The sequence below is a fragment of the Rhinopithecus bieti genome, unplaced genomic scaffold, assembly GCF_001698545.2.
Source record: "Rhinopithecus bieti isolate Rb0 unplaced genomic scaffold, ASM169854v2 scaffold_74573, whole genome shotgun sequence".
Lineage (NCBI taxonomy): Eukaryota > Metazoa > Chordata > Mammalia > Primates > Cercopithecidae > Rhinopithecus > Rhinopithecus bieti.
Genome location: NW_016828021.1, coordinates 1,382,132 through 1,454,220, shown reverse-complemented (window position 1 = coordinate 1,454,220; position 72,089 = coordinate 1,382,132). Strand labels below are relative to the sequence as shown.

Genomic DNA, 72,089 nt, shown 5'->3' with positions numbered 1-72,089 from the left:
TGCCAGCAAATAGGAGGTGATGGAAATAATAAGCCATCATAATATTTTCCCCAGGATGACCTTCAAATTAATTTGAAGTCTAAGTATCTATCAATAGAGAGCAGAAAAGTTTGCTCAGAAATGGTGGAATGGCAGAGGAAAATAAAGATCGGTTCCTGACTAAAAGTTATTGTATATGAATTATAGTGCCTATGACCACAGTTAGTGCATCTTTTGACTTTTTCATATTTATTAGAGAAAATAGCACTTCCCCTGGGAGGTTTTGCCTCCCAGACTCTCCTACTGGTCAAGTTCCCCTTCTCCAAGCTCTCACAGCACAGACTTTACAATAATTCCTTGTTTAACTGTTGGTTTCCCTCTAGGCTACACACTCCATAAGGGAATGTATTTTGTTCTTGTCACAGCCATGTCCCTAGCAACTAGCAAAGTGTCTGGCATAAAGTGGGCACTCAGTATTCCAGCAATAAGTAAGTCTTGCACTAACAGAGTGATTCTCCTGCATCTGCATCTAATTCTCAACAAATCCCAATTTTCTTCTTCAAGACATAGCTCAAGATCACCAATCTCCCTGAAGAGTCCCTGACTAATACCAACTGACAAAGGTCTTTCTTTTTTCATACGTTATACAGCACTTCATAGCTTCTTGTTACTCATGATTGCCGTATATCAGATCTTTATCACCAATAACACTCAAGATCTTCAAGACAGTCTGTCTTCTTCAACTTTTTATTATTACCCTTAACAGTGAATATTTAGTACATGATTCTAAATATTTGTAGGACAATGAATAAATGCTGGTGTCATTCACTAAAACAGCTGGAAAGTCCTCCACAGCCAACTGAACTTGCCGACTGGGGTGGTTAATTTTATGTGTCAAGTTGACTGGGATAAGGGATGCTCAGATAACTGGTAAAACATTATTTCTGGTGTGTCTGTGAGGGTGCTTCCAGATGAGATTAGCAGGTGAATCAGTAAACTTGATAAAGAACATTGTCCTCACCAAGGTGGACAGACTCATCCGATCCATTGAGAGCCTGAATAGAACAAAAGGGTAAGTTTGCTGTCTCTTGGTAAGCCACTATATTTATCTTCTCCCACTCTCAAACACCAGTACTCCTGATTTTTGGTGTTTGAACTCAGATTGGGACTTACATCATTGGTTCCCCATGGTTCTCTGTCTTTGGGGATTGGGCTAGAACTACACTATCAGCTTTCCTGGGCCTTCATCTTGCAGATGGCGGGTCATGGGAATTCTCAACTCCTATCATTGTGTAAGCCAATCTCTCATATCAATCTCTTTCTATGCATCTATATATCCCATTGGTTCTTTCTCTCTGAATAACCCTGGCTACTATAGGAACTAAATTTTGAATTTATGATTTCTATCTAAAATGCTTACCTAAGGTTCTCATCCTCTGATTTAAAATTAAATTTCTATTGATTTAGGTTGAATTATTATTTATTTTATAATAAACATGTCACTTTACAAATAACACATAAAAAACTCTTCTAGCCAGCACACATGTCTATCATCCTAGTCTGTGGCCTGGTAGAACGAGTCCCTTGTTAGAAAAAATAGAGACCAGATAGCCCAGACTCTGGAACTAACTTCTTGTGAATTTAAACAGGTCAACTAGCCTCCCTGATTTCCTCAACCTATAAAATGAAAATATTAATACCTTCCTGTTGGAAAGAGTAGTGATAGTTCCTATAGGCTTAGGACTTGGGATCCTACAGACTAGATACAAATCTGTCTTCCTCTTCATGGTAGCTGTGTGCCCTTAGTAAATTATTTAACCTCTCTGACTTGATGTCTTAAACTGTAAAATTATAATAGAACCTATCTATTTGAGACTTACATGATTGTATACACAGTAAGAAGCAAGTGATCAACTGAAGGCCCCCTATTATAGAAGAACAAACAAGACAACGTAATTATAAAAGAACTTTGGACAAGAATAGTTCCTGGGGATGACCCATTTTATAACTGCAATTATCTGCAAGTTAAATGAGAATGGTATCAATTGCCCAATATCCATTTAAACAAAATTCTTACTTCTCCTCAGTACTGTGGCTACAAAGTCAGCACAAGGTTTTTATGGACTGAGACTAGAACTGGGTCCAGGACATACACTATACTTCAAAGTGTATAAACCTGAAATTTTCCCCATAGCTTCATGAAACTCCTTTGAATTTTTAGAAGACCTTTTTGTTAGATCTGGTGATTCTGTCGGGAATATCCAAATCTGTTCTGAATCAGCTGGAACTTCTACCGCACCCAAACTAAGGCAAACTTCTAACTGCAGGTTCAAAGTAAAGTCAAGCAGAAATGCAGCTTTATGCTAAGGAGGTCAGTGCCCATTCTAATTCATGATGGCAGAATCCTTTTGCATTCAGCAAACTGGATTACGAGAATTGTTTACCTCTCTCTCTTGCAACCCCTGTGCGATGCAAGCCTCAACTGGCTACATTTATGTATGTGTATCTGGTTCTTCCTCATCAACTTTCTTGAGGCTGAATGAAGTTCAATTAAACTCACAGTTTAGATGGCATTCTTCTCAGAAGGAGAAAAAAATGAAGAGATATTTTGACTAATTCAGATCCCAAAACCTTTTTTGTTAATATGTATATTTCATTCATTCAACAAATACTTATTTTCAACTGAAATATCAAATAGATGTCTCAAGTTTCCCTTTCTCTTTGGCTCTGAGGACCTGGATTTTGTTTGACCTTGAACATGATTTTCCTCTCAAATTTCCCATCAATAAAGCTGAGAAAATGACAGTGTTTGCCCACTGCATGGGGGAATTGTAAAACTTAATTAATTGAAATCTTGGATGAAATGTGTTAGCAACACCAACATTCTGCATTACTTCCTGACCTGTATATGAATGAGTGTTAGTTTAAAAAGACAAATTCTCCAATTTATAGCATGATTGTAGAGTGGAATTTTACACACACACACACACACACACTCATCCATATACATATGTATATGCATATGTATAGCTTGGCATTTATACGAATGTGTGATTTCAGCAGCAAATCAGCCAAAGGAAAAATTAGCTACAGTTTTTTCCAAGGGAAATAATTTTCTGTTCATGTTCTGTTATTTTCAAAAGATTCTAATGCTGTTATTTCAAAACTAAATGTCCTCAAACAAGGCAAAGACAATTCTTCATTGAATTATGCTTGCAGATGCCAAATTTTCAGTGTTGTGTTAGTCCCACGAGAATAATCCAAAATTCAAAAAATGTATATGGAAACATGCTTTTAAAATGAATTAAAATACTGTACCCTTTTAGGATCTGGTAACTTTCAAAAGAAGATAAATAAACATTCAAAAGCAGAGAGGGAAGGGGGTAAGATAGAAAAGAAGGGCATATTTAAAGAATATCATTTTTAACCCCCTCTCCCCAATAAAAAAAATTATCTGTAAAATTTATTTTGCATTCTGACTTGACTAAAATTGGGCAAGGTCATGTTGTAACAAAGTAACAGAAAAGAAGTGCTCTGAATGTAATTTAGTAGGAGTATTAAGAAACTATTTCTTTTTCTCTTTGCACAGTCTCTTTGGATAACTATCATATCCATACATTCCTGCCTGACTTCTTTGGGACACAAATAGATTAGATATTTCTTACAGATAAATGTTTTCTCTGGATGCACCTATTTTCACAGCTGATTAGTTGACTAAATGCCGTCGTATTTTTAAACTAGTTCATTTATATAGATTAGACTTTTTTCAATATAGCACTACTTAACTTTGGCATCAAAATATGGCCTCCTCTCATAGGAAAAATATATGCAACTGATAAGGTCTGAACACTGCCTAATACAGTGGGAAGAGTATCTGGACTAGGGCTGTTTATCTTGTAGCATGAGTGAGAATCTTTTGTTAATTCAAATAACACTGTATTTTAACATGTAATAAGAAGTGTTAGATGTGAAATATAAACATTTTTATAGATACACTATGAATTTTAATATGATTTAACTTTACTTTGTTAAATCACTTTCCACCTCGATAGTGTATTTCCAAGAAAAGCTTTAGTGAAGAGAGAGAGAGATAGAGAGAGAGAGAGAGAAACAATATGTAAAACATTAAATGGGTCATGAAAATTGGAGAAGGGGACAGGTTGTTTCTAAATAACTACGTACAATAAGAAAACAGAAATAGAAAACTTGAAAGGTAGCCAAATGGTTGATGAACAGATACAGTTCTTAAGAAGCTCGTAAGTCTTTCCTTCAGTTGTTGAAATCCTCTTACTCATCCTTTTCACTTATTTATGAAAAGACTTATTGTCTGTTTTGTTTACCAACAGATCCTTGATATAGACACATAGTGCCTGACACATAGTATGTGCTCAGTAAATCTTTGTTGAATAAAGGAGCAAAGGAAGGCCAGCTGGGCAATCACATGGTGATGGCTATCAAATTTGAGATTAGTAAAAATCAAAAGGAATCCCAAGGAGCCCTCCATCTCTAACTTTGAGGTATGGCAAGAAGGAGAAGAATGGGAAAGAAAAACAGGTGTCGAGATTAATCTATAAATGGGGCTCTGGCTCAGTCTGCAGCAATCCTGGAAAGAAAACAGAAATTGCCCAAAGGATCACTGAAATATTGCTCTCTTCTTTCACAAGAGTGAGACATCACTTTTAGCAAGAAAGGAGTAGGATAGAAGTAGTGGGAAGAAGGAAGGGGCTTCATCAACATCTCTGAGTAAGTGAAAGACTGTTTGTGAGCTAGGTATTGGCTAGGCACTAAGATGGCACACTACAATTGTCCTCAAAGATCTCAAAGTCCAAAGAGGAAGAAACAAATAAGATAGTTCAGATCCTGACAGAAAAGGAAGGAGAAATAGGTAAGAAGGTGACAATAATTGAAAGGGAAATTAATCTCTCCTTTTTCCAGCATACACCACCACATTATTTAGAATTTATTCAAAATTCCACATGCCTTAGAAAAGACACAATGGGTCACAAAAGATAAGTTCGATGGAAAGTCCTGAAATTTCATATAAGGAGAGAATATCAAATTCTTCTGGAAGGATGAAAGCTCAGGGCAAATAAGATTGGAGGTTTAAAAATGTACAAAGTAAACGGGATGAACATGCACTTGTTCAAAAAGTTCACGAATTGTGGAATAAGGGACAGCTCTCATAGCCTTAGAGTGGTACATTTATGATAAACTTTTAAAAATACTACAACCAAATATAGTACAGATTAAAAATATAAATAGATTGGGATGTGTATAGACAAATTCATGGATCAGAGACAACTCTAGTAGCTTGAAGTCAAATCTGGCCTGTGGCCATGGTTTTTTAAAACTCTTTATTATGGAAACTTCAAACATATACAAATTTAAATATGTATATATTCCTCCATCATCCAGCTTCGATAATTATCAACCTATTGGCCAGCCTTGTTTGTTTCATTTATATCACCCCAACCCTTGGATCATTTTGAAGCAAATCTCAAATACCGCATCAGTCATCTGTTAAGATTTCAGTTGATATTTCTAAAATATAAGGACATTAAAAAAAAATAACTACAGTTTCAAGATCACACCAAAATTTAACAATAATTCCTTGACATCATCAAATAGCATTTCAAATTTCTGTAATTGATATGCATGGTGTTTTTAAAAATTAGAAATTTTATGCTACATTTGAAAATTAAGATATTTCAGCCAAAAGTGTACATTTCTGACTTCTCCTGAAAAATTAAAAAGATCTGGCAACTCTAGGTACACATGTCTAAATAGCAACATTGAGCAGGGATGAAGTAGCTACTTCCCTGTTGAGATTAGTCCTGAAATTTTTCGAGCTGACCACAGTCCTCATCACTCCATGCTGTCCTGCCCACTGCCCGCTCCACCAGTCAACAATGCCCGCCTGGCTCTTGGACAGAACTGAGTTTGGAATGCTGAATCTAAGCTAACAGGAATTTTGGGTGAGGGAAACTCATCCTTTAACTTTGGGGGTTAATGTTATACATGGTGACCATAGTCACAGTTTAACCTGCTAGACTTGAGTAAGTCACAGATAGAAAAGAAAGTCACAACCCTAAAGACACATGGTCAGATATGAAGGTCAAGCCAAGGACCAAACAAGAGAGGATGCAAAGTCAACAGACACAGGATCCAAGAGGAGGAATGGAGGTGTTATGAGGTACAGATTTCTTTGATTAGTTCAGGAATTATTTGGAGAACCAAATTATGTGCTGGGCTCTCTTCTTTGCTATGCATTCCAAGATCCAGAGATGGGTATTACTGCTTTTAAAGGAGTTATGCCAAGTTCAACACTACATAAAGCCTTCCCTCCCTCCCATTCACTTGTCAGTTTTGAAATGTGAGAATGCGAGTACAGTAGGTTAAATTAAAAGTGTAGTCACTGGGGCAAGATATTAATGCTCTTAAAATTAAAACTAAAATTAAAATCTAAAGCAAGATTTCTTACACTCACCTGTATCTATACGTTGACTACTTTGCAGATATGCTGGAATGCTCCATACTCAATGTAAGAAAATTAAATGGTAAGTGTTTGCCAACCAGATGTTATTCAAAAGTAAAAGAGCTTAATTTTAAGGCTGCAGGAAGAGAAAGTGTACAATTTGCTTGTTATGCACACAGTAAATTAAAAATCAAAAAAAAGGGCAATGAGTGTGAAATATTATTTACTTCTCAGAGTATTTTTGTGCATTCTGGTATTAATGGATAATAATAATCACTGTATGTTATCCAAGACATACCTAGACTGAGAAATTAAATTCCCAACATGTGGGTATATCCACCCACCGATGCACATGCTAAATTCCCATTAGTGTTAATAGTTACAGAGGAAATGCACCAACGAAAAAAAGAAAGACCCCCAGATATTTAGTATAATGGGAAACCTGGAAGGGTCTGTTTCCCTGGGAATTAACTGAACTAATTCCATTAAAATTTTTCAAAATATATATGCATCCAGGACAGAAAAACTGAGTGCATAAAATATTTCATAGACAATGCCTCACAAAATTGGCACGTCAGTCTCCTTGTGTGTTGAAAACCTCAAAATGGCTTGGGACTCTATGTGGGAGCTCAGTAAAGGAAATGAGTCACCCATCTGAGTCCTCACCACTGCTCACATCTTTAACAGGGGAATGCCTTGCCTTTCTGATCTCTTTTCTATGTGTTAGGTCAAATCCCCCATTGACGAGTCTTCATGATCACAGTGATATGCACACAAGCCCTGAGGACAAACATAGCTCAGAGCCATGCCCTACATGTAATGCATGGAAAAGGCTACAGGCTCCCGATCAGGGAGCAGTGGTTAATGTAATTCAAGAGTCAAGCTCTAGTGCAACTCTAGTGCAGCTCTAGTGCAACTTCTGCTATTTAACCACCCAAATGACTTTGATCTAGACTTCAGCATTTCTCCCTGTAAAAAAGAAAGGTAATAATCCCTATCCATCTATTTCCCAGGATCTGAATGCTCCAAAAGGATGATAAGCATATGTGAAGGGAACTGCAAATTCCAAAGCACTATACAACTGCAAGGACCATGAGTGACAGCCCTGTATGCTCTGCTTTTCAGAACACTGATTGGCTTATTATGCATTTTTTGTCTTTTGATTTTTTTATTTAATGTACAAGAAACACAAGTCAAGATACATAAAGTAGAACAAGAGAGGCAGAAAGGAAAAGGGACATCATTCATGTTCTTGCCACCTTGAAATAATACCCATTAACATTGGAATACATATATATCAATCTAAGCCAGTGCTTCTCAAATAGGGCAATTTTGTCCCTACATTCCCCTAACCTCCAACTCCTAGTTGACATTTGGCAATTTCTGGAGGCATTTTTGGTTGTTCACAGGTACTACACATCCTACAACAAACAGAACACCCCCGACAATGAAGAATTATTCATCCCAACATGTCAATCATGCCAAGACTGAGAAACCTTGATTTAAACATACATGTAAATATGCATATGTAACATAACATTAATGCCAGAATTCCACTTACAGCATTCCCAAAATCTCACATTTGACCAATTTTTGCTACTATTGTAGTAGCATACATGTAGTGCACAAATGAAATTTAATACTGAAATTATAAAGTGCTTCTTCACATATATCTAGTGGACAATGTGTTACTCTCCCATTTTTTTTTCTCTGACTGCAGAAAGCTGGTGAGGTAACAGGGGAGAGAAGAGATGGGGTGGCTTTTGCTCAAGGAGGTTGGGAGTGCCCCTTCGTCATTTACACCTGAAAAAATATATTTTTTGACACTGCAATGGGGTCACACTGATATTAGACTGCTTACATAGAGTATGTGAGAGACTGTGATTATTATGGGGACATGGTTAAAGTGGGAATATTCTTGTGGGTAATACTTTATTTTTGGTTTTTTGTGAATAAGTAGTTATAGAGTTAAGAAAACAAATAGGTTATATATTTTAAATTCTCTCTTTTTATTATTTATTTATTTATTTATTTTTGAGACAGGTTCTCGCTGTATTGCCCAGGTTGGCATGCACTGGTGCAATCACGGCTCACGGCAGCCTCAAACTCTAGGGTTCAAATGATCCTCTCACCTCAGCCTCCTGAGTAGCTGGACTATAGGCACATGCCACCATGCCTGGTTACTTTTTAATTTTTTTCTAAAGACAGGGTCTGTCCATGTTGCCCAGACTGGTCTTGAACTCCTGGGCTCAAGTGATTTTCCTGCCTCAGCCTTCCAAAGTGCTGGGACTAAAGGCATGAGCCACTGCACCAGCCTGAATTATCTTTAATAAAATTAAATATTACTTTTTACAAAGCTAAGAAATTAAATGTCAGAACTCCACCAACATAAATTTAATAATTAAGTTAATAGAAATGGAAAGAGACCTAATGACAAAGACATTCTACAATTTTTAAACCTATATAACATTGTACAAAAAGATGCTAGTTACATAAAATCATAACCAAAATCAGATCTACCACCTTATTTTCACTTAAAATAAATAGATCACATCTTCGTGTGTCCATAAATATAATGCTAAACAACCCTTTTAACAGCACAGAAATATTTCATTGTATGGATGTTCATAATTTATTTATCAATCTCCTATTCTATTAGGTTGGTGCAAAAGTAATTGTGGTTTTGGCCATTAGAAGTAATTTTTGCCAATGGAAGTAATGGCAAAACTGCAATTACTTTTGCACCAACCTAATAAATATTTACACATGATTCTCAATCTTTCATTAAAGTAAACAATGCTACTCTGAACATCTTCACTGTTAAATCCTTATGTACATCTTGAAGATCTTAAAGTATGTTGTCTAATTGGTAGAAATAAAATTAGAAGTGTAGAATTCATATTATCAAGTTGTCCTCCCAAAGGTTTTCTTGAAAAGCAAAATTCAAGTTCGCCTTTATACTTCCCATATTACCTTCTCTAACAATCTGCTTTATTCTTTTTTTTTTTTTTTTGAGATGGAGTATCATTCTGTGGCCCAGGCTGGAGTGCAGAGGTGCAATCTCGGCCCACTCCAACCTCCATCTCCCGGGTTCAAGCGATTCTCCTGCCTCAGCCTCCCAAGTAACTGGGATTACAGGTGTATGCCACCACACCTGGCCCATTTTTGTGTTTTTAGTAGAGATGGGGTTTCGCCAGGTTGGCCAGGTTGGTCTTTAACTCCTGACCTCAAGTGATCTGCTGGCCTCAGTCTCCCAAAGTGTTGAGATTATAGGTGTGAGCCACCACACCCAGTCAGTCTGCCTCTATTCTTGAAAATAGCACCCACTGCTGTGTCTGGTGAGCATGACTTCTTCCAGGGACATGGATTACTCTATGCCTTAGCCTCTCCAAACTGCCAAAATTCAAGTAACTTCTAGGTTTTGAGTCAACCAACTGATCATTGATGACTGAATTATCATTCAGGTAAAAGTTCACCAAGACAGATCCATAGCAAATCTGATTCAGCCATGAGGGGAATCCTAATTAGCAGTCTGTCATTCCTTTAAACTAACCTTTAACTTCATCTAACTGCCTATGTGTCAATTCAATTAACATATGTAATTAATTTTTTAAATGTTGGTCCCAAGCACCACATACAGGCCTCTTCTTTCTGATAAGTTCTCAGCAAACACTCACAAAGACATCATTTGAAATTTCAAGCCTGTCTTTTCTTGTCCCTATAGGCCTTCGGTTTTCTTCTGAGAGCTGCTCTGCTGTACTGGAAGACACTGGAAGTGGCTGGCCAACCCAATGCCAAGGCCCTGGGTGGGGTTGTAGGATGGAGGAACTCATAAACAACTATATTGTGTTTTTTAGAAATTCATTGCAGCAGACTGTGTTTGTACCTGAGCAAATGTGCCATTTAAACAGAACGCAAAATATTTTTAATTGAGTAGAAAGAATTTTCTAAGTGTGACAAGGTCTCTACGTTTCAGTAATATAGACCACAATGCCACGGTGGGGCAGTTCTTCTCTCTGGCCATTAGCATGCCATTTTCTGCTCTGAGAGGGAATTGGCTAGGTGGGGCCTTTGGCTTGTAATACCTCCTTCCAATTGTGAATTTATTCTTTCCCTCCTTGCTGGCAATTTTTACTTTTCCAGCTTGGCACATAGAATCTTGCAAGTCTCCCTGGAAGGTGACTCATATTTAAATGTGAACGGGGCAGCTGGCTTCTGTTATCTTAAAGGGTTACATTATGTCATTGCACATTTTCAGCTGGGGTAAAAACAAACTGTGCTCTTTCCACACATCAATTTCAGTAATATATATTTCTATGAGATCACAGGGACTTATAAAGTGTCTGAAATTTTCCAGCTTTAAAATTAAGACCAACGTACTGTTTCTTAATAATTCAGCAACAGCAACAAAAAATCCCTCATTTCCTGTCATGTTGTTTGAGAATTATTTCTAAAAGAATTATAATGATAATGATGATGATGATAATGATGATGATGGTGATGATGATGATAGTGACAACAATAAGGATGATAATCAATGTTAATGTGCTTTGGCCATTTACCACACACCAGACACTGTACCAAGATCTCTACCTGTAGTCTTCATCTCAACCTAGAGAAAGAGATATTCTTAAGACTTAAAGGGTATAAGGTCAAAGGTTCATAAATGGCAAAGGGAAGGTTTGAAAGTAGCCAGTATTAACTCCAAATCCTGTATCATTAATCATTGTGATATGTGTTTACGTACATATCCACATATCTTGCAGTAAGTAATTTTCTAAGATTTTAGTAAGCAAATGAATTGTTCCTCATGATATATTTCCTCTGGGTAGCCTTTTCTGGCCACCCAGGAAAAGGCTGGTGAGAACGCTAGGTGAGATGTACCAAAGTTTCCTGAGCATCATATGCACAGACCTCTACTAAGACAGGCAGCAAACTCCATGGTGACTACTTGTCCCAACAATGTACTGACAGCTCCTTGAGGACACAAATTTAATAATGTCTGACAGTACCCACTACCTGGTAGGCATGCAGTAAATATTTGATCAAAGAATAAATACATGAACAAATGAGTTATGTCTCTTTTATCTTAGAAGTTATGTTTCTTTGATCCTGTATCTTAGAAAATACAGAGCAAAATGAAATTCTCAGCACTATAGTCCTTTTCTATTTTCACACCATCTTCCCCCATGCAATTTGCCTCATTGGAAAATTATCCCAAATCCTGTCAGCTTCCAAAGAATGGTTGACACCTGAGTCAGACTGCCTGAGTAGGAATCCTGGCTCTGTCACTCTCCTGTTGTAGATGTAGGGCTTAACCCTCTTCTCTCAAATTTCTTAGCTGTGAAATGAGTTCTATAAGAGCAATCAATTCACACTACAGGGCTGTGATCTGGATTAAATAATATAATGCAGACATAGTGATTAGAATAGTGTCTGACACATAATGAGAAGTTAGTAAAGGTAAGTATTGTAATAACATTAATAGTTGTAGGTATAGTAGCAATAGTAGTAGTAATAGTATTTTCTAAAAAAAATTAGCATGAGCAATTAGGCAGAGAAAGTTAGGATACAGTTTTACCTTCTTAAAGTTTATATTGCTATTTAGTGTTGTCCCTATAAAGGATGAAACTTCCTCATCAAAAATAGAGCCAAGTTTTCTTTAGGTGCCTAATAATGATCATTTTAAAAGTTACTTAAAAGTGATTCTTATGTGCCTAGGATTATAATAAACATTTATGTGTAATAAGTAATTTAATCTTTATAACAACCTCTCAAGGTAAGTCCTATTAACCTCAGCTACAGATGAGGAAATCCAGTTTCAGAGAGGTTAAGCCCAGAATCACATAACACAGCTGGCAAGTTATGGCACCAAGATATGAACCTTAATTTGTTTATTTACCTAACAGTTTGCCGTTTCCACTAGACTGAAAGCATCATGAGGCAAGAGAGCACATCTGTTCTGTTCATCATTGTATTCACAGCCGGTAGCACAGTGTATATTTAGTAATAGGGAATCGTGGAATGTGTAAAAAAAACAATGAATAAATAAATCCAGAGTCTAAACTCTTAACCAAAATGTGTCTCTTAATTACCTGAGTGGTATCTTTGTTACTCAAATTATTGCTTTGATTTGAATTTGTCCCTCAAAATCCATGTGTTGAAAACTTAATCCCCAATACAACAGTGTGGGGAGGTGGTGCCTAATGGAAAGAGTTTAGGTCAAGAGGGCTCCACCCTCATAAATAGATTAATGCCATTATAAAAAATGGCTTGCAAGAGTGGATCCACTCTCTTCTGCTCTTCTTCCATGTGGGGACTCAACATTCAAGCTCTCTTGTCCTTCTGCTTTCTGCCATGCGAAGACACAGTAAGAAGGTCAAACAAGATGCAGGCACCTTGATCTTGGACTTCCAAGCTCCACAACTGTTCTTTGCAAACTATCCAGTCTCAGGTGTTTCTCTATAGCATCACAAATGGAAAAAGACACACACATCTGGCACAATTTGAAGCTACTTGAGAAATTATATGGCTCACACCTGTAATCCCAGCACTTTTGGAGCCCAAGGTGGGCGGATCACGAGGTTAGTAGTTCGAGACCAGCCAGACAATATGGTGAAACCCCGTCTCTACTAAAAATACAAAAATTAGCCACGCATGGTGGTATGCGCCTGTAGTCCCAGCTACTCAGAAGGCTGAAGCAGGAGAATCGCTTGAACCCAGTAGGCAGAGGTTGCAGTGAGCCGAGATCATACCATTGCACTCCAGCCTGGGAGCCTAGGTGATAGAGCAAGGCTCTGTCTAAAACAAACAAACAAACAAACAAACAAAAAACAAAAATAAAAAAAAGAGAGAGAGAAATTATATCATAATAATAATACCTACTATTTACTGGGTGCCTACTATATTTTTTGTTCCTGTGCAATAGTTTTATCCTTAATTCATTCCTTCATTAGCCCCAAAAATACTTACTGAGTGCTACTATGCACTGTACTTTATCACTTTTGTAAAGGGTCCAAAAGAGGCATCAACTAAAAAAATGACAGTAACTGCTATTGCTGTTGACATTCTTTATCTTTCTGTGAGCAGCAAGCAGAACAATGGTACCCCAAACTTATCTACATCCAAATCCCTGGAACCTGTGAATATGTGACCTCACCTGGCAAAAGGGAATTCGCAGATGTAACAAAGGATAAGGATGTGGAGCTTGTGGATTAACCTGGATTACCTGGATGGGCCCAGCCTAGTCACATGAGTCGTTAACAAGGCCTTTCCCTGCTGATGTCAGAGGTGGAGAAAGATGTGACTATGGAAGGGAGCCAGAGGGATTAACAGGGTTGATTTTGACAATAAAGGAAGAGGCCACCAGCCAAAGAATGTGGGCCACCTCTAGAAGCAGGAAAAAGCAAATAAATAAATTATCCCCTAGACCTCCAGAAAAGAATTTAACCCTGCGTACACCATGATTTTGCTCAGTGAGCCCCATAACTTTACAATAATAAATATGTATTGTTGAAACTGCAGGGTTTACAGTAGTTTGTTGCAACAGCAATAGAAAAGTAGTGTAATGTGAAACAACAAAAGAAACAGGATTCTCAGGCTTCCAAGTAATAAAAATACTGATTTTCAAAAGTATTTCAAGGTAAGTATTAATTTTTATGCCTAAAATTTGGAAAGTACAAGAATAAAATGTATAATGTAAAATAAATATTAATATTGGATACATTTGGTACCAGCTGCAAAAATACCCATTACATGTACTGCATTGCAAATCTTCCAAAATCAATATGCAGCATTCATGGATTAAAATGATTTCCCTCAACAGTTGGGTTAAATGGTTGTTTCTTATAGCCAATCAGCAAGACTCCAAAGTGCTCACCAGGAAGATCTGCATCAATCATTTTTCATTTTTTAACTAAATATTTTCATTGGTCACCTTCACCTATACATTTGTTCTTTCAAAAAAATATGTTGCTCACTCAAATCATTTCATCTACTGGGATGATAAAGAAAAAAAGGACTGGAGTTGTGCCAAAGAAGAAAATAAATTAATTTTCATGCAGTGGAGGATATTGTTAAAATGAAACATCTTGCCCAAGAAATGGATGCTAATACAACACAACAGAATACTAACAGTGTCCTTTCATAATATTTTCCTAAAGATTACTTGCATTTTAAAAATTGCCTTTTATATGGCCCCAAGTGATGCTTAAAAGATAAATCACCTCTGAACAGTTACTTTCTCCTTGCATTTCTTGTTAGCTGACATGTGCCTTTGTGAAGTTATCTTTAGTTAAAGAAACTTACCAAAAGAAGAGATCATTTACAGTTAAAAGGAATAATTTCTATGATTTAAAGAAGAGCTAATAAAGCTCCAGATTTTCCCAAGGTAACACAAGTGCATTAAAAGCCTACATTTGTGCTCAACAACTGGGAAAAAATTACTTGGTTTAATATTTCACAAACAATATATTCATTTTATGTGCATTTAATATATGCAATTTAAAACCCGAGCTTCTAAATATTCACTAGTCGCTTCACTTTAGAGTGAGAAATGAATGCATCATGTTTTGGACCTTGGGGTAAAGGAGTGGGGCGGAAGAAGCAAGTATATTTTAAGAAAAGATGTACCAACTTTCCCCCCACTCAAAGAAAAAGGGGGTTGGATGAAAAAAAATATGTTAATGGTGGCGTGGCACTGGACTATTGGTGAGCAGGTGTGTGCTACTGAATGAGCCTCTAGTGAATTGGAAGCTTTTAAAAGAGATTGATTCCCTTGCTTAACTAATTATTTCAAACATGCTTTTAAAGGTATTAATTACTGGTGGAAAAGATCCTCCATTTGCTTCTAAATTGTTTCGTTGGGTGATTCTTTGCCTGCAAAAATGTCTGGGGTAAAAGTCAACATTCTGTCACCATACTTTTAAGTAAAATATTTAAAACATACTAAATAAATAGTATTAAATGAAATACTTTCAGTATACTACTGAAAGTATTTTATTTAAAGTTTAATTAAAATTATATAAGACATTTAAAATACACATTTTAATATATAAAATATTTAAAATTATTTCCTTTTTATGTGAAAGTATAGATTTTATATGTAAACATATTTACACTTTGTTTATGTAATATATATTGTAAGCATATCAATGCTAGATTAAATATTGCTTAAAAGAACTTCCAGGTTTTGTTTTATTTGTGCATGTGTGTGTTACACAGCAACAGGAAAATTTCTACTCCTTAGTTTGTCTTGCACATTGTGTAAATTATAATCAGACATGAATCCGTATCTTCACTGCCTTCGATACCTGTCCTCAGTGTTACAAAGTTGATTTAATGATTTTTTCAGTTTGATCTGCTGAAAGCATTTGAACTTATATCAAAAATGAATATCTGACTGGCTTAAAATATGTTTAAGTACACAGCAGCTAACATTACCTAAGTACATATCACTATAATCATCGGAATGTTAAGCACAATTGCATAGTGTCTTGGGACTTATTTCTCGAACTTTAGCAGCCTAAAACATCCAGATTCACCTGGAAAAAAAAATGTGCATCCCCTTTACCCTCTAAGCACAATATATTCTCACTGTGCACTAGGAACATTTTCCTAGGGACAAGAGGCCATTTTGCCAATTTGCTATCCAGAGCTCAGACTAATGAGTCACAGATAGCAGAATAAAAAACTTAATACTCTTGGCATTAATTAGTGGGCTAAGGATTGGGCATTTTAAATGCTCATTGGTAATGTCATAAAGTAACAAAAAACACACTTAAAAAAACCCACAGACACCTTTGTGTTTCAATAACTACTTTATTTTAACCCAGCATCTGCCAAAATTTGTAGGAATATCTTCCCTATGCCAAGATTTATATATATTTTGCTGCATAAACATTTTGAAACAAAAAAAGAATACCTAAAAAAGAGTAATTGGATCAATTTTGTTCACTTTAACTTTTGTTAGTTTTTTAAAATAATATTACAGCTATTCACCATCACCAATCTAGAATTTTAAAAGCTTCATTGCTAACGTAAAATATATAGATAAGTGGAACACAGAAAGGAAAAAAAATCTACATCAAAAATGCATCTTTAGTTGGCCCCAAACACATTTTAATACATTGAATGAATATCTAATTGTTAAAACCAACACAAAAGACTGAAGTCTTTCTGCCAATGTTCCCAACAGGATAATGCAGTCTATCAGTTTATAAACACAAAGCAGAAATTAAAATTAAAAACTACCCCAGGTCAGAAATGATATCACTTTATAATTAGAGAAAAAACTACTGGTACTCAGTGGAGATTAAGGAGATGGTTTCTGAAAATGTACATAAGAGCGACAAAAATAAACAACTACCACAGTCTGGTGGCACAATTCTGTTCCCTTGTGATAGAAACACAAAAAGGAGTCTCTAACAAGCTCCAAAATATGTGTACGTGTATTTTAAGTAAAATTTAGCTTTCCGGCCAACAACATTTTTTTTTCTGCTGGAAATAATGAACTAACGTAAAAATGATACAAGGATGTGTGTAAAAAGGACATTTAAGTGAAACAGGTTGAAGAACTCCATAAATTTACTGAAGATTAAATTAAAGCCGATGCGTGAGATGCAGTAATAAAACAATTTGGGGTGGTTCCTTCTCAAGGATGCTTTGGGGTTTATCAAAAGACAGGCTTGCATAACTAATCAGTGACAGGACCAGCCCTGGTTCTGAAATGGGAATCTCAAACAGTCCCTTGTAATACATATATGATCAAAACTCATTACTTTTGATATGCCTTGTTCTTGACCTAAATACAATAGAAATTCTTCCTTGGGGTGCATGATATACATGAAAAACTACAACTTCTCTTTAAAACGCCATTAGAATATTTTATTGTGTGTGGACATACACTCTTGTTACTTCTAAATGCTATTCTATTGAGTACAGTTTATATTCACTGGCAAAGCGAAATCTCTGGGGAAGCCAGAGGGAATGCAATTTCTAGTAATAACAGCTCACAACAGTGAATACTCTCCACTTATCCCCACAATTTCCAGCTATTTTGGACTCCTTTCTGAATTAACCTTTCATATCAAAAGGAGCAATTCTGCACACTAGAGACTCCAGCACAATTTCATGCATAATTTATTCACTCAGTTCAACATTAAACGCACAGTCCTTGACTTTGTCAAGGTGGATTCTGTTGGCAGACTTCACAAGCAGCAAAACAGGAGAAATGAGATCTACAACTCAACCTCTTCACCTATTCTGTCTGGTGAGAGATGGTTGGTGGGGGTAGTGGAAAGAGAAAAATAAGGCGAGATTCTAGTATAGGGTGTTGTCATTTGTAGAATCTCTAGCAAGCATATAGTATTGTCACATCAGTAGTCTCTCAGAGGTTTTTTTAAAAAGTAAAACAACAACAACAACAAAATAAGCTTGAATTCTGTTTCACCAGCAAAAGTCTGGTGCAAATTGTTGCCTTCCTGACAATTCCACCATTCGTGGAAAAACAATACTTTTTATCTTGGATTGCTTAGTAGGCACTGTTGGAAGAAATTGCTAGAAGTTGTTATTCAAACAGATCCACACATTAGCTTGAGGTCACATTAGAAGGGCTCATTTTGGAAATTTAAATAACACAGGCTTTCTAGTGAGATCCCAAATTTCAGATTTGTGCTCTCAGGTTGGCCTTTAAGAACATAGATATTCATTTTCTCTTCCTAAACTGCTCATTTAAACTCTCAAATGAGGGATACGTGCAATCATTTGTAAAAATGGAATCCTGATACAACATGACACTGATCCTCATCCTTTTCAGTCTCGAGTGAAGTTCAGAGTAGACGGAGATCCATCTTCCCTCCTTCAAAAAGGCAACCTCATTCAAAGCCATTGATCATGCACCAAAGTCCAAATATTGTCTGGGTCAAAACCTGTAGATCGCTCTATTTCTCAGCCTCATGGATTACAAACCACTTTTGTTCATCCCATAAGATTTTTTTCCTGTTAATGATTGCTATATTAGTTTCCTATTATAAGTACAGGCATCCCTCAGTATCTGTGGGGGATTGGTTCCAGGACCCCCAGATATCAAAATCTGCATATAACTTCTGCACATCCTCTTTTACACTTTAAATCATCTCTAGATTACTAATAACACCTAATACAATGTAAATGCTATGGAAATTGTTGTTATAGTGTATTTTTTAATTTGCATTTTTAATATGCTGTCTTGTTATTTTTTTATTTTTTTCAAATTTTTAAAATCTGTGTTTGCTCGAATCCACAGATTCAAAGGGCTGACTGTACTTAATATATAATATATGACACCAATGTCACTAAGAGCTTTACAAGCATTATTAAATTTACTCCATCTGATATTGCCATGCTGTAGATGAAGAAACTGAGACCTGGAGATCCTAATTACTATGCAGGACACCTCTTACAGGCCTCAATTTCCCTTGAAAGGCAAATTGTGAAACTAAAGCAATAATTAAATTTTAACGTAGAAGCAGACACTATGTGATTTCCCTAAATACATTAGACAAAGTGATTTGATTCCTATTACACTTGCCCTTTAAAAATATTACTTCCCAGCAGCCACATCCCACTTTCCAAACCTGTGGATAATACAAGGCCTAGGAGCATACAACAAAACGTCTTTGGAAATTCCACAAATGCAGGAACTTTCCACATAGGACACTTTGGCAAAGGTCTTTAAACTTTACTAGCCAGCGGCCCCCAAAGTCTAGTTAGAAGAAGCCCCATGCACATAAATTGCAGCCTTACCAAAACTGAGCCTTACTTTTATAATTTGCCTTCAAATTTACTGCAAGAACATGAAAATTAAATGCCCCTGGTAACGTCAAAGGAGCTCTCTGTGAGTTTAGCAGTCCTCCTCAGTTACCATTCAGCAGCCTTTTTATTGTCTCGAGACAATTTCTGGATTTAGACCAAATCATTGAAATCTAGGAAAACTCAGAGGTGCAGCAGGTTTTCCATTTATGACCTTTTCAGTCCCGGAGGCTTTGATTTGCATCCTGATTGTGGCATACAAAAATGAAGTTGAGAAGTCTCATTTTGCCCTGGATTCCATTTACTCACCTCCCTCAGCCACCATGATTGGCAGGTGGTGGGAAGAGCATGAGGCTCACCCGGACACATTGGATTCAAGATGCAATGGCCAAGTGCCCCTCCCACCTGGCATCCTAGACATTCCCATTTCTCGTCTCTCTTGCTGCAGCATTCCCAAGGGCGGTGGAAACCTGCAGCGTTGACTCATGATTCTAGATTCCCAGAGCAGGATCCCACGCCTCCAGAGTGATGACCAAGTCACAAAGCTTCTAGAATTCTATTTATCAGAAGCTGAACAGTATCTCAGTCTGTTTTCTACAAAGGATAGAATGATGACCAGTCTTTACTTCCTGATACAAACTTAGAAAAACGTTAGCTCTTTTGTTTCCCAGACTGGTGACCTTGGGCACATGTCTTAACCTTACTGCACCGTAGTTTCCACATTAAGGAACAGGTTGAATATCTACTTTAGAAAATTGTGGGAATTTAGCCTCATATGATTTTAAATTGCTTAACCCACTGTCTGGCACAGAAGAGTTTAGTATTCACAGGTGACATATATCTGCTTTCTGTGTATGATATCAATTTTAGTTCTAATCTTCACAACACATCTTTCAGGTGGTTATTGTAATATTTATCATATAGATGTGGACTCAAAACTCAGAAATTAAGTTACATGTGCAAATGTTGCTCAGCTGGTAAGTAGGGAGCTGGAATTTGAACAGGTGTCTCTGACTTCAAGCCCAAAAAGTTGAAATCACCATATCATGTTGCCATACTAATAAATAAATGGTTACCAAAAGGAGTTTTGCAAGAACTGACAATATACTGAGGAGGAATTTGTGAAGGGCCATCAACTTCACTTGCAACTAAAATAAATTTAATTCTATGCTGTTTATTCCTCTAGCATTCTTCAAGCACTCCATAAAAGCGTTGTCCAAATGTATGCTCCGTGAAGTAGAATGGCATTCCACCAAGATTCCTGTTCCTTGCTGGTGCACCCAGTTGCTGCAGAGACCACTGCTAAGGGCTTATACCTGTGATCTTTGCAGAAGACTTGTCCTTGGCTGATGGGAACCACCTCCCCTGAGACAGAGACTTCCAATAGGCATATCCAATAGGCATATCAGTCAGAGTTCACTAGATAAACAAAAACCAATAGAAAGTGTGTGTGTGTGTGTGTGTGTGTGTGTGTGTGTATAAAGAGATGTGTTATAAGGAATTGGATCACACAATTGCAATTATGGAGACTGACAAGACAAAATCTTCAGTGTGGCCATCAGACTGGAGATCCAGGAGAGCTCATGGTGCACATAAAGTTCAAAGGCAGGCTGTAGGAGAATTCCCTCTTGCTTGGAGAGGCCAGTATTTTTATTCTAGTCAAGTCTTCAATTGACTGGGTGAGGCTCACTCCCAACGTGGAGGGCAATTTGCTTTACTTAAAGTCTACCAATTTAAATTTAAACTTCACCAAAAACACCACTAAGTTGGCACATAAAATTAGCTATTATAGTAGGTTGCTCTCAGCCCCTCCCCATTTGGATGGCCTTTGAACGGTTTTAAATCGCTTAACCTACTTGATGGCCAATAACTAACGGGGAGATTCAAAGGGCTAGGGCAGGTCAAGTACTCAGTAGTGCAGTTTAGGTTCAAGATTTCTCCCATTTTTATTGATCAGACTGAGGCTAGGCTTTACTTTTTTCTTTTCCTGTTCTGTTTCTTTTTCTCTCTGCCTGTTCACAGAGGTTTGTCATAATGAGCTGTTGCTCAAAAATCACATATAACATAACCACATCCCTGTCTCGGGCTCTATTTCCAAGAAAACTGACCAGGATACTCCCTGTTAGCTCCTGACTAGCTCCTAAACCACTTCACACTAGTTCAGTTTTACCCAGCTCCTCAGCCACAAACCTCTATTTGTGTTTGCCTCACCCAACATGATCTCCTATTATGAATTATGCTATTCTGACTCCAGTTTCAACTCTCTGTTTGAAAAATTGTTTCTAATCATTCAATCTCTTCTGAGTCATAGAGGCTTCATCTGACTGTGGGGCTCCCAGAGTCTAATCTAAAAATAAATACTTTAAGGAAATTTCATTTACTTCTAAATTTCCATCACAATTTTACAGCATTTACTAAAACTGTATTTACAATGAATAACAGTTACCTCGTTGCTTCATTCTGATGCTGTATTTGAGGTCCAGGATGCAAAATGCTTTTCTGTATAAACTATGTTAAGATACCAGTCTTAGTATATTTAGTGTTGCTATAACCAAATACCTGAGACTGGGTAGTTTATAAAGAAAAGATGTTTATGTGGCTTATGATTCTGGTGGCTGAAAAGTTCAAACTTGGGCAGCTGCATCTGTTGAGGGCTTCAGATTACTTCAACTCCTGGCAGAAAGTGGAAAGGTTGGGGGCACGTGCAAAGATATCACATGGTGAGAAAGAAAACAAGAGAGACAAAGGAAGCCAGATTATTTTAACAATTCATTCTTGTGGGAAATAATCTTTCCTGAGAGAATGAGAACTCACCCACAAGAGAGGGCATTCATCTATTCATGAAAGATGCACTCCTGTGATCCAAATGCTTTTCATTATACCCTATCGCACAACACTGCCACATTGGGGATCAAATGTCAACATGAGTTGTGGTTGGGACAAACCATATCAAAACCATGGCAATACTCAAGAAGTTTTTTGACCCTTCTTGAATGGAGTTAACAAAAACCATCACAAATAAGAAACTCGCTACATGCCAAATGCCACTCCAGTGATTTAGACTTCCTTAGCCATATTTATTTTTCATAAGTGTCATAATCCCCAGTATGCAAGTGCCAGGTTAATATAATCGAACACCTTAGTATGGCATTCAAATCTTTCCAGATGTTGAGCTCAACAACTGTATTAGCTTTATCTGACAATTCATCTCTCCATGTAAGATTTAAAAATAGTTTTCATGTCACCTTAGGTCAATTGAGTGTCTACACTAAGCATTACATGGAGAAGCAATCTAAGGGTATATATATTCAAGCTCAACTGGAAAGAGTGCTGTAATCAACTAGTAATGTCTGCCACAGGTGCAAGAATGATCAGTGACATAGCACTGAAGTCTTCTTCCCAAGTGACAGAAACAGAACTCAAGTTAGCTTAAGAGATGGAAAAGAAGGGCTAAGGGATAGTGGTTCATGCAACTGGGAAGCCCAAGGTGAAGTCAACAGAGATAATATCACCAGATTTGTCTGTGTGTATTTCTCCTTTTTCTCTCTCCATCTCTTGGCCCAGCCCTCAGTCTGTTGGGCTCATCCTCTTCTAGTGTAGATAAGCACTGGAGATAAAAGTAGTTGGGAGGGGGGAGGCAGAGATTGTGTTATGAACCAATCATCCTCAACTTATACGCAGTTTAGAGCCCTGAGAGGGATTTCTTAACATCTTTCTGTATATTTCATTCTAGAAAAAGGACCCTGCTTGACCCTTCTTTGATCATATGACTACCACTTAGGCCAGCTGTTGAAACCAGAGGGACAGTGTGACTGGCAGTCCAGATAGAATTGGGTAAAGCCATAATCAAAAGGAAAAGGTTTGCTGTTTCCTTAAGGAGGGGTGAAAAAAAAAACCAAATCAACAGATGCTCACTACAGGTTGCATGAATATCATAGACTCCCATTCTTGTACCACATCTTACATTCCAGGTATTGGAAATATTAAACATACCACATCTTCTTGTATTAATCTCAACCTCTATTAAATGTCCTCCTATACTCCTCTCTACCTTTTGACATTATATTAATCATCATCCTACGCTATTTACAATCCTACCCTCCAACACTAAATAATCATATTTCCTTCTTTTACTCTTGCATAGTAATTTGTTGATTCCTCCAATCAGCATAAAGTAATTTGACTTTCCATTATAGTCATTGTATCTTTTTTTTTCTTTTTTTTTTTGAAGACAGAGTCTCGCTCTGTCACCCAGGCTGGAGTGCAGTGGCACGATCTCGGCTCACTGCAAGCTCCACTTCCCAGGTTCATGCCATTCTCCTGCTTCAGCCTCCCGAGTAGCTGGGACTACAGGCGCCCACCACCACACCCAGCTAACTTTTTGTGTTTTTAGTAGAGTCGGGGTTTCACCATGTTAGCCAGGATGGTCTCGATCTCCTGACCTTGTGATCTGGCCGCCTCCGCCTCCCAAAGTGCTGGGATTACAGGCGTGAGCCACCACGCCCGGCCCATTGTATCATTTAAGAATATTCCTCACAGCAAATATCTTTTTTTTTTTTTTAATATAGAGCAAGCAGAAAGAGCTTATGTTCCTGAAAAGTTAAAGAGTAATCCTGGTTTCTGGTGCTCAGAAGACATCATCAAAATGCAATTCACCGTATCTTTGCTCTTGACTTGACTCCTTCTGGCTTTCTTCTATGGGTTGAATTCATTATGAGACAGGTTCTCCCACAGTGGTAGATGGCTATAGCAGACCTGTTTCCTCTCAACTTTTTGTCCAGTAGAAGAATAAGAACATATTTTCTGCAAAGCTAGAACAAAAGTCCTGGGTCCAACTTTCATTAGTCAGAATTGGGTTATATGCCCACTTTTTTAAACAATCACTGTGGCTGAGTTAGGAGGACACACTTATGATTGAGCTAATTAAAACAAAAGCCTTCATAGGTGAGTGATATCAACCCCTTCAAACCATGTGAGTGGAGAGTAGGGGAGAGCTTGTTCACCAGGAGAAAATACAGGCTGTTGGACACATGAGATAGATGTTGGGTTACCGAGAAATTATAAATGTCCACTGCGGTTGCCCCCATCTCTAACCCAGGGGTTTCCATACTAGGATCTACGATACTCTAGGGACCTCAAAGAGTCTTTGCCTTAGAAAACAGGCATATAAAAAAGTTGAGGCCGGGCGCAGTGGCTCAAACCTGTAATCCCAGCACTTTGGGAGGCCCAGAGGGGCGGATCACGAGGTCAGGAGATCGAGATCATCCTGGCTAACACGGTGAAACCCCGTCTCTACTAAAAGATACAAAAAACTAGCCGGGTGAGGTGGCGGGCGCCTGTAGTCCCAGCTACTCGGGAGGCTGAGGCAGGAGAATGGCGTAAACCCGGGAGGCGGAGCTTGCAGTGAGCTGAGATCCGGCCACTGCACTCCAGCCCGGGGCAACAGAGCGAGACGCCTTCTCAAAAAAAAAAAAAAAAAAAGAAGCTGAAAACGTGGGACTATTGGCTTCTTCCCTTTATTCCAAACCCAAGTATCTCACCTTTTATAGTGTTTTATATATTTGGCTTCTTTACAAGCTTTTCTCTAAAAAATCATCACTTCGCTTAAAAAAATTAAAACCATTGTATCTGACTGTAAGCCCATTGAAGACAGTCATCTATGCTTACTTTTGGACTTACATGGTATTTTAACTTTCTTCAGGTACTATTTTTGATATATTGTTTTCCCAATCTCCTCCCACTTTCTAACTATAATTCTGTATTTTAATCTTTGTTATACTTTATATATTTGGTGACTTACATTATCTATGATATAGGATTTTTAAATAGGTCATACTGAATTATTATTTTGAAAATATAAACAAATCAAAAGGCACATTTGTACACAATGAGTGTGACTCAGACACAATTAGTTTGAAAATGACTAGAACCTACTTTTCTTCCTTTCCTGCTATCATCAGTTGAAAGGTTATCACCAACCTGCCTCCTAAATTTTTTGGAATGCATAATCAGCAGAACAGATAAATGAGGAAATTCAAAAGAAACTGCAGAGGGTTTGGCTAAAAGGCTGTGATGGTCTAGTTAATAGGGACTAACAGGTCACTTTTGGTATTCCTGGCATTGCATAACATTTGCTGAATTGCTAAATAACATTGTCAGAATTCTAAAATGGCCACCCTGGGTTCCCAGCTGCTGGTTATTCACTTAAACACCAATCTATATACTGATATGAAGGGACTTTGCAGGTGTACTGAAGTTACTGATCAGTTGACCTGAAGGCAGGAAGATTATCTGGGTATACCTAGTATAATCACATGAGCCTTATAAAAGTAGAGTGTTTTCTCTAGTCGACAGTAGAAGAAATAGATTTGCAGCATGAAAAGGACTCAGTGTGCTGTTGCTGACTTCAAGATAGGGCTGGGGGACACATGAAATAGGATGTGGGCAGCTCTAAGGAATAGGCCTGAGGGCAGTGCTCCGCCAAGAGTCAGCAAGAAAACAGGGACCTCAAACCTACAACACCACAGCCTAGATTCTGCCAATAACCTGGATGGACCCGAAGTGAATCACCCACCTCACATAACTTCTAGGTAAGATCCCAGCCAGGTAAACACCCTAATTTGGGCTTTATGAGACCCTGAATGGAGAACCCAGCCAAGCCCCCTCAGACTTCTAATCTACACATCTGTGAGGTCATTGATACTGTCATAAGCCACTAAGTTTATAGTAATTTGTTACACAGCAATAAAAAATTAATAGAACATTTCTAAACTAAGATTTCCTCTTAATAGTAGAGTGTACATCACCATAGAACAAAAGGTTTTTGTGTTTCCGTTTTTTGAGATGGAGTCTTCCTCTGTCACCCAGGCTGGAGTGCAGTAGTACAATCCTGGCTCACTGCAACCTCTGCCTCCCAGATTCAAGCAATTCTCCTGCCTCAACCTCCTGAGTAGCTGGGATTACAGGTGGCCGCCACCACGCCCAGCTAATTTTTGTATTTTTAGTAGAGACAGGGGTTTCACCATGTTGGCCAGGCTGGTCTCAAACTCCTGACCTCAAGTGATCAGCCCACTGTGGCCTCCCAAAGTGCTGGGATTATAAGCATGAGCCACCACGCCTGGCAGAACAAAAGTTTTAATGGCATTTCTCTGCACTCCAGGGGTGCCCTAAGTTCAAAGCACCCACAGATCAAGCCACTGGAGGGTGTTTATACAGCATGGTTTCCAGGCTTAAACATTTCCTTTTTTGGCTCTTATCAATGGCAGTATCTATATATAAGTTCAAAAATCACAAAGAAATCAATTCAGCCAAACCCATTCTTCAATGAATATATTCATCAAATTATTTTACTAAATACAGCCTTTTAAAAATCTACAGGCAGCCAAACTTCATACACATACACAGAGAATAGCAATATCGAGCAACTTTGTAATGTATATTCCAGGAAATGTGTTGGAAATACAGGTGATTATTTTGTTAATATAAACTTGTATTCGATGTCTTATGTGATGCTTGAACAGGCAGCCCAGCTTTGGTTCCATCTCTCCTTCTTCTTCACCATTTCTTCTCAGGCAATTTCATCTAATTCTGTGGTATCCAGTACAAAAGTTAATAACTTTCAAATTTCTATCTCTAGCTCCATTTTTTCTCCCTAAATATAGATCCGTTTTATCACCTGTCTATTTAATCTTACTGGGATAGCTCACAGGAGTCTTCCAAAGGACATATCCCAAACTGAAACTGTTCAGATTTTGCATGCCCAATTCTCTCCTGTCCTTCCCCATCCTCTGACATCCTCCTTTTTCCATATTTTCTAGCTAAAGACATCATCTTTCATCCAATCTCCCAAGCTAAAAAGCTAGATGGCAACTTCAACTTCACCTTTTTCTTCAGCCCCCATGCAGTCCCCAAATCCACTGAGTCTACTATTTCCACCTCTCTCCAAGTAGTCTCCTCTTCCTCATTTGTATCTGACCTGTCCTAGTTCATCCTCTCTCACCTGGCCTATTACAATAGTGTCCTAACTGCCTGACCTCTGGTCTCTGACCTCCATGCATGACATCCCTGCTAAGCATTTTATCTGGCTGGCTGTTACTTGCAAGATAGTCCCAAGTTCTTGCTATGTCTCATATGGCTTTTCATGACTAATCCCAGCATATTTCGCCAATCTCTCTCCCTTCCCAGGTCCCACTGGTCAGCATGCTCTGATGTTTTCATCACCTTTACTTCCACCAAGAAACACCCCATGGTCCTTGGTGATGTTACGGCAGCCCTTCTGCCCACATACACCATGAACAAACCCCTCTTCACATCATTCTTCCCCAGCTGAAATGCCACATTCTCTCTTAGTTTGGATTCTCATGAAAGCCCAGCCTGAAGCAGGGGTTCAAGTGCAGGTGATTTACTTGGGAAATGATTATAGGAAGTAGGAGAGGGAGGTAGGAAGATTGAGAAAGGGAAGAAGGAAAGGTAATTAAAGCTGCATTGTCAAGATTATTGCTATAGACAATGTCAGGGCCTTTGAAAACCACGCAGAATTTTTCTCAGGATTGTCTACTTAAAGTCAGTTGGCTTCCGTCCCTCATGTCAGATGATACCTCCAGGAGTATTAAGTGAGTGGGCAATTTATACTTCCAGATCTTGATGCTTCAGAGAAAGCCCTCCACAGACAAGCTGAGAGGCACAGCTCACACTCTCAGTGTGTCAGAACTGTCCCCCACCTGGGCAACGAAAACAGAAGTGGACTGAGGGGCTACTATGAAAGGCCCCCAAAACATCTGCTATGTCATTGTGAAGCTTTCCTTTATTTGTCCAAAGAGAAGAGCTCTCCCAGGGTCCTCTGAGCTTAGCCCTGTTGCAGCACTTCCTAGAGTTGATTGTAGTTGTTGGTTCAGCACTGTCTTCGCTGCACCGGGCTCTGAACTCTTGAGGAACATACCCTGCTGTAGAGCAGCTGGCCCCTACCACAGTTCCTCAAATGTTTGTTAAATCAATCAATGCACAAAGCTTATCCTAAGCCATTGCATGGTACTAACCATCAAACTCCACATATTTTGAACGCAGATTAAAAAGATAACAACTCATTAATAGAAAGTGTAAGATCTGCAGCCCTAGTTATCCAATATATGACCAAATACTTTTCACTCAAATCAAAATGCTACAGTAAAGTTGTTTTCTTCCCAGGCTTTGTAATTTAAGAACTACTAAGTAAAGGAGACAGAGAAAGCAAAATCCTCTAGGCTGAAGGAGTTTAAAATTCACGGTTCAAGACATCTTTATTATATTTTTATAAAATCTTTGTTGCTATAAATTCAATCGATAAAAAGTTACCTTTAAAATAATTTAAGCAAGTGGCTATATTTTTTTCTATTCTAGACTTATTCAAATTAATTTAAAATATCTTTTTTTCCTGTACTCTTCTCCTCCTGTTTGCTTGATGTACTCTGACATAAATTCAATACAAATATCAGTGGCTGTTCAGAGGGGCAGCCTAGAAATGTTAATTGGCTGATCAAAATAACAGCCTCATCCTAATTCTAGGCAGCTCTCATCCCTAAAAGAATCATGTTCCCAAATTCCTATAAATTTAAAAATAGAATTCCAGTGCCTTTGATTGAGTGTGCCAGTTTGCATTATTTTCCATTTTATAAAACTTATGGTTGGAAAAAAATGTGCATTGCACACAAAATGTGTAAAACACAACTCATAAGTAATCTTTACAGTTAACTTGAAATTATTACATAGCTGTTGGTTTTTTATAATTTTAGGTGTTCCATTCAACAACTCTTTTTTGCATACTTACCGAGAGCCTGGTACTGTGCTGATGGCTGTATTTATTCTTAAGCATGAAGAACCACTCTGCCATTTCAAACTCTGTCAGTCCACAGTGTTTTAATGTCTATCATCGAACTCTCTTGGAAGGCCAAGTTGATTTCATTTAGAAAAGCTAACCAAATCCCACTAATTAGGCATACACCTAAAATAAGGATTTTTTTTTTCCTGCAAAGATGTTTGCCATCTGTTAAAACTGATAGTCACTACAATTTTAAGCAATGGCTATACTTAGCTTTACATTTCAGTTCTTACCTAGTCTTTTCTTTGCCCAGAAGTATTTCACCCTCTCCTGTGTGCGTGTTATACATAACATAAAATTTACTGTTTTAACAATTGTAAGTGTACAATTCAGTGGCACTAAGTACATTCACAATGCTGTGCAACCATCACTCTATTTCCAGAAATTTTTCATCATCCCAAATGGAAACTTTGTACCCATTAAGTAACTTCTCATACCCCCCATCTCCCTCACACCCTGGTAATCTCTATCCTATTTTCCATGTCTATGAATTTACCTATTACAGGTACCTCATATAAGTGGAATCATACGACATTTGTCCTTTGTCTGGCTTATTTCATTTAGTGTAATATTTTTAAGGTTCATTTATGTTGTAGCATGTATCAGAATTTTATTCCTTTTTATGGCAAAATAATATTCTATTGCATGTATATACTGCATTTTGTTTATGAATTCTTCTGTTGATGGACAACAGTTGTTTCCACCTTTTGGCTATTGTGGATAATGTTGCCATCAACCTTTTACAAGAACCTGTTTGAGTCCTTGTTTTTAATTCCTTTGGGTATGTACCTAGGAGTGGAATTGCTGGACTACATAGTAAATCTATGTTCAGCATTTGGAGAAATTGCTGAACTGTTTTTCACAGCAGCTGTACAATTTTACGTCTCACCAGCAACGCACAAGAGTTCCAATTTCTCTGTATCTTTGCCAACAATTGTTATTTTCTTTTTAAAAAAAAAATAGCCAACATAATGAGTGTGAAGTGGTATCTTATTATGGTGTTGATTTGCATTTTCCTAATGACTAATAATGTTGAGTTGAGCATCTTTTCATATGTGTATTGGCCATCTGTATATATTCTATGGACAAATGTCTATTCAAGTCCTTTGCCTATTTTTGAATTGGATTATTTATTTTCATTGTTGTTGAATTGGGTTTTGGTGTTAGACAAACACATGCTTAAAATTCAGTTCCACCATTTACAGACCTATGGAGTTAATTGAAAATTCCCGAGCCTCAGTTTTCTTGTTTGTAAAATGAGGCCATTAATAACCACCTCAGGATATTGATGTCAGACATAAGTGAGATAATGATGTAGAATTACCTAATAGCATGTGTGGCATATGGTCAGGACTCAACAGATGTAGTTATATTTTGAAAATATTAACTATTTGTTCTTAGCTATCTGGTTATATTTGTAGAAAGTGAAGCAAAATGATCACCCATCAGAACCAGTTGCTTAATCTAGCTTCTTAAGGTGGCCTGCAATGTCCTTCCATCTTAAAGAAAATTAACAAAGAAGAAAACTAAAGTTAGAGGCTAGTTCCCAGTCTCTCAATCACTTAAGCAACAAAAAAGAAAATCTGAATAGGGCAATAAATAATGTGTTAAATTTTTTTAACTTTATAAACACTTGATTTGATAACACTAAACACTCATAGTTATTTTTATTATTTATTTAACTTTTCTTATTCACATCTGGACAAATTTATTGGCAAAAATATCAAACCAAGCTTTACATTGTCATGCCAATTTCTCTCTTACTAGCACTCTTACAAGACAAATATTCCATAGAGTATGAATCAAAATTAAATTCATTTAAAAGTATCATTGAAATTCAACTTCTTTTCTTTACAATGGAGGAAAAGCTGGAATAAATATGAATTCAAGAAAACAATTATAGAAGTGAGAATCTATCAGATAATGGACAGAGAAATGATTTCTAATGCAAACCACACTCAAATAGTAAAGAGCAAGGATTTCAACCAATTCTTCCTATTGGAAGTTAACATTATACCCCAAAGGACCTAATTCAATAAGCAGCTATTTTCACCAACAAATTAAGCGATTTTTCTTTTTTTTTTTTTTTTTTTTTTTAAAAGGTCTCACTCTGTCATCCAGGCTGGAATGCACTGGTGTGATCTCGGCTCACTGCAACCTCCATCTCCCAAGTTCAAGTGATTCTTGTGCCTCAGCCTCTCAAGCAGTTGGGACTACAGGCACATGCCACTACCCCTTGTTAATATTTTGTATTTTTAGTAGAGATGGGATTTCACCATGTTGGCCAGGCTGGCCTCAAACTCCTGGCCCCTCTCTAGCGTCTCTCTCAAAAGTGATTGAGTATTACAGGCATAAGCACATGTCTCCAGCAAAATTAATGGGATATACTTATTATATAGATAGATAATTGTCTATTGCTTTCTGGCTAAATGGGAAAGGTTTAAAACACTATATTCTATGCTATCATCAACATCAGTAGAGAATGATGATATCTTTGATAGGTGTACTATTTATATATATCTTTAAGTAAATATTGATTCGTCACATGGTCCTTCATTCTTTGTGTTTTTGTTATATTTATAGATTAGGCATAATGGTATTTTTAAAAGACTTTAAGAATTTGATATGACATCTAGCCAAAAGAGAGGAAAAGAATTTACTCTTTGTTATTATGTATGTGTCTTGGTTGAAAAGAAGGAAGGGTTAAGTGTATTATCATCTGATAAGAAGCAATGAAAGTGGGCAATGAAATTATTTATTTTCAAGTCGCAGTCCTGTGACTTGATACTTCCTGTCTGCATGTCGTGATTGCGAAGAAGATACAGAATTAATTTTAAAATAGCATGAGCCTGCAAATACTGGTATCAATGGTTCTAGCTCATGGACCACACGGACTCTTATGGTCCAAAATTAGCGCAGATCTTCCTAGTCACTTGGAACAAGTGTCTTGAATCTCTCTAAGCAGCCAGACTTGCTCAATTGTCAAATGGGCTTAACAACTGTGCCTTGCTTGAGTTCATGGGCAATGTACATCGAAAGGGCACTCAGACAGTGCTGGCAGATGACAAATATATTTTTTAAGCGTCTTACTAGCTATCGATTATCATCAGTGAGAAACTCCCATTGTGTGGATGACCATTTTTACTCTGGAAAAAACATGAGACACATCCTCATTTTGAATTTGACCCGAAAGAATGAGATGAAATATTTGCGAGAGGCTTCATCCGCCCAGACTAAGAAAGAATTCTGTTCAGCTGTTTTGCTGCGGTTAGCAGGCAAAGAGATAATACTCCACACAGCCCAAAAGGAAATGACTTCTACCAAAAATCTTCCATTAAATGTTTCATTTTCCTCTTAATTTCTCAAAATTTAGGGATTTTTTTTGCAACTAATGCATAACCAGGGCATTTCCTGGGCCGCTGGATGTGACAGCAACTACTGTGGCAATGAGACAGGAATTTGCCAGCCCACGCCACAAACCTTTTGATAGGACAACGGATCTCAGAGCAGCCAACAATTCTCCCCATTAGTTCATCCCTACTGGCTGAGCAATTGTGTGAATGGTCTTTGGAATGTATTCCTGCCTAAAGTAAGAGACTGAAAGACCTGAAAGGCAAACACAACATATTCAAGAGAAGCACAAGGCGCCATCATTCCACGAGAGAGAGTAAAGGCCTGCAACTTGCTATTCCTTAATCAAATAACAAGGTGTTGTTTTTAGGCTATCTAAAATGCAAGAAGAAAAACAAGAAGAAAAAGAAAAAAAAGAAAAGGAGGAAGGAAGGAAGAGAAAGAGGAAGAAAAAGAAAGAAAAGAAAGAAAGAAAGAAAGAAAGAAAGAAAGAGAAGAAAGAAAGAAAGAAAAGAAAGAAAAGAAAGAAAGAAAAGAAAGAAAGGAAGGAAGGAAGGAAGAAAGAAGAAGAAAAGAAAGACAGAAAGAGAGAGAAAAGAAATGAAAGAAGAGAAGGAAGGAAAGGAAGAAGGAGGAAGGAAGGAAGGAAGGAAGGGAAGGAAGGAAGGAAGGAAGGAAGGAAGGAAGGAAGGGACTTTGATGAGGTAAAGTATTAAGTGGCTTTTAACTGAAAATGCAAAGCCATTCATATTTGCCCTAATACTGCCTAAGTGTATGTTGCAAAGGCCTTTTAAATACTGTCTATTTCAATATTACCCCCAAATGAAAATGGCTTTGAGATGTCTTCTGTATTCTTTGCTGGGGCCCGAAAAGAAATCACCGCATTACCTTGCATTTGCTCTTAGAGTCATTAGCCTTAGACAGCACCATCATTTAAGAAATTTATCATCAGTGCTGTCCTTCGCACAATGTATTAGTGCAATACATTATAGGAGCACCTTACTCTGATGATGTATGGCTTCTAAGATGGCAACATCTGGGGATGAATGGGCCTAAGAATAGATTTGGTGTAAAGGAATAAATGCGTAAATCCGCCTTGGTAGTGTTATTCTAAAATAAACCAGTATTTGTTGCTATCAACCTACTCCAACCCTCATAACCATCTTTACAACTTGCTCGATGTAGTAAAATGATTCTTCATGACATTAAAATGATTTTGATGACAAAGAGGGAAGGTTTCTAAAATGCGTGGGTTGGTGCATTGAGACATAACCTAGCACAGGCTTGATGATAAATTTCAGTCACGGCTTTCAAGAAAACTCTAATTGAGTCCACCTCTTGCTCACTTAAATTTTTCAGTAGATTCTCCAAAAGAGAGAAAAGAGATTAACATCTGATGTCTTCAAGGGCATTAGAACAAAAATTGAGTCACAATTAATTAGTCTATACCAAATTCTCACTTTCTACATGGCTGATGATACATTTTTCCTAAAGCTCAATTCTCCCATTTCCATTCTTCAAAGTCCAGGATGCTTCCCTCCCCATTACTTTGTCTAAATCGGACACAAATATTTTAGCTAACTACTGAAATAAATCATTATAAACATTCAACCTCAAAGAAAATTATAGCAAATGAAAATGCCTTAATGTCCTGATTCATGGATAGGAGTATGATCTGCAGGGTCACAGACTTCCTTGTTAAAATGGTTTTAAAGAACCCATTTTACAAACTCCCAGTATAGTCTGAGAATCGGCCCTACTTTCTCATTTTAAGCACTGAGCCTCAAGGAGTCAGTGCTAAAATGATGTCCCAATTCAATTTGTTGCCTTATTCCACCATCCGGGGATCCTTCTTTAACTGGGTTTAATCAATATTCATTACGCTAAGAGAAAAAGAAAAGATTGATTGGATAAAATGTCATGCTTGCACCATCACACAATTATGTCCAATTAATATATTGCCACCAAGCAGGTTGACATTGCCAACCGGTTCAGAATCTTAGTGTGGTAAACTCAGAGGACCCTGGCTCCTTTTACTGCATGATCATCAACATGAGTCTCTAAAGAGACTTGGAGCTTCCATCAGCATCTCTCGGGCTACCATAAGATTATCATATTATGTGATCTTAACAATTTTCCTCCCACAGGATGTTGTGGACACAGAAAAAAAAATCCTAGTCTAGACCACTTGTCTGTGGTGATCAGGGACTTGATATGTCTTCAATATTTCTGCAGTCTGTCATCTAAACCAATACCCTCTGCTATTTGGGAAAGCTTTACTAACCAGCAGGAAATCTTGATTTCAGTGGGAAAGAAACATAGAGGCAGAAAGAGAGACAAGTGAGAAAGACTGAAACGGGGGAAAAAGTAGAAAGGAGGAAGGAATGGAAAAAAATGAATAAAATAAATTCCTGACCTTCAAACTGTCTTATATTCAATTAGCTAACAACTACACTAAATCAGGAACACTAGTTCCTGAAATCAGAAATCCTGTTCTTAGAAGTTAAAACAGAATATATTCAATGTCTGGAGAGCAGCAGTAAATATCATTTTCCAGTGACATTATTTCCTTTCATAAAATAAATTAGCACCTTACCAAAATAAAATAAGAAACACATCATTGTGTCATTAAATGATTTTCCAAAATTATTTTCTCTTTTTTTACTTTTATAAATTATGAAAATTTCACCGTTTGTCATTTCCATTACCCTTGAACAACACAGGTTTGAAATGCATGGGTCAATTATATGCTGATTTTCTTCCATCTCTGCCACAACAAGACCAACCCCTTCTCTTTCTCCTCCTCCTCGGCCTACTCAATATGAAGATGGTGAGAATGAAGACCATATCATGATTCACTTCCACTTAACAAATAGCAAATATATTTTCCTTACAATTTTCTTAATAACATTTTCTTTTCTCTAGCTTACTTTGTTGTAAGAATATGGTATATAATACATATAACATACAAAATATGTATTAACAGACTGTATGTTCTCAGTCAGGGTTCTGGCCAGCAGTAGGTTATTGTAGTTAAGTTTGTAGTGAGTCAAAAGTTACACTCAGATTGTCGACTGCATGGGAGTTGGTGCCCCAAACTCCCATTTTGTTCAAGGGTCTTCATCTTTCTGTTTCCTATTTTCTGACTTCTTTCTGGGAATAGGAATTATGGTTTAAGGTGGTTGTTAGCTACTTAAACATAAAACAGGCTAGGCACGGTGGCTCACACCTGTAATCCCAGCATTTTGGGAGGCCGAGGCGGGTGGATCACCTGAGGTCAAGAGTTCAAGACCAGCCTGGTCAGCATGGTGAAACCCCTTCTCTACTAAATATAAAAATTATCTGGGTGTGGTGGCAGGCACTTGTAATCCCAGCTACTCAGGAAGCTGAGGCAGAAGAATCGCTTGAACCCGGAAGGGAGAAGTTGCAGTGAGCCAAGGTTGCGCCTCTGCACTCCAGCCTAGGTGAGAAGAATGAAACTCCATCTCAAAAAAAATAAAAATATAAAAACATAAAACAACTGGAGACTCAGCATTAACATAAAACTATGGTATTTATTCCAAAATGCCTTTTTCTCTAGATTCTTTTAAGTGACAATATGCCTTAGACTTTATCACATCCGCCAACTGGCAAACATTCTGGAGTTCACAGATTTTATCATAAAATAACACGCTCTTTGTACCTGTGTAGATCTCAGAGAATGGTGTTGTCTATGGGAAGCTCAAGGCCTCTTCCAGTCCCTTCTTCTCCCCTTTCAGCAAGAATGGGGCAAGCTCATGACCTCAGCAGTCTTAGGTCATCTTCCACCTCTTCTCACAATTGACTAAACAGCCCCAAGGAATCAAACAAATGAGTTTTCTGCCTCTCTCACTCCTTTTCCTCTGCACCTTTCGTTTTACTACCAATGTTAAGATCCAAGATCTGCACAAGGTAGGAGGAAACAGATTATTTGGTTTAGATTCTCATCTCTGGAAAACAAAGCAAAAAGTCTTTCTTGGAACCAGCCTAAATAACGGTCTTCTACGTTGAGGTTTAAAATTCGAATGCTTTCCTTTGCCTCTTCCACGTATGAATCTTTCAAGGACCTTGTGCAGAACCACAGATTGGGGGAAGCAAAATTCAGCTGAGAGGCAGCAAAGCATGGTGGTTGGAAGGGGTCTCCTGGCATCAGAGGCTTTGCTGCTTACTAGCTCCGTGTCTTTGGGCAAACAGCTTATTTTCTCAAATCCTACATTTCATTTGGTGGTATATGATGAGTTGTCGACAAATATCTCTAATTTTATAATTATTTTTTAGGTACTGCTGGTCTAATATCATCTACTAGTTTCTATTCCAATCAGAAGTCTGCCTAACATTTAATTTGTGACAACTACAAGAAGTGGATTTATAAAAACAGAGAAGATAAATAATGAAAAATCATAGGAAACTATCATGCTTTTATCATAGTGTATCAGTGAAAAGCATGCGATGGTTCCATTTCCACTATATGTCTAGACTTGTGCTACTTACTGTAAAAATATAAAAGAAATGTGAGACATTGTTCTTTGGGTCAAAGAACTGCCAATCTAACTGAGGAAATAAGACAGACAGAATAATGAGAGTGCAATCCCAGGCAGAATTGCATAGACCTGTTACTGATTGAGGCAGATGTGAAATTAGGGATAGACCAGTTTGAGTACAATGGTTAGGAAAAAGATAGGAAGGAAGAGCTGCACCAAACCTGAATACAAAGGTCAGCTGGAGACAGGCAGAAGGAAAAACTGTGGGCACTCTGGGAGGAAGGCTCAATATGAACAGAAGGACAGAGACAGAAATGGACATGGTGTAGGTTGTAAGACTCAATAACAGGTTGGCAAACTATGGCTTGCAGTCCAAATTTGACCCAGGCCTATTTTTGTAAATAAAGTTTTATTTGAATACATACACATGACAAAAGAAATGGACATAGCAAGAGCTGGAAATAGAGATGATACCTTGCTTCAAACAACAAGCAGATGCAGCTAAATTTCTGATAGTGGACAAATGGGAGCCACTGACAGTTAACTGAGTCAAGGAGAAGTACGAGGAGAAGTTACAGCAGAGTGGGGATTCACATTTTTACTTACTGTGAACACTGCCTCCCAGATGTTAATTTTGAACAGTGGCGTGAGTAATAGCTACACAATAAGAAATTCATGACTACAGGAAATAAAGGAAACATATTTTAAATAAAAGAAATAATACAAGGAAATAAAGAAACATAAGATTCCTAGTCTTAGAGACTTGAAATTATTTGCACTTTTCACTAAAATGAATTTTAAGAAGCCAACTTCAAAGCAGAGATTATGAGATGAGTTGAGATTTTGCAATTCTAGTCATAGCGATGTTTTAGTGTCTAGTGGAATGCTGTATTAATAGGAAATTTGGACCCAATTCTTCTAACCATTATCTTAATTCAGGGCAATTACATGGAATTCCAACCCAACTTTTTCTTCACAAGAAATGTATCCATTCAATCTTTCCTTCATCCCCAGAATAAAATGATAACAAAAACAATTTTTACATGGCAGAGCTATTCCACTTGCAAATGGTGTCAGCTAATATTTTGTTTCAAAATCAGAAAGTCAAACCAAATGGAACTTGAATCTTTTAGAATGGCTTAGGCCCTTTAGCTGTGCACCAAACTTGGTCAGAATCAGTGAATTATTTAATGGTATTCTTGAGAAACAACCCAAAAAGACATGGTGAAATGATAAGATGCTAAGTCCAAAGGGACTTTATTTCATCTAGTCAATTAGAATTGCCTTTGGAATTTATGATACAAGTCAGAGTGCTACACAGATTTTGCAATACGAAATAAAACTAGTTCCATAAATGTTCCCAACTGAAAGAGCAAAAGAACCAAAAAAACATGAGAGACAGTTGTCTCTCTTCTCTACTGGCAGTATCACAATACAATTTCTTGATGAAATCAAATTATGTACATTTGGGGGGCTCGTTGGGGGAATATCATGTTGTCATTTGAATCCCCTGAATTACCGTGGAGAATTGGTTTGTAGAAATCCCTGTATATTCTAGCCCCAACTCAAGGACAACAGATTATTGGAGGAACAAAATATTTAAATTGGCAAAAAAAGCAAAAGGCCCTTCTCGTTAAGATGTTGCCTTCCAGCAAGCACTACTAACACTCAGCAGGTGATGTGAAACTCTGTCATCTACCACTTCCGTTCTGGTGCCTAAGCAGGTTTAGATCTCAAAGTCTTTCTTCCCCTTGATAAGAACTACTTCTTAAAAATGTTGATGAAGATTTCATAGGTTTCTTTGAAAATAATTATTGAAAAGAAATGGCCCCAGGTTTTATCTGTGCATAGCAATAAGTCTCAGCTGCAAGAAAGTTTTTTTAAGTCAAGATTTTTCCTTCCAAAAAAACAGATTTGTACAAATGCATTTAAAAACCTTATTAATTGAAGCAGGCTACAGTCCAATTACTCTGGTGGCTTGAAAACAATCCCAAAATAATAAAATATATAATGATGATGGTTGTTTTTCCCTGTTAATATTACCACAATCTGAGAAATTCTTTGAGCCGTTGCACTGAAAATGATTTGGATCCTTAAAGACAATTAATTACAGAAGACCAAAGAGAGGTTTTGAAAAGTGAAAAAACTAAATATAATCAGGCCTAGTAGAAATACATTTGGCATTATTTAAACAAGCTATGTTTTTCTTGACTGCTCTTTTAGCATTTTGCCACTTCCTCATTTTGCCACAGATGTTTTATTTTATAAGTGGATGAACTTCATCATTTTCATTGACTAAAATGTCTAAAAATAGGTAAACAGTTATAAAAACAGCAAAAGGTTAACAAGGCTGAAACAGAGGCCATATGCTGGCTTCTTTCTTGAAAAGTAAACATATCAAACTGAAATAAAAGAAAATCTAATATGAAAAAATATATTCTAACTGAAAACGAGAACTCATTACACTAATTATGACAGGAAATGTGTTTTGGTAGCCTCTTACTGAAAAAGGTTTTCTCACGTCTCACATCCTCCCTTCTCTTCCCACCTCCCCACCCTGAATGTACACACACAGAGGGAATGTTTTCCATGAACAACCAATGTGGTGAAAAGAGGAAATGCTCTAAAGTCACTTTCCATGGAAAATAAAATTCCAACGTTTAACTCCCTTCTTGAAGCTATGGCATCATAATCTCCAGAGGGCCTCTGCTAGAATACTAATATTTCATTTCATTCACCATTACCAACACTTTCAGAACTTGGTTCTGCCATTTTCTCATTCTCTGGCACTAAGACACTTGCTTAAACATTCTAAATCTCCTTCCTTCATTGGTAAATAACAAGGTACGTTTATATAAGGATGCACGTTTCCTACAGTTGTGGGGAAGACGACATGGAATGATGTCCATAAAGGGCTTACTTTGCATCACGCCTGAATTGTAAAAGGCGCTCAATCAACAGTAGTTGCTACTGCTATTATCATTATTAATTATTATTGTTACAATTCTCATTAGCTAATGGGAAAGGAATAAGATCCAAGTGGGCTCAATCAGATGATTAGCAGGCGAAGAGAAGTGTGTGGATGAAAGCCACGGAGGATGAGAAGTTTGCAGGCTCTGCCGTTCCATGCTGTACAGGGAGCAGAAGACTCTAATCAACACCACCACCTCTTTGACAAGTTTGCCTGCAGCCAGGCCTGGCTCTATTAACTCATCTGCCACTACCACAGATGCCACAGTCTCCATATTGGTGGGCAGACTAATAGAAGAAAATCAGTGCAAATCCAGAGCATTTGGATAATTTCATCTCCTTTGGTCATTTCCTAGGAGAGGTCAAAAATTGTCCTCTTTTGTCTAGGGTGGCTGAAGACCCACATTCCTGTTGAATTTTTGCTTCCTGTTTTAATCTCTTAGCTCTTGATTGTGGAAAAATAATTGAGGAGATAGAGAGGGTTAAAGGAAAGAATAAAAGGGAATAAACATGACTTTTATATCCATATTTAGTATTCTTTTCTGCAAGATTCACCTGGGGATTTGGCTAATCACATATTTGCAATTGGTGCTCAGCCCAGTCCCTCATATGCTGCAGGAACACCATCATTTCTCTGGCTGTGATGCACAAGTGCATTTTTAACTCTACCTTTATGGCCTTTGGATCGTTTCTGCCTATGAAAATAGAGCCAAGCAAGAATTTCCTGAGCTTCTGGGTTCTGGACTTGAAGAAGCATTTCTTCACAGAGAGTATTCAGAGAACTCACATTACACCAAATTTTAACAGTTGTTATCCGAGCTGTCAATAAGTGTGAGAAAGGCTGTCAAACAAAGCCAAATGGAGTTCCTTACTGCAAGACTTCTCAGAGCCTTGAATGTGTTAATATGGAATATTAATTCCTAAGAACAGCACTTCTGGCCATCCAGTACTTTTTTTAAAATCACAGAACATTTCCCCAGAATGCTGAGGAAAGTGCCAAGATTTTTTTGTTTTTGTTTTTGTTTTTTGTTGAGACGGAGTCTCGCTCTGTCACCCAGGCTAGGGTGCAGCGGCATGATCTTGGCTCACTGCAAGCTCCGCCTCCCAGGTTCACACCATTCTCCTGCCTCAACCTCCCAAGTAGCTGGGACTACAGGCGCCCGCCACCACACCCGGCTAATTTCTCATTTTTTAGTAAAGATGGGCTTTCACCATGTTAGCCAGGATGGTCTCAATCTCCTGACCTCGTGATCTGCCCACCTCGGCCCCCCAAAGTGCTGGGATTACAGGCGTGAGCCACCACACCCGCCCCCAAGATGGTTTTACATCTAAATTTGCTCATTTTGTCTTAATTTATGTTGACTTGGTAACCTAAGGTCATAAAATCTATTTAAGGAAAGAATTTTAAAATCCCATAATCATCCTTAGTAATACTGGTATGAAGCTTGTTCAGGACACAGAACTCTGAATCTTTAACTAACACCACAAGTCTTGAGATATATACAAAGATGGATAACTCATACAATATCAAACACCTGAATTCTATGAAAAACATTTTTCTTAAACTCCAATGTAGACACTTGAGGATTAAAGCCAGAAGTTACTTTGAGAGTTGGAGGAAAGACAGAGTGATTGGTTCTGTCCCTAAAGACATTCTCCATAAGTGGCCCCTTTTCAAACTCCATGGAGTAGACAGATACAGGCAAGTGCCTCTTTTATATGTTCATGCTCACCCATAACCTACAGAACAGATCCGATACATATGGATTTGGTTGAAACATGTGAACTTGGCTAACAGTAATGGTTTTGTTTTGACTGCAGGCAAATACATTGAATAAAAGAATAAATGTATGTCTTGAGGAATCGGGGACTATGCTCTCCAGAAGCAGACAACTTCTCTGAAGTCTCCTCCTAGTGAACAGGGTTGATTTTGTCTGAAATCCCCTCTTCCTCCTTCAGTCAGTCAGCAAGTTTTATTTATCTTTTAGATGCCTCCAAGTCTTGGGGGTTGGTGAAGGAAAGAGTCCAGACATTCTTACACCATTGGAAGGCAGATTATGTTAGCCAATTGAATTCCCTCTGTCCTCAGGATAAAATCCTGTGTCACAGGTCACTAGGTGTGGGAAGTTCTCTCTCCACTTTGGAAATAGTAGATAGTAAGGGTCTTAAGCCTGGAGTAAAGACCATCATTGCCATAAGGGCAGAGATGGCCTTCTTGTAAATGAAACCAATACTGAGGAGAACAGACTTGGAAGATGGCAAAGTAAAGAGTCCTGATGACAGTGTTCAAACTCTACCCTGTAGGTCTTTGACCCATCTCTGCCTCTAATAAGAGGAACCAAGCAAGAATTTCCTGAGCTTCTGGTTTCTGGACTTGAGGAAGCATTTTTTTTTTTTTTTTCACAGAGGGTTTTCGAGAGAGCCCTTGGATCTAGCCACAACTCTGAAACATATCCCTCCAAAGTTTCAACTTACAGGCGCAGTAGTGTCTTTTCTGTTTCAGCTAGTTTGAGCTGGGTTTCTAAAGCTGCAATAAGAAAGTGGCTGAATAATCCACTCCTATTCTTAAAAATTCATGCAAAATTTGCATTCTCCTTCATAATACATCCATGTGTGTTTTAAAAAGAAAAATATGTTAAATTATTTACCTTTGAGTAAAGTTGACTTTCCAGAAGGATGTGCCATGTTTATACAGTGTCTTCTCTCGCCCCTCGCTCACTGCTGAGGACCCCAGTTTTGAGTTGCATGGTTGTGGAATAAGAATGTAACAGTGCCTTTCTGAGACTTTCAGTCTTACTATCCTGAAGGAAAGAGAAGGAGAAGCTGAATGAAAGAAGATGAAGAAGAATTACATCCTAGGGANTTAAAAGAAAATATGTTAAATTATTTACCTTTGAGTAAAGTTGACTTTCCAGAAGGATGTGCCATGTTTATACAGTGTCTTCTCTCGCCCCTCGCTCACTGCTGAGGACCCCAGTTTTGAGTTGCATGGTTGTGGAATAAGAATGTAACAGTGCCTTTCTGAGACTTTCAGTCTTACTATCCTGAAGGAAAGAGAAGGAGAAGCTGAATGAAAGAAGATGAAGAAGAATTACATCCTAGGGAGGCTCACGTACTGGCCTCCTTTGCCTGGAGCTCCACTGACTACAATTCATAAAGCAACATGACTGACTGTTACTGAGCACTTACTATGTGCCAAATGCTTTAAATGTATGATTTTACTCCTCATAACAACCTTTGAGGAGGCTACTATTATTGCTTCTAGTTTATAATTTTTTTAAAAAAGAAACTCATTCAGACTTTAAAAAATTATGCAAGACTACAAACCTAAAAATAACAAAGGCAGAGTCAAAACCTAGACAAATTAGGAACCTAAAATCATCATTATCATCAACATCATCATTATCATGATCACATTTATTATATGCCAGAAACTGCTCAAGTGTTTTACCTAAATAATGGAACAGGTAGTTAATTTTATCCTTTTCTCAAAAATGGGAAAACCAAAATTAACTTTGCTTAAAATGACACAGCAAGTATGTCTCAAAACTAGATGATCTTGCTCCAGAGTCTACAAACTTGGTAGTAGATTATTGATCATAGTTTTCTTCTTTCCTTAGCCTTTTAGGGTAGATAAAAAGGAAGAACAGTGCTTCCTTGTAAAGTAGAAGAGGCCCCAAGACCCTTATACCATCCTATCTATGTACGAGAACTTCCCATTGACAACCAAAGGTAAGAAACAGAAAACTTTGCCACAGCAAAGCCTCACCATTGTCTACATCACACTCAAAGTTGCACCATCTACAGTCTGGCCCAATTCATGTCTTCTGATTTCACTGGGTCATGTCAAAGACCCTTCTTGGTAGTAGAATAAAAAGGGGCAAGTAGTTATATTAGTTTTCTATGGCTGATGTAACAAATCACCACAAATTTAGTGCCTTAGAAAAACATAAATGTATTACCTTACACATCTAGATGTCAGACATTGCAGTGGGTCAGCAAGGCTGTGTTCCTTCTGGAGGCTTTAGGGGAAAATCTGTTTCCTTGCCTTCTCTAGCTTCTAGAGGCTTCTTGCATTCTTGGCTTTCGCCCCTTCCTTCATCTTTAAAGTCCGCAGTGTAGTATCTTCAAGTCTTCCTTTGACTCTGACCCTTGTGGCTTCCTCTTTCCCGCATAAGGACCCTGTAATGACATTGAGTCCACCTGGATAATCCAAAAAACAAAAACAAAAAAACAAAACAAAAAAACACTTCCCATCTCAAGATTCTTAATCACATCTACAAAGTCCCCTTTCCCTTGTAAAGGTAATATACTCAGAGGTTCCAAGGATTAAGATGCGGACATCTTTGAGGAGCCATTATTTTGATTCCCATATACCTTCCCCAGGGCCCAACAGACACTACTGCTTGAAAATAACTTCAAGCTTCATGATTTCAGTTTTGAGTCACATCTCTCTCCTCCAGCTCCGGATCATGGATTGGAACCAGAAGGTTCTCCTGCTGAGTCCAAGAGGGAGCTAGAGAAAGGGGTTGAGACCATTCACACCATTATTCCTTTTTCTTCTGGCCTAAAGGTCATTATCACCTTTAACTCACAGCATTGCCATTTCTGATTGTCAGATACATTCATCTCTGGGTATTTGCTGCATCTGAAACTTCCAGAGTAAGTTTACACAGTTCTCTCTTTAATACTTGTGTTTTCAAACACAGTATGAGCAGTGATTATTTCCTTCTTTAGGTCTGAGATCACTGTGCTTTCCATACTTCATAATAGCAAGTGATTTATTTGTTTTAGAGCCTGTGTTCTTGGATTCCCTCCCAGGCTATGTTTGAATGGCATTATAGAATTTTGCCAATCTTTGTTTTCTTTGCTACAATATCAGAGAAATGGAACTGAAATACCCACAGTTTTCAGACATTTCTTAACCAACTGACTTCACTTCCATAGTGGAAAAAAAAAAAGTAAACTCTTTATTTCAGTCTCACATACAATTATGGAGTCTCTTCACTCTCTTAAATCTTGGACTAAATGAAAGCAGTCATGGGTCAAAGTTGGCTTTAAATTATACATTCTGAAAGACGAATAAAAAAAACAAACTCTCCTTACTCACATATTAGGGCTGAGAAGAAGGGCCCTACATTTAAGAATATCATTTGTCCTAACAATAGGTATTTTCAAAGCTTTGACCAAATCTTTGGAATTCAAAGGAGACCTGGAATGGAGTTTTAAGGGAGAGCTAAGGAAAACTGCATTACTCTGCATAAGAAAGTGGAAGACTTTTTGTTTTTGCTTTTTTTATTTCTTTAGAGGCAGCCATAGACAATACATAAATAAATGAAAGTCATGGTGTCCCAATAAACTTTACAAAAAAAAAAATAGACGATAGCATGTACCTCAGAAATATGTAGAACTATTATGTGTCTATAGTAATTAAAATAAAAGGGTATAAAAAGGTGAAGAACCCTTGAGTAATACCCCAAACTATAAAAACCGGGGCAGTATACGGCTGATGTGGTTTCGCTATCACCTTGAATTGTAATCCGTATAATCCCCAGGTGTCAAGGTTGGAACCAGGTGAAGGTAACTGAATCATGGGGCAGTTTCCCCATGCTGTTCTCATGATAGTGAGTGAGTCTCCCGAGATCTGATGGTTTTATAAGCGACTGGCATTTCCCGTATTTGCATTCACTCCATCCTGAAGCCCTGTGAAGAAGATGCCTGCTTCTCCTTTGCCTTCTGCCATGATTGTAAGTTTCCTGAGGCCTCCCCAGCAATGCAGAACTGTGAGTCAATTAAACCTCTTTCCTTTACAAATTACCCAGTCTAGGGCAGCAGTAAAGAATTACCCAGTTCTTTATAGCAGCATGAGAACTAACGAATACAATGGCACATACACCTCTCCAGAGACAATTACGGCAAAGAGATTACAATATGCTGAAATTACAAATAGGTTATTAACAGGGAGTTGGGGTGGTTTAACAGGAACCCTAAGACACAAGAATGACATCAGTGAAAATAGCATCCATCTTCCCCTCCATGCTATGTATGGCGAAGGTTTGGCAATAAACAGGACAGGTCTTAGGGTAGACCCAAGGAGCACTGTTCCTGATAAACTATGGTTGTATTCCTTTTTGAGAAGTAGGAGTGGTGGAAATCACATGGACTTGGTTAACCACTAAGACCTGGGTACAAATCCTACTTCGACCTGTCATTAGCTGCAGGTCCTTGGACTACTTACTTCATCTGTGAGTCTTAGTATCCAGCTTCGCCAAACTTTATAAGGCTCAGGAAAAATACAAAAGGACAGAACGCCATGAGGGAAGGGCAGGCCCTTAATGCACGTTCCCTTCCTCTTTCTTATGCTGTGGTTATTGGTTTCCCTTGGATGACCATTTAAAATAAGAGTCTGAAACACTCCACAAATGTGTGAGAGCACAGCTGCTCATCTAGCATTTCAGGTTTTCATTACGCAAACTGATAAGACTTATATTCTGTAATTGGTGCATGTTCTTTTTTTGCCTAATGACACTAATCTGTTTTTATCTTAGTCATTTAACTGAGTTTCATGATTAGCACAGGCAAGGTTTTAGGGATTTAAATCATTTGTTTGATGTTTTTGCTTTTAGGCATGTTTGATTATTTATTAAAATCGATAAAATCAGCTGTGTCAACTAGTTATTAAAACTATAATTCTTTTATTGGCTAATAGCAGGAGGGCTGAAGCAAAAGAAAAAACTAAAACATTACATGAATTCTTGATTATGAAGCAAGTTTCTATAGGGGTGGCCTACATACTTTGCATTAACTGAAGCCTGTTTAGAACAAGTCTGTTCTATCTTTAGTCAATAAGGAAAGGACCAAGTGGGTAAGCATATGTGCAACTCATGTTCTAATTTATGCTTTAAAATAAAAACAAGTTTGAAAGAAGCAATGTGTTCTGGTCTTCAGAAAAGAAATACCAAGTACGTGCTAAGGGAGAGTGGTGAATAGTATCCAAAGATGACTTCCCTCCATTCCTTCCCACCCTGTACCTGCATGTCATTCCAGCCACCAATAGGTAAATGTTCTGCCCCTTTTTCTGAATCTAGTTCTGCCTGTGACCTGCTTTGGCTGATGGAATATGGTGGGGGTGACACTCTGCCAGTTCTGGTCAAGGTCTTCAAGAGGCCTTTAAGAGCTTCCACTTTGAATGTAGAAAGCCAGATGCCACGCTCTAAAAAAGCTTGGGCCAGAATACTAAATGATGAAACACCACATGGAGAAAGAAGGACACATGGTGAAGTTCAGAGATGCAATGTGGGACAAGCAAGTAGCATCTTCTTGTAGCTCCCAGCCCAGCCCACCCCATATGGAACAGAAGAACTGCCCAGATAAGCTCTACCAGCATTCCTAATGTAAGTACTGTGAATAATAATAAATTATTATCTTTTTAAGCCACTAAGTTTTGGGGTGCTCTGTTATTCATCAATATATAACTCAAACAAGGGCAGGAGGGATAAGAGAATGACCATAGACTTTCAGGTAACTTTTAAAATAAAATATTTCACTGAAGGAGTGAATTTCTGTTGGCCCAGGATTACCTCTTCCCTTCAATGAAATTTCAACACAAAGAGCTCCTCTTACTGAAACATTGTAGGAAAGAGAGAGAATGCACACAGATGAGAAAACACTGGTCTAGGATTCAGAGTTCTGGCTCCAGCCCGGGCTCTGCCACTCAGTGAAACAATGCTGGATAAAGCAGTTCACCCTCTGGGCTTCCATTTTGTCATCAGTCAAATGAATAAAAGTGGCTAAGAGGGTCATTTGGCCTAGGATTTTACAGCCTTAGGTGTAGATGCTGAAACATGAACCTTATGTATTGTTTTATATGTAATCAGAGAAAGATACTCAAGGATGGATAATAGATAACGTTCTCCACAAAACTTTAAATTTGTGTCTCATTATCTGAACTCACTGCCTGTGTAATGTGGTGTTATAATTTGTTTTTAAAAGCTATAACTTGTGACCAATGTAATTATGTTGCATTGTATTTTGTATGCTAACTAAATTTTAATTTGAAATTTTCAAACTTTAAAAAATGTTCTAAATATTATAAGCTGGTTTAGGTATTTCTTTGTTTCTAACATTTTGGAAGTCTTAGAAGATAGAACTGATCTGTACCTCTTTTAAGCTGTAAGAAATCCTAGGTGTTAGTAGCTATGTTGTCTCTAGGATCCCTTTTAGCTCTATAAGTTGACTGTCACCCAGGTTTTCTTTCATTATTGTACCTACAGAATAATAAAGTACATATTGAATATAATTTGTAATTTTTCTGATGTCTTTTTATGGTACCAAGACATCCTTCTGAACTGATAGGCTTCATCAGAAATAAAAAGTTTGTCCCAAGAAATCAAAATAACTGTACAGAATGTTTCACATGTCTTGGTGGTGTTAACAAAATGTTTGCCCACATAAAGAGCTAACTTACTAGCCATAGGCAGCTCTTAGACAGGTGTCTCATGTCTGTGTGTGTGCATGAACACATGATAAGTTACCAAAATCATAATAGTATTTTAACCCCAGTTATATAAACAATTTAGCCTCTCCTCCTCTCCTGCAAAAAGACAAAAGAAACAGAAAGAAAAAAGATGCTTTTAACTTTGTAAAAAATTAAGTACCCAAGAGAAGAAAGAAAAAAGATAGTAAATATTTAAAATATATGCAAATTAAAGCAGTATAATACCATTATCACCTGTCAAACTGGCAAATTAAAAAAATTAATTCCCAATGAAGCCAAAATAAAGACATTTTCATTCTAAAAGACTGAAATAATTTGTCACCAGATACTTACTAAAAAATATATTAAAAAGTATTCTTTAAGCAGAAGGAAGATTATCCCAGATGAAAGAACAGAGATTAAAAAAAAGAGTAAAGAGCAAAAAAAAATGGTAAATATGTAATGTCTCAAAATGAATACTGAATGTACGAAACAATAATACTAATGTCTTACTGGCTTCTGTAATATATAAAATTAAAATACACAATGTCATATTAATCAGTAGGGAATAAATAGCATTAAAGTGGCTATCACTAATGTTCATAATAAAGTTAAAAGTCCTAATATTAGACTTTGATATGTCAAAGATAGATTTAATAGCCATGTAAATACCAAAATAATATAAGTAAAACTTTCAAACTCCTAGAGAAAACGTGAGATAATAAAACTCTTTAATATAATTTATCCAAAACACAGAAAAGAAAAGAAGAGAGGATAGGCTAGATAGATAGGAGACACTCTAATATATCAATAATTACATTAACTATAAATGTACTAAATGCTCCATTTAAATGACAAAGACTATCCAACTGGATTTAAAAACAAAACAAAACAAAACACTCTAGACTGTTTAAAAGGCATAAGTATAATGGTTGAAGGCAAAATATTTTAAAAGAGGAAAATATATGCAATATAAAGTAACAAAATGGAAACTGTGAAATAAAACAAAATATATTTTCAGTCAAAAGTACTACTGGAGTAAACAGGGGCAAATAAATAACAAATATTTACTCACTAGGAAAATGTAGCAATTCTAAATTTGTATGCACCTAACAACATAACCTCAAAATACATGAATCAAAAATTAACATAGTTATAACAAGAAGTAGGTAAATCCACAATCATAGTAGAGTATTTTAACATCTATTTCTCTGCTACTGTCAGGCCAACCGAACAAAATCAGTATAGATGTAAAAGATTTGAAGGATACAACTAGCAAACCCAATTCAAAGCAAGTACATAGAATACTGTCCCAAACTAGATAATGCACATTCTTCACAGGCACATGTAAAATGTAGCCACAGTTGATAATAGGCCATGAAGTAACTCCTAATAAATTTCAAGAGGTTGGAACCATACAGAGTATGTTCTCTGACCTCTAGCAATTAAATTAGTAATCAAAAACAAAAAGTTAAGTAGAAAATCCATAAACAGTACTTGGAGTTTAAGAAATACATGTTAGTAGCCTCTACTTCCAGCTATGACAGAGTTGATAGTGGATAATAATCCTCTTCAAAAATAACTATAAAACTGGATATAAGAATAATGATGATGACTAAATGTAATTCTACCACTGTTGGTGAGAGAATTATAAGTGACTTGATGGTTGGCTTTTGTGTTTTTATATATTCTCTGAGTTTTCTAAATTTAATATTAGTCACTTTTCATAAATTCACTGAGAATTACCTTTTCACTCAGTGACAATAAGAAGTTATTATGAATAAGCTGTCATTAATTTTTTAATTAGTTATTTCTTCTATCAGTAGTCGTTATTCTCATATGGGGGCCTTCAACGCTGTTTGATGTTACTAAAAATCTACTAATTCTTTGACCCAGCAGTTCCATTTCTACAAATGTATTTCCCCAGAACACATTCACATATCTGTGCAAAGGTGGATATGCAAGAATACATACTGTATATAGACGTATATTCTGAACTTTTATTTACAGAACACTAGACTTAAATGTCCACTTACAAAGGCCTGGTTAAATAAACTGTGATACATCCATATATAGAAGACTCATGCAGGCATTGACCAAGAGTAAAGTAGGTCTCTATACTCTGATATACTGTATGTCTTTGGTTAACTCTCTTTGTTTACAAGCAACAGAAGTTAATTCTGGCTTATGCAAGCAAAACAAAATGAATTGGAGCAATATGAGTTGATCCACAGAATGGACAGGAGCCTGGAGAGCAGAACAGGAAACAGTTACCCTAGACCACTGGGCATCAGGTATTGCTCCATCATCTTGTCTGAATTCTGGCAATGCCTTTCAAATATTGTTCTGATCCTGAGTATCTCTGGATCTGGCTGAGATTTGGTCTAAGGAGAAATAAGCTGGGTTGCATACCTACCCATTGGCTACCTGAGGACAGGGGACCTGCTTTACATTCCCAAAAGGAGTATACAAAATTAGAAAGTCGTGATTCCCCCAAAATAAAATCAGAGTGCTATTTAAGGGGGAAAGAACGCTATACAGTAGAAAATGCATCCTCTACACACTGTTAAAAGAATAATGCAAAAACAAAAAGTGTATGCATAGTAAATCACCATTTGTGTTTTTAAAAAATGGGAGAGAATACATATTACATATATACATGTAGAACATATTCTTAAAACAACAACAACAACAACAAACACTAGAAACAACCTTAACATTGTATCTCCCATTAGGTCCTCAGGGCCCATTCCTTTCTGTATTTCCAATGACTAACACTATGTATTGCACTAGAGAGACTTACTTTTCATCTTTTAATGTTTTTCAAGTGCCTGAAGTTTTATGCAATTAAAAGGGTTAAGGATCATTCATAAAGACAACACATTTTAGGTGCCTCAAAAATTCTTTAAGAAGTTTGGGGATTGTTGTTATCAATGACCCACCACATCATCTCTCTTCCCTAAACCGCCTCATTGTGTATGCACCCATACAGAGAGCCAAGCAGAAAAGTGCTCATTGTCCAATGGAACAAACCAGCTCCAGCAGGAGAAGCTCCCCGTCTCTGCAGTGCACACATGGCAACACAGCTTCTCCAGGGCCTCGGGAAATAATGACTTATGGAAAGATAAATAGTCAAGGGTTATTTCGTCATCACGCTGGGGCTCCAGCTCTTCAGAGGTTTGCACTGATAGCAAAAACACTGTTGAGTGTCTAAATAATTTGAATGATATTAATACAAGACCCCAGAAAGAGGAAAACAACAATAGCTTGATGACAGCAAGCTGACAATGGGAAGCATTTTGCGGGCTGAGATGATTGTAAAAGCAAACAATGGTGATATTGTCCTTCTGGTGTTATTGTGTAATGCTGTAATTTATGGATGAAGTGGAATTTCAAACAAAATAAACAGACTTGAATTTGTTAACTAATACAGTAAGCATAGAACATTCTGTTATGTGAAACGAGAAATGGAATGTTTTATACACTCCTGCTATTTGCTAAACAGAAATATGTTTATATTTGGCATAACGTCTTGCTTTTGGTTTTGCTAGCTTTTTGAGAATATCCTTTTCATTTAATCTTGAACAGATACAAAATGTGGGTGAAAGAGAAATATTGTCAATATATACCATTGTACCATTATATTATAGTTCTAGAAGTTAAAATTACAACAATAATAACTTTATCTCTATCACAAGTGAAAAGGGACAGGTTCTCTTGTCCCCCTCACAGGGCGTATGATGGGAGTGTGGCTCATTTCTTCAGCGCCCCACTGCTCAGACCTCTAGAGGAGCATACCGACAGGCAGGCTGTGGGGCTCCGACCCCACGGCAGTGTCTAGGGGTGACTGTTTACAGCTCCTTAAGCCCCAGTGGACTTGTGTGTTCCTGAAGTCCCAGTGGGCGTGTGTTACTGGGTGCTCTCTTAGTTTGCCCTCTATAGACAGCTCGTGTTAGTCACCTCAGTTGGACCCTCTACCTTATCGCAAGGACAGAGGGCTTTCTGTATCCCTGGATATCTTGGCTTGGTGTACCAGAAAAATTGGTCACAAGTGGCTTAGAGAATGAGTGCAAAGTTATATTGAGTAGAAGTAGCTCTCTGGTGATGGGGGAGTGAGACGGAGATGGTTTTCCCCTGGAGTAAGGCAGCTCAGCAGCCCCAGCTCTCCTCCCACTGCCCCAGCCAAACTCCACCTTGTCCCGCTGGTCAATGGCCTGCCGATGCCTGTCCGCGTGCTCTTCCCCCATCGGGCTCTCGATGACCAGCCATCTGTGTCTTCTCCGAGGATGCGTTCCTCACGACGTCTAGCGGGTGTCTGCCCGCTAGGGCGTGGCGGGGCGGTTTTTATAGGCCCAGGATGGGGGCGTGACTGGAAAGGGTGGGCTCGGAAAATGCAACATTTGGGCAGAAAAGCAGGAGTTCCTGTCCTCACCTAGATCCATGGGGGTGGAGCCCTAGCCAGGGATCCGCTTTCCTCTACCCCTCACTTCCTTTCCCCACTTCCGTATCATTTAAAGGGACCACGCTCTCCTCTTCCCAGTACTCCCGTATCACAAGTAAGCTATGATATCATGTTGAACTATTTAGTTGCATTTACACTTATAAAAGAAAAGCTACTTCTCTGTAAACTATAAAAAGCAGGTTTTTATCTCAGTAAGGATTGTTAATAATAAATGACTACTATTTACGGAGTTCTTGGATTCACAAGAAGTGAGTCAGCAATGACAAATTACATATCTTATGTCTCAGTGCTGAGAATAGTGCTTGGCACTTAGTAGGTACTCAGTAGATATTTGTTGAATAAGTAAATACTTCTTCTACAAGCAAGGTCTTGTTTTAAGCCACGGTTACATCTGTCAAAGACAAAACTAAGTTCGAGACAAAATGAACAAAGGCTGTTTATTCATAAATTGATGGCAAGGGAACCCATCTGCTGTCACTTTCATTTCAGCAGGGTTCCCGGGTGTTAGAGAGGAGAGTGATTTTTATAGAATGAAAAAGGATAGGCTGAGACAGCCTTTGACTGCTGAGGGTTCTATAAAGGTGAGATTTCTGGAAGCCAGGATGATTTTCTAATTGATCTTCAGGTACATTTGACCACCTTTGGTTGACTGGGAGGGAGCAAACAAGCAGTTTGGAGGACATTCTGGAAATGAATGCTAGAAACAGAAGGTTTTCCGTGGCCAGCCATTTCCTGGAACATGTAGTACTCAACGGGGTGCCTTTTTTTACAGTCAAACTGTCAGGATGGTCCTTTATGAGAAGCTGACTGCTTGGGCCAGTTTCTAACATCTGGGTTCTCTCCCCCACTTCATTCTCTCTCTCAGTCTTGCTCTCTCTCTCTCAAAACAAAAGACAAACAAAACAAACAAAAAACCTGTCACCTAATTGGCAAAATCTCCTAGAAAAAATAAAATAAGTCTGTTTTAAATTGAAAACAATTACTACCACTTAAAATCCTAAGTGCAGTAAAATAGGAGTGATATAACCTCATATGTTCATGAGAATGCATCTGATCCAAGTAAACCTGCATTTTTATACTCAAGTCTTATTCAATCATGGCTGTGGTCTTAGGACAAAGTTCAGTATTTTACTCAAGTTTGAGTGATATCAGTGAAGCATTGTCCTAAAGATTCAGGAACATGCTTTTTATAGATGTTATTGGAGTGCAAAATAGCCACCTTAAAAAAAAAAAAAGCTTACAAGGATTCACAACCTTTCTAGTGGCTTTGTCTTTATTTATTCATTTATAAAGCAGCTATCTAGGGGGAGAGTATTAGTGACCATGGGAAATTTTAAGTAGAAATTAAATAGACCTTTGGCTTCATGCCCAGAAAAATATGTCAGTCCTGTGCAGAAAACCAGGCAAAAGATAAAAAAGATTCCATTATATCTATAATACAATCTTCTTATGGCTTTAGTACAAGTTTCTTTTCTGCTAACAGAAGTCCCTGCAGAAGGTTTAAACAATCTCAACAATTTCATTATGTGAGCGTAGCTAAATCCAATAATGTAAAAGGGCCTAGAGAGCCTTCCCATATGCTCGGTTCCATACCCTTTCCTTCTAGGGGAAGTCAAAGAACTTGGCTCTCAGGAAGCTGATTCTACTCCAATTGCCCGGAGCACAAATCTTGCATTGTTGACATCAAGCAAGCTCTCCTGAGGACACACAAAGAAGAGAAGGAGCCATTAAAATTTCTCATGACCCTGCTTTGAGCCAAATCCAGCTTCACTTAAATGAATGAAAATGCTTGTTATATGGCCCAAGAAGCTACTTCGTCCATTTGAAAATTAATTAGACCGTAGCTAGATGAACAACCCTAAGATGCTTTCACAGTGTTCTCAGATGCATGACCCTGGCTGAGTTCCCAATTTTAACAAGTTTACCCTAAAGCAAAAACATGGCCTTTTGGCTAAGCTAGTGCTACAATTATAATGCTTTCCTGAGTGGCGGCAGCTAAAGCATAACCTCGCCAGAAAAGAGTTAGTTAGGAAGAGAGTAGTTAAAACTTTTGCATGCAATGCTAACAGAAGATATTTTAAAGGCAATTTTTTTTTGTTTGTTTCGAGGAGCCAATTTAGTTATTCATTTCACAGCTGGGCTTGGAGAAAATGTTAAAATCTTATATATGTCATGATTCACTCTAGATTAAAACTCCTTGAGGGCACAGATTATGTTGTTCCTTGTAGTATTTTAAGTATAGTGGTACCACAAAGTTGGTAGGTTGACTGAAAGCATAAAACACAGATTCAGATGTAAATTCTTTTTTCAAGGTGTCAACCTGAGGGTGTTCCTGGCTGGTCATTGATAAGAGAGCATCTTTGGGTGTATAAGATTCTGGGCCACTCCACTCACAAAGAGACTAATAACTACTTTAAAAAGTAATCTATACATTGCCCCATTTAAGAAGGTCCTTAATAAATATTAGTGGTGATTGTAGTATAACTGATGCCTAACTATCTGTAATGTGAAATTGAGAGAGAGAAAATCAGAGTTAGAAACACTGCATGAGAAATAAAATTCCACCCAAATTACCAAAAATGGAGAAATTATGGAAAGGGTGCCCAACTCACAACTTCTTTATTGATTAAAGAAACAAAAAGTCTTGCAAGGTGGTTCTATCACTATCATAGCTGATCAGGACAAGGACAGACATCTCATTCCTGAGGAGCTGATTCATTGATAAATGACAACCAATTGCATTATCTCTGTGTCCAATTTGGGATCTCTCTCAATCTTTTCTGCACATGCTGTCTCTTTCTGGGCCAGCCAATTGAGGATCTTTGCATATAAATAAGCACACGTGTCAGTTGACTTCTGCAAGAAGCAGAATAACATATATCTAGTTCAAGTGTTGAGTCGGGGACAGAGACAAGAGGCCATGTCAGCTTTAGTTTTTTAATACCAAGGAAGATTATAAAAGTCTGAGAAAGAACAATGAAGCAGGCCACCTTGTATTCTTAAGAATTTGCTCCTCTTGCCCACCTGCCTCTGTACAATTTCTCTGTTTTTGAGATTTTGGGTGGAATTTTATTTTCAATGCAGTATATCCAACTCTGATTTTTTTTCTGCCCTCAACATCATATTACAGATATTTAAGCATCAGTTATATTGTCATCCATAATATTTATTAAGGACCTTCCTAAATGTAGCAACCCACAGATTACTTTTTAAAGTAGTTATCAGTCTCTCTGTGAGTGGAGTGGCTCAGAATATCTCTCTATTCAAACGCATAGACATCTGCAGATAAATAGTACTTTTGAATTTTTCCTTATATAGCTAGCTAATCATTTTAGCACAGTTTTGACTGGCCTCCCTAATTCCAGATTATTTCTATTTCCTTGTATGACCTTAACTGGGGAGTGATCAGCATCCTTTTTTATGTCGCCCCAAAGAAAGTCTTCTGGGTCTGGGCTCTCAAAAATCTCACATAGTTAGAAATCTTTGGGTGGTGCAGTACCACAACTCTGAAAAAAGAGACATTAAATACCTTATCTTATGCTGTATATTAATAAGGACTTGTGTTGATCAATATAAATCTGGGTCAAAACAGAATCCTTTGAAATGAGTTAAAGAAGTTACATCGTTTCCTTTTGTGGAGGCACATGACTTCTCCAGAATGAAATCTTTCCCCAAGTGACATGACAGCATTAGCCACTTTTATGTTACCTGAAACCTGCTGGAGGTCGCTCCTGCTAGCAAGGAGAAAGGGTTCTGGGCCCATAACTTGGTTTCCTTAAGGCATGCTTAAATGCTTGGCTTCTCCAGATTTGCTGAAATTCCCCTTTATTGTTTCAATGAACTCCCGTTTACCTGGGCTGATTCATGTTGAATTCTGTCCCCAGGATTTTGAAGTGCTTTCACCATCTGCCCAAACAACTAAAACTTTCACAGAACGTTTAACAAGTATCCAAAACTGTAGATGGTTTCGGTTCCTATCTTCTGTGTTTCCTCTTCTGCTTAGAGGAGAACTGACAGGGATCATCTTAAAAAAGTGGGTTGATGCAGTGGCTCATACCTGTAATCCCAGCACTTTGGGAGGCCTAGGCGGGTGGATCACGAAAAGTGCAGGAGATCAAGACCATCCGCTGGCTAAACAAAGGTGAAACCCCCGTTCCTCTACTAAAAATAGCAAAAAATTAGCCGGGTGGTGGTGGGCGGACGCCCTGTAGTCCCAGCTACCTCGGAAGAGCCTGAGGCAGGAGAGATGGCTGGACCCCGCAGGAGGTGCAGGTTGCAGTGAGCGCAAGACGCCGCACGCCACTAACCTCCGGCAGCCAAAAAGCAGCAGAGCAGACTCTGTCTCAAAAAAAAAAAAAAAAAAAAAAAAAAAAAAAAAAAAAAAAAAAAAAAAAAAAGTGGGTTGACTAACAAAAATTTAAGGAAGGACTAAGGAAGCACTACAGAGGCTCCCAGGCTGGCTAACAGGTTCTGTATGAACCATGACAGTTTAAACAGAAAACCTTATATGACAAATATGCAAACACAACTCATCAGACTCAAATTAAAGTGGTAAATATAAAAATACAAATATAACAATAATAGACACTTACATTTTCTGTGGTGCTTTACAGTTTTCAAAGCACTTTTAAATACCTTCTCATGGTTCAGTCTCACAACAGACTGGGAGGGAGGGAGGCAATTTATGCCCGGATTGCAGATGGAGAAACTGATCCTCCAAGAGGTAGAGAGACTTTGCTGGAAGAGCAAAGCCGAATCGTGGGTAAGGGCACACGTGATACAGTCAGAGAGTGGGGTTGGAATTTTGGTTCCCACCTTTTATTAGCTGAATGGATTCGGACAAGTTATTTAATCTGTCTATGCCTCAATTTATTTATCTGGAAAATTGAACAAAATGCTGAGCACTGCTGTGAGAGCTGCAAATGCATGATTCTCCCAACAACCCTATATGAAGTAGGATCCTCATTTTAGACATAAAGAAACCGAGGCAAGTAAAGATTCAGGAACTTGCTTAAGATTACACATAAGGGGCAGAGGCAGGATGCAAACCCAGGCAATGCGCTACCCCTGTACAGCCTCCGTACCTCTTTCATTGGTTGGTGAGAGGAGTAAATAGCACCATGAATTGACCATAAGTCTAGCATAGCGAGAGTTCAATATGCACTAATAATCCATTCCTATTTGTAAAGAGCCCCTCTTACTTACTGGCTGTCTTTCACTGTAGAATGGAAGCTCCACAAGGGCAAAGGTACTGAATGTGTTCACCATTATGTAAACAAGTTCCCTGGGTTTCGGAGTGTACACTGGGAAAAAGTACCTATTTGTAATTGTTGCATCTTGAGTTCTTATTGTTTCATGAATGGTCCAGGAAGAAGTTCACCCTAGAATAGCAAGAATGGGTTGGATCCAGAGATGCCTGAGTTAGACGTGAACTTTGGTGAACTCCCCTCATTGCCGTACTAAAAACCCTGCCCAGGGAGGAGCTTATTGGATATTTTCTATCCATGTGATATATGTGGAAGCACAATTGGCAACTACACACACGCTGCGGTGATGCCAGCTCTACGTACAATGACTCAGCTAACTAGCCCAAGAAAAGCCCTGTTTTCACCTTTGTTTGGACAGCTACTGCTTTGGGAACTAGGCCCAGTGCCTTCCTTACCTGTTGCAAGTAATAGTCATAATATCTTTTTAATAAATCCTTCTTGGTTGTGGTCATCGAACTATCACCTGCCAAGCAATGAAACCCACCCATTGTGTGAGTAACAATATGAGCCCTAGAACATAGAATGGTACAAAATAGGGGCTTGGAAATTAATGGTTGAGGGAATGAATGAATGAGTAAATGTGACTTATATTTTGAAGTCTTTTTGGAAGTTGAAGAAGGTGGGGGCCAGAACAGAAGCATGAGTTATTATCCCTAAGCTTATTCTCCAAAACAGGTACACTTCAACAATTCTAAAGAAATACCATTAATGTAAAAATTAAGATTCTGATGAAAAGCATCTTTGGAATCAGAGTGAAATATACAATTGAAGCTTCAGAGGTCAGACCTTAAGACACATAGGAAGGTGGTAGAGGGCTGTTTTGTGTATGTATGCACTTGCTTACCCACCAACGTTGCAAACCCTGCCTCCTTCTTCACTTATCCTCCTCCAGTCTTGCATGCACCCCACAACAGGCTCTGTACCTCAGAGGAGATAATTTGGCTGCACCCCTGGACACAGCAAACCAGTTTGAAGGCTGAATGGATCTTAAACCTCTGAGTCCTATCTCAGTTTTCTATCACCCCTTATGACCTTAAATGCCCTCCGAAGAATTTCATAAATAGACTAGGATCCAAATTAAAGAACTAGATTGAACTTAGGCAGAAAAGTGAGAGTGTCCTTTAAACACCAATAGGCATTGCCTTTGGCATAACAAAGGAGTTAAAACATAATTAAGATCTGAAGACTGATTACAGGAATGTGTATGATTATTTTTATTATTTTTCCTCTTTCTATCTTTGTGATAGGATGTGATCAACCTCTGCCATGCTCCGTTGCTTAGTAGCAGACAGTCAGAGTTTTAATTATATACTAAAATAAGCTAAAGAACAGAAAACTGCTTTATGTCTAATACGTATATATCAAGAAAGGCATGTGACAGCATCTAAATTGCTTTAGTGCCTGATAAAGAGTGTCTCCGGTAGGGTTGTCATCAAAAGATCACGAATGGAGTAGGAAAGTATTATTAATAAAGCTGCTACTCTCTTTATATGTCCTCCATTGTTTGTGATTCCTTGTTAGAAGCTAGAAATGAATTTTTATCTACCACTAATTTCATCATTTTTTTTTTTTTTTTTTTGAGTCTGGGAGAAAAAAAAAAAAAAACTTTTGTCAATTCCACTGCCAACCCTAGTTCTCCAAATAGAATTCTTTTCACTCCTCCAGATCTGCAATTCCCAAAATATTATATCTCGCAATAAAAAATTAAAGAAATAGTTCATTCATTCTTTTAACATTCAACAGAGCAATGTTCCAGCAGCAAACCCCAGAGGAGTCTCTGCCCTCATAGAGATTAGATTTTAAGGGGAGAGAAAGATAATGAACAAGTAAAACAATGAAAAGATAATCACAGACTACAACCGGGGTTATAAAGAAAATGAAATATACTTCATAGGATTAGGTTTAGCTGCAAGTGACAGAAGATTCAAAATCATTTGGCTTTAACCAAGCCTGTGTTGTGATTCAGCCTATATATAGGGGCAGCTACAATTTTTTAACACTGGCATCAATTCTGATTGACCAGTGCCCTATTTTGTTTGGTTGGAACAAGTTTTTATGCTGGAGCAGTTACTATATATGTTGAATGTTAATTGTGGCTTAGAAAGTTTATTTCTCTCTTTCTCATATTAGAGGAGGTCAGAAGTAGGTTCTTCAAGTATGCATAAGGCAGCTTCATGAATTCGTCAAAGGTCCAGATTTGTTCATCATTCTCAACATATGCTTTCCAGCTCACAGACCAAAGATGGTTGCTTGGCCTCCAGCCATTACACCTGCATAGAGGACAAAGGTGAGAAGAGGGCCATATCCCTCCCTATAAGGATAATTAGTGTTTTGTCCCAGTAGTAAGAATGTAGTTCCTGGCTTCAGGGAAAGCTGGAATAGGAAGACATCATTCTGGTTGGCCATAGGCTCACCTAGAAATTAGGTAGCAATTCGATTGCTAAGGAAAAAGGGAGAGCAGGCAGCTAGTTGACATGGCCGCAAAGAGTGATGTGATAGAGAGTAACTGATACAGAGGGACCTGCTCTAAATACGGGAGTCAGAGGCCTTCTTAGGAGCTAACAACTGAGCCGAGGCCTACAGGATGCCAGTGAGCCAGCCATACAGAGTGGGAGGAAAAGACTTCAGGCAGAAAGAATGTCTTGCCTCAAAATAGACTGGACTTTTGCTCATGGAATCATTTTAACCTCACTTTATAATAGTAGTACACAGCTGTTAAATTTCCCTGGGCTGGAATTATAATCTGTTTTCCTCCTAATTTTTAGTTCTCCAAACCCTAAAACATGATAGGGATTTTTGAGTTTTTGAAAAAAGTCAACTGATGCCTGCCTGTAACTTGGCAGCTGGTAGGAAGATGGTTGAGAACATATTTAGTAGTAAAATAATAATATTATTTGATATATTATTTAGGGTTGTGTCCATGTGGGGTCGGTGGACAGAGGTAGCCAAGCCAAATAAAGTGTGCATATACTATGTCTTTGAAACCACCATGAGTGGTGTAAACAACATGCCAGCTTCAGACAAAACTACTTACAAATGAGGATATTAAATCACAACTCACATTACAATACCGTGATTTGGTTTGGTGTTCACTGGAATAGAGCTGATCGTATGGAACTAATGTAATGTTTTGTGTGAATGTCGCATTAGTTACGCATTTGTTATGTGATTTTCGTGGGTGCCAGAATGTAATTCATTGGAATAAACAGATGAGACTAGTGGCATTAAAGCCTAAAGCTAGATATGTGAATTTGTTTTCATCACACTTTCCCATACCGTAATTAAGGTGACATTATATCCAGTGCATTTTCTAAATGAGTATCTTATACTGACATCAAAAAAAGAAGAAAATGGCAATACTATTTATTACTGGAGATCTCATGTGAACAAAGATCACTATAAAGTAAATGGTTTTTGTCTAAACATATTATGCAGTGGCAACATGCTGTATTCCAGAATATAGAGATGGTGTGCATGGATACATGTGTATGTGTTTCAAAGCTTTCTCTTTTGTCTGTTGACCAACTCACAGAAGGAGGGAATTGCCACAGGAATCATTATGTGTTTGAATGAAGAACTCTAAGAGTGTACTTTTTCCAAACTGACCAGATTTCCCATACATTGGCATGTGTCTAGCTATGAACCTAAGACCAAGTCTGTGAGACAAATAAATCATGTCTGTTCTAAAGCTGTTTGAATGTGAGCTTCATTTTCAAGGGCAAAGAATATGTCCTTTTCGTTTCTGTAACTCCAACATCTAACACAATGTTTGACATATAGTAGGTGCTCACTGTTTTAAATGAATGAATGGCAACTCCCATTTGCAACAATTTCCATTTACCTAACAGCTTTCTTAGTCCCTTTCAATGCATTTAACAAGGATCTAATATATAATATAATTTCAAGACAACAGAAATTAGAATTGATAATGAAGCCAATGCCATATACTATTTATTCCATTGTATGCACCCACCTCTCTCTGGAAACCTCTATCAGTATGAAACATTAAATATATGTGACCCTAAATCACACAGTACACAGTTAGGTGTGCTTTTTTTACTTTATTTTTCTAAAATTAGAACCTACCACCTCTTATTAAGGAGATGGAAGGTTAATCTTTGTAATTTGGGCTTCTCTTTCCTTTTCCATGAATTTTATGTTTCAGGGGAGTTTATTGAAAAGAACATTGAGGGAGCAAGGCATTTGGTCCACAATGTCATTCTCTTTGATCCTTGGTGAAAAGCCCATAGGAGTCTTTCTCGACTCCCTCTGCAAGGTCTTTTCATGATTGGCTGTTTCCTTCTTTAATTCCAGGTCTTTCTAAGTGGGTGGTTAGGCTGCTAAGGCCCCATCCTACCTAAATACAGTCATTTTTTTTTTTCAGAGTATTGCTGCTTCTCCAGGGACTTACCCAGGAACAGCCTCAGGTCCTTTCTGCTCTCAGGTCCCTTAAAACTATTTGGGATTTTAACCATCTCCCTAAGCTTTGACCTAAGTCATAGTGCACAGAGCTCATCTCTCTGCTACCCACCAATATTTCTGTTCTCATTATTCTCTCTCGAACCTTTTCTTCTCCCCTAACTGGGAACTTGTTCTGAAGTTTCTTGGGGGAATCTTTGTGACCAAATATTTGTGCTTTGCTGTTTTTTCTACTTTTTTCAGAGGAGATGCCTCTGTTTCCTACTGTCTGAAGGCACATTCCTTCTCTAAGTCCATAAAAAAGAATAATGTGAGCTTCACAAAGTTGTGGATAGACCAAGGAGGAAGTTATAATATGGAGGGAAATTCTGGTTAGTATTATACAAATATTATCCTACCTAATGGCTCTTCTGTAGGCAGGTAGAGCTGGTGCAAAGAAAGAGGATGTGAGGTGGGGTTTGTGGAGTGGGCAGTGAGAGGGAATGTCATCTGGGCTGTGTGAAGAGCAGCAAAGGTTACCAGAGGGATGATTAGAGTTCAGATTTTAGGGTTGAGAGTTTATCAAAGTTATACAGAGCTTGAGGAAGATTAGGGACCAGTAATCAGGAAAACTTGGAGAACAAGTGCTTTAGATAAAATGGAGATAGCTGTATAGAAGGAAAGTTTTTAAAAAGAAGAAAAAAAAATCTGAAATCTTTGACACTTCTCCCATCCAGAGTGGAGTCTACCTCCCCTCCCCTTGAATCAGAGAGGGCTCATGATTGCTTGGAGCAGCAAAGTATGGTAGAATGCTCCCTGACTTCCGAGGCCAGGTCATCAAGGGCCTTGCAGCTTCTGTCTGGCTTTTTGGAACACTCACTCTGGGGTTGCTCCCGCTGAGGAACCAGCCACCATAGGGAAAGAAACCCAAGCCACATGGAAAGGCTACATGTAGGCGCTGTGGTCAACAGTCCCAGCTGAGCCAAGTCTTTGAGTCATTCCAGTCAAGGCATCAGACTTGTGAGTTGAAGAAGCCTCCAAATGATTCTAGCCCCAAGTCATTGAGTTACCACTCTCTGTTGGAGTCTTGTCAGCTGAGTCCCCAGATATCATGTAGCAGAGATGAGACACGCAATTCCCCTTGAGTCCTGTTCACTTCTTGACCCACAAAATCTGTGGACATAACAAAATGCCTTTTGTTTTATGCTGCTTTTTTGGGCTGCTTTCTTATGTTTCAATGGATAAGTCAAACAGGAAACAAATAAGAAAAATACTGGAAAATTTGTGGGTTGAAGCTACCCATAGCTGGATTAGAAAGACAGTCCAAGAAAAAAATCAGCATCTGTGGCACAAGAAGAGGTAACATTTATTGAATGTTAGCCTGAAACAGGCACAGGTCCTTTGACATGTATTAATGCATTTATCCTTGCAACTGTCTGCAACAAGGGATGTTATTTAGTGCCTTTTTATAGATGAGGAAAAGAGGGGTTAAATACCTTGCTCACGGTTATAAGGTGTGAATGGAGAGCATAGAATTAGAACTCAGTCTGTCTCCAGCATCTGTGTTCTTGACCACAACATTATAGAGCCTGGTGTGATTGAGAACTTGTGTAGATCTTGCAGAAAAATCCGCAGACTTATAAATGTTCCATTAACATGTTTTAAAAGAAAAATAACTATTAGCCTTTCCCCTTATGAAACTCTATTTTAAAGCTTTATCTTTTATCACTGAAAATGAAGTTTGACGTCTTATACCTTTTTAAACACTATAATAAAATGTCGTTTGGACTTTACAACCTCTAACCAAGATATGATGGTGAATAATAGAGTTATTTTTGACAGAGATAAGACAACTATCGTTTGAAAGAAAACATTATGGTACAAACACAACTGAAGAGAAAATAGCAACAGTCATCAAGTGTTGCCAAGTGTGGAAATAGTGTTTTCTATATTTTTCTGTCATTAATTTTCACTCCAACCCTCTGAGATGGGCATTTTTACTTCCATTTTCTAGATAAGGAAACTGAGATTCAAAAACCTGAAATTATTTGTCTAAGGTTACATGGTAAGTGATCTACCCTTCTAACTCGAAACCCTGTGTTCTATCTGTGCTTGGTGTCTTAAACAACTAAGGCAGGCAAACAACTGTTATTAACTAAAAGTTCTCACAAGGGTTTCTTCTCTGTAGGATAACTCCTAGGCTCTATGTAGAATTACACATATTTTTAAGATGTTGCATTAACCAAGTGGAGGATTTCATAAGCCAGGAATCTTTCATCAAAATTTGAATAAACAATGTTGGGATCTAAATCTTTAAATTTATAAAAGAAATGTAATTTTAATAATAAAAATAATAAAGTACATTAATTCAGAATAAGGGGCACTTCTTTAAACTAAGTACTTTTAGGTTTATGGAAGGCTCAAACAGTTGTCCTGATTTTTCTCACTTAACCATAAATACCTGTGGATGAATGTCATGCTTTGCACAAGCACTATTTTGTGGAATGGTATTTGGAAACCGATTGTTTAGTTGATTTTGATAAATGCTTTTAGTTTTGTTTTTGCACATGTGCGTGCACTGATGCATACATGAGTGCTTGTGCATGTGTGGGCAAGCAAGTGTGTTGCCAGAATAGAAAAAGACGTCAATATTGCTAGCTAATTTATATTTTAACTGGTGGCTCATAGCACACCACTATTGAACACAACTCAATGAAATAACTAAACTAGGTTAGCCTAGCATTTTCAGTTAAATGCAAAGGCCTAATCATTAAATGAAACCAACATCCTTATTGATGAAATTCTAGTATGATCTCATGGCCAAAAAGAAAAACCAACAAACACAAATGTAACTAGTGTTTATGAAATAGAATATCATTGTGTTATCATAACAATATTTCATCTTCAGACAAAGTTTACTTGATTTTTGACAAATGAAGAAACAGTCTATTAGTCAAGAGTCGTCCTTGGGGAAACATGAATGAAAACACTATTCCTGTTTCTGGTCTCATTACCATTGTAATAAAGTTGAACATTTCTTTCCCCTCTCCTTCCTAACTTAAACTTTGCTGTATCCCCAACATTCACACCCATAGCTCAGGAACAAACTTAACCCCATCAACCCCCACCCAAAGTCTGATTTCCCTTCCAACTTGCCCTCTTCATCTCTAACACTTGTTTCCAACCTGGCTTCCTACTTTGGCTCTACTCTGCAGCAGCCCATTCTAGCTAGAAGTTTGTAGGGAAATCTTCTCCTTACCTTAAAGCAGCTATTCTCCAACCTAAAGCAATGTATCTTGTTTCTCTCTACTTTCTTTTCTCCAACTTTTTAATAAGAAAAATTTCACAAAACATAACATTTATCACCTTAAAATGTACAATTCAGTGGGTTTTAGTATATTCACAGGAATGTGCAACCATAACCACTGTCTAATTCCAGAACATTTTCATAACCTTCAAGGAAACTTGGACCCATTAAACAGGTACACCTCAATCCCCCTCCCCACATCCCTTCTCCCTCTCTACCTTCTTGGGCCAACTAATAGCTTGTCTTCTCTGAACCATGAATCCTAGTGTAGTCAACACACATCTAGCTTCTGTAACTTGATGTTTTCACATTTGTCCTATAGGCATATGTTGGACATGCCTTGTCCTGGGCAACCTGGTAGTATGTTTGAGTCACCTTGCCTTGGTTCCCTGCCTTCCCCATCGCCCCTCCCCACTCTTTGGGAGGAGTCCTCCTCCCATGAGTTTACTTTTCAATATAAACTAGCCAATCCAGACTTTACCCTTCTAGCCAGCTATCTTATTGGACTCTTACATTCCTGGCCACTATCCACCTGCCCCAACCACTCCAAGGACAGTACTATACAAGTAGGGACAACCTCTATCCCCCAGAGTTCATGGAAATGATTCAAACTGGCCAATTCTAGGTCTGCTTCTTTGCCTTTCCCATCCCTTCCCATAAAAACCACAATGGAAGCTCTTGCCCATAATTCCCTGCTCTGTTCTGTCTTGTGACCTACCCTGATGCTTCCCCATGTGGCCCACATGGCATGGAGTGGCACCCACCTGAATCTATCTTTGCAATGGCGATCATCTCCTGGTCTGTTGGTCTTGTCATACTCCAAAATCGCGAATGCACTATACTCTAAAACACCCTGTTGCCATCTCTCTTGCTGGCCTCACTGAACACAAAGTCGGGAAACAAGGTACTAGCCCATGCTCTGCCACAGAGCAGTGGTGTGATCTTAGAGATGTCTGTTAACCTCTTAGGTCAATTTGTTTATCTGTCAAGTGATGAGCATTTCTTAACATTTTATAACACATATCCCACTTTTGGAAACAGTAGAATCTTATGCCTCTATTCCCCTCCTCTGCATATGTGTCTTCACACTCAAGAAGTGGTACCTCCACACTTCCCCAGTAACAAGATCTTTCCTGTATACATTACTAAATAGCTACTTTTGCTTTTTGAAGTAAAAAATTTTATACTATTTACCATACTTTTTTAAAACTATGCACCCTGTCTTGTAAATCATTGGAATAGGTGCTTCTAATTTCTCTCCAAATTTTGAAATTCTATTTAGAACATATTCAAAAATACTACTTCAACTGTTACACATGAGCATTCATTTATCCATTCAAATATGTATTGGTTAAATACTGGGTACACAAAAAAGAAAGGCATGGGAATAACTGGTATTGAAGTGTTCTGGATCCAGATTGAGAAGTAACTATGTTCTCCTATATTTGTAGGCTTAATGTAGGAATGCTACCAACGATTGATTAAGTTTTAACATGGCACACATTTTTTCCTTTGTTTGTTTTTTTGGAGCTGACAGAGAAGCTACCTACTTGTGGTCCTGAAATTGGACTAAACAATGCATGTTAGTAGCATCTTATTGCGTAAGAAAATTTGTGAACCAGACATATCCTCCTAAATGCACACCTTTTTCACCAAGTAGATTGGAACTGGAAAATAGGTTTCACATTCAGAAACAACTGTGATCAATCAGCTGTGGCTGACAAGAACACATTTTTGTGACTTGTGAAGCCATGTCCAGGCTCAGAGAGATACTGTGGCCACTGATTAGTAATGTCAGCCATGAAAGTGGTTTCAGGAAGTGGTGATGTGAGAACCAAGGGTGGTGTTTTTGCCACCCTTGAGCTAGATTTTCAAGAGCAGAGAAAGTTTGCTCATGCTCCTTGCTACTCGGAAACACTAGTAGAGACTGGGTATGAGAGAAAAAAGTGGAAAGCTGTGTGATGTTAGACATTGCCAGGGCAGGATCCTTCTCGCACATTAAGTTTGTTGGGAGATGTCAACCTTTCGGGGGCAGGAGAGATCTGAACTTAGCAAGTTAACACATATCTCATAGCCAACTGCAACCCCCAAAGAAAGTTAAGAAAAGTATCATTATAACTATCCTTTTCTACAGTGAATCATAGCATTTGTGCTAGTTTTGTTTCTTGTATAATTTTCAAGTTTGAACAACGTGTGTATGTATAACACTCCACGGTCAGCAGTTTCTCATCTCAAACTAGATATGATTAAAGAAAAAGTTCATCTGACAATGAAAGAAATAAGTATTAAATACTGTTATCCAGTCTTCTATACTAATCCCAATAAACAGATAAAATCTGCCTGCAGGTTTCACTAACCAAGGTAAGATATACATCCCATGTTTTTTGCTTCCCACTATTACAAAAGAACAACTACATCACATTAGCTTTGTTTAGGAAACATAAAAAATCCTTAGATACCTTTTAAATTCAAATTCAACTATTCTTATTCAAGCTACAAAGGGAATTTAATTTGTTTTTGCTTAAGCAGAGAAAACCTCATTAATTTAGATTATCTGAGTAGGAAGGCTAGTAGGGAATAGTGAAAATTCTGAATTAATATCATTCAAGAAAAGGATGAAGAGGAGGAGCAGGAAAAAGAGAAGAAAGAGGATGAGAAAAAATTCCTTGCTTATAACTGCAAATAGTAGAATATATGTGTCCACATAGCTAAGCTGTTATTACAAAAGATCCTATACACACACACCACACACGCGCACACACACACACGGGAGTTTATTAAGTATTAACTCACATGATCACAAAGTCCCACAATAGGCCGTCTGCAGGCTGAGGAGCAGGGCGAGCCAGTTCGAGTTCCAAAACTGAAGAACTGGGAGTACGATGTTTGAGGGCAGGAAGCATCCCACAAGGGAGAAAGATGTAGGCTGGGAGGCTAGGCCAGTCTCTTTTTCACTCTTTTCTGCCTGCTTATATTCAAGCTGCGCTGGCAGCTGATTAGATTGTGCCCACCAGATTAAGGGTGGGTTTGCCTTTCCCAGCCCACTGACTCAAATGTGAATCTCCCTTGGCAACACCCTCACAGACACACCTAGAATCAATGCTTTACATCCTTCAATCTAATCAAGTTGACATTCACTATTAACCATTTCAAGTCCACCCTTTGTCAACTTGAACCCATACACATCTCCTAAGATCATACATAATCTTCAAATAAAGACAATAATAAGGTCATAATTACCCCTAACATAATACTACTATCCTTCATACAACAGCAAATGCACCAATACCCTACTCAAACACCATTGCATAAAGTTAACAATACTTAAATGCTTATGTAAAGTCAATAAATCTTATGTCACGTGATAAAGGAGAAAGGAAATAAAATGAAGATATTTTCTCAGTACAAGTCTATACATGCACAAACATGTTTTTAACGAAAGGAGAAGGGAATACTCATGACAATTACAGTCCTCGTTTCTAGAGATGGTCACGTAGTGGTAGCTGGTATTAATGATCACCTTCTTATAATACATATTCTGCATTCCCTTTGCCTTCAGCAAGCATCTCAGTAGCTCATGGTTTTTTTTTCTGGTGGAGTGACCCAAACCTTCATTCCTGAAGGGTCTGGGTCATTTGTAGTCCTGCCTGGATTAGGCTGTTGTAGTTTCCCATTGGCCTTAATCAGAGGACATGGTAATACTAAGAGATGCCCAGTGGATCTCCTGTATTCTGTGCATACTCTTCCTTACCTCCACTGTGGAGTAGTAGACTGATTTCATCTTGAGAACCTGGGTCAATCACCCCAGCCAACACTGTAGCTCTCTTCTTAGCCTGTTGACTTAAAGGTAGGGAGGAGCTTAAAGTGTTCAGGTGGCAATCTTAATTTCCAGTTTAATACAAATGTTGTTGTGTCTCCTGGTGGCAGCATTCCTCCCTCTGGAATGAAGACCTCTAGGCCGGCAGAACATAATGTTGTGGGAACAGGAAGGAAAAATTTTGCTAGCGGATCACTAGGGGTAATGGTGAGTGGTGCCACTTCCACTTCCACCCCTTGATTCCTGAACCCGTGAATTCTGGCTATGGGAGAAGCAGTGCCATACATTGGGCACTGATTCAGAGAATACACGGCCTTCTGGAGAACTTTGCCCCAGCCTTGCAAAGTCTTGTCACCTCACTGGCACTGTAATTGTGACTTCAAAAGGCCATTTCATTGATCTATCAATCCAGCTGCTTCAGGATGATGGGGAACATGGTCAGACCAGTAAATTCCATGAGTATGAGCCCACTGCCACACTCCTTTAGCTGTAAAGTGAGTGCCTTGGTCAGAGGCAATGCTGTATGGAATACTATGACAGTGGATAAGGCATTCCATGAGCACATGGATAGTAGTCTTGACAGAAGCATTGTGTATAGGATATGCAAACCCATATCTGGAGTAAGTGTCTTTTCCAGTGAAGACAAACCTCTGCCCTTTCCATCATGGGAGACGTCCAATATAATCAATCTGCCACCAGGTACCTGGCTGATCACTGCAAGTAATGGTGCCATATCGATGGCTCAGTATTGGTCTATGCTGCTGGCAAATTGGGCACTCAGCANAATTCTGGCTATGGGAGAAGCAGTGCCATACATTGGGCACTGATTCAGAGAATACACGGCCTTCTGGAGAACTTTGCCCCAGCCTTGCAAAGTCTTGTCACCTCACTGGCACTGTAATTGTGACTTCAAAAGGCCATTTCATTGATCTATCAATCCAGCTGCTTCAGGATGATGGGGAACATGGTCAGACCAGTAAATTCCATGAGTATGAGCCCACTGCCACACTCCTTTAGCTGTAAAGTGAGTGCCTTGGTCAGAGGCAATGCTGTATGGAATACTATGACAGTGGATAAGGCATTCCATGAGCACATGGATAGTAGTCTTGACAGAAGCATTGTGTATAGGATATGCAAACCCATATCTGGAGTAAGTGTCTTTTCCAGTGAAGACAAACCTCTGCCCTTTCCATCATGGGAGACGTCCAATATAATCAATCTGCCACCAGGTACCTGGCTGATCACTGCAAGTAATGGTGCCATATCGATGGCTCAGTATTGGTCTATGCTGCTGGCAAATTGGGCACTCAGCAGTGGCCGTAACCAGGTCAGCCTTGGTGAGTGGAAGTTCATGTTGTTAAGCCCATGTGTAACCTCCATCACTGCCACCATGGCCACTTTGTTCGTGGGCCCATTGGGCAGTGACAGGGGTGGCTGGGGAAAGAGGCTGAGTGGTATCCACAGAATCCTATCCACTTGATTATTAAAATTCTCCTCTGCTGACGTCACCTGTTGGTGAGCACTCAAATGGAATACAAATATCTCCCCAGTTTTTGACCACTCAGAAAGGTCCATCCACATACCTCCTCCCCAAATTTCTTTGTCACAAATTTTCTAATCATGCATCTTCCAAGTCCTTGACCATCCACCCAAACCATTGGCTACAGCCCATGAATCAATATATAATTGCACATCTGGCCATTTCTCCTTCCATGCAAAGTGCACAACCAGGTGCACTGCTTAAGTTCTGCCCACTGGGAAGATTTCCCTTCACTGCTGTCCTTCAGGGATGTCCTAGAAAGGGGCTATAGTGCTACAGCTGTCCATTTCAGGTGGTGCCTGCATATAGTGCAGAACCACCTGTGAACCAGGCTCTGGTCTTCTCTTCCTCTGCCAACTGATCATGGAGAACTCCCCATGAGACCATTGGCACAGGCTGGGGAAGAGAAGACAGGGTGGCAGAAGTGGAGACAATGGGCATTTGAGCCCCTTCCCCATGTAACTTACTTGTGCTTCAGGACCTGCTCAAACCCCATTACATATCTACCACTTCCATTTGATGATGGAATGCTGCTGTGCATGGCCCACTTTATGGTCAGATAGATCAGAAAGCATCCAGATCATAATAAGCAGTTTAGGTCGCATGATGACTTGATGATCTATAGTCAAACGTTCAGTTTCCACAAAAGCCCAGTAACAGGCCAAGAACTGTCTCTCAAAAGGAGAGTAGTTATCTGCAGAAGATGGCAGGGTCTTGCTCCAAAATCCTAGAGGCCTCCACTGCGATTCACCTATGGGGGCCTGCCAAAGGCTCCAAAGAGCATCCCTACCTGCCACTGACACCTCAAGCAGCATTGTTTCTGCTGGGTCATGTGTCCCAAGTGGCAAAGCAGCTTACACAGCAGCCTGGACCTGTTGCAGAGCCTTCTTCTATTCTGGACCCCAC

General features: G+C 38.3%; 1 long non-coding RNA gene across 2 annotated transcripts; it reads right to left on the bottom strand.

Moving 5' to 3' along the window:
• Positions 1 to 40,929: 40,929 nt before the first annotated feature.
• LOC108523543 (uncharacterized) lies at positions 40,930 to 52,811 on the bottom strand. 2 transcript variants are annotated; one of them, XR_001883836.1, is made up of 4 exons: positions 52,586 to 52,811; positions 43,879 to 44,119; positions 42,808 to 42,960; positions 40,930 to 42,443 (listed from the first exon to the last, which is right to left on the bottom strand). It is a non-coding gene; the product is annotated as an uncharacterized LOC108523543 (long non-coding RNA). The 2 variants fall into 2 exon arrangements; XR_001883835.1 differs by lacking the exon at positions 40,930 to 42,443 and having other exon boundaries at positions 42,828 to 42,960; positions 43,879 to 44,098.
• Between the last annotated feature and the right edge of the window lie 19,278 nt (positions 52,812 to 72,089).